This window comes from Nymphalis io, chromosome 29, assembly GCF_905147045.1.
Source record: "Nymphalis io chromosome 29, ilAglIoxx1.1, whole genome shotgun sequence".
NCBI classification, from domain to species: domain Eukaryota; kingdom Metazoa; phylum Arthropoda; class Insecta; order Lepidoptera; family Nymphalidae; genus Nymphalis; species Nymphalis io.
In genome coordinates this window covers 6,779,935-6,840,882 of record NC_065916.1, presented here as the reverse complement: position 1 = coordinate 6,840,882, position 60,948 = coordinate 6,779,935, and the positions used below count along the sequence as shown (strand labels likewise).

Here is a 60,948-nt window from a genome sequence, read left to right as displayed (position 1 = left end):
TTACGTCTAACGAGCGTTGTAGCTTTTCCGTTTTAGGACGCTTTCTACGCGACCTATGCACCACCGGTGAACGTGACCTTGTTCGTGAACGGGGTTTATCACGAGACTTGTCACAAGAATTATAGCGAGTTCGGCTACGAGAACGAAGTCGTCGCGGTCTACTCGACATATTAAAAGCAACACCGGTGCAAAACACGATACGTGTCAAGAATTACAAATATGGGTACTTACGTGCAACAGCAAACACAAGCACAAACAAAAAGGATAGTCAAAACGGTGAGGCTATGTGTGGATCCAATCCCACTTCTGATTTTAGGAACCAGAAGTGGATTCTAAAATAACGGAAATTAAAAGTTAAATAAAGAAACAAAGGAATTAAATTAGTAACGGAAAATGACTGTTTAACATTAATAGAGAAATATACCAGTATTACACAGCTTAGGCGGGTGAAATTAGAGTTCGAATCTTCAGGAGCAAAAGAGGGTTCTTTAATGGCCCGGTGCCCGTGTGTTGCCAGTCTACTCGACTGACTCCTTACAATATTTATTCATATTAAAATGTTGAGAGTGAAATATAAAAAAATTAAACAACAAAATTGTTGTAAAAATTCAATTTCTTGTGAAGTACACTCTTCATAATGTGTAGTAGCTTTCGCATTTGCACATCACTTTTCTTGGTTTTATTCATTTTTTAATGATAAAATCGATAGATAAAATAATAGTTCACACTTTTTATGTCGGATGCGTAGACAGAGAAACAAATAGACCGAGGGGCCTTGAAACGGCGACTGATACAGAGATAGTTTGTGAATGTGTGCGTATAATGTTGCCATAGTAACTGCATTCCCTGTTTTGGGAGATAAATATTTTTCAGGATATCATTAAAACAAAATAGGTTATTCAATTTTACTTTTTAATATTAATTATAATTGTTTTTAATTAAAATATATTTTTGTTTTCCAACTACACCCAAAAACCGTTGCAATGTTTGTTTTTGTTTTCGTTATCAATAGTACTTCAGCGTCTTTATATGGTACTGGATTAGCATTTTCTTCAGATGTTGAAATCTAAATCACTCAATTAAATTGTTTATAAAAAATGGTTGCCACATATATTTCTATGTTAACCTCTTGACTCGGAATTTAATAATATTATAAATTCATGAAGTATGTTAAATAATGTTGTCGTTAGGAAATTATAAATAGAAGAACGAATAAAGGAAAATAACATATTTACATATAATGAAGCACTTTAGGCTTATTTGTTTACATTGTCGACGAGTCGATATTTTTTTATCGAAAATCGGGATTTTTTTTTAAGCTGACGCTGGCAGCACTTACATGATAAATAATTATAGGTTATGTATGATAAAAACTGGAAAATCCTATTATCTTCAGGATTCAAATGCAATATAAGGTTCGGTCATGCTATGGCATAAATGAATATCACTGAGAAACTATATTTAGGGATAAAATAGTAGTACTTACACGTGAAAACACACGCTGGCAATTTTCTTCTTGCTATCGCTTTAACATGAAATAATACGACAATGTACCATTGTATAACCTTCGATATTATATCAGGATTGTTTCTCGCCTTTTGAACGGGATTAGAATCGTTTTCTAACATAAAAATAAGCGAAAATTGAACAAAAAACACAATGAACGCACCAACTGTCAAGTTTGTTTCGCTACTCAAGTAGCGAAACAAACACGAAAACTGGTTACGCGATTTAAAAGTGAAAAATTTGTGTTGCAATTTACCTTAGTAACGACTTAAAACTAAAATATATGGTAAAACTGTTTTAAACTATAAAAGTGAATTGAAATTAAAATACAAAAAGATGTACAAGCTAAGTTTGCGATATGAATATTATTAGCATGTCAAAAAAAAAGTGTCTATTTTCGTGTTTGACGCCGCGATATTTGATTAAAACCCGTCTTGAAATGAGCTAATTTACTTTTTGTACAAGACATTATGAACTAATTGTAATAGATAAATAAATATAACATACACTGTTCAATTTTAATTTTAGTTCGTGGTAATGGTATTAGTTATATCGAATTTTAATTGGAATGTTATGTTATGTTAATCAATTAATAATATTATTATATATTACATTAATAATAATAATAATTAATGTTACATTACATTATAATAATATTATTATATATTACATTTTTCTAATGTCAATAATATTCAAGAAATATTATAATAATATTTTATTAACAAAATGGTAAGTATTGGCAGTTTTTTTTTCTTGAAAAAAAAAATTATATATATAATAAATCTGTAACAGATCGTTGTCTGTACATGGAAGATATATGAGTAAAATTATTACCGGGGTCCTTTATCAACGCATTAGAATCCAGAACAATTGTTAGAATTTTTGTTTATTACTATTATATTTTGGAACACTAACAATATACATATTAAATGGTGGCATACATAACATCCAAAGAGTAAAGAACAACTTTTTATATGTATATCGATTACAAATGTACACAAAATTAACAAAGTATCGCGTCAACATAAAATAAAGTAATAAATATTTATTATTGACCTATGCTTTCTTCATTAACATAAATACAACAAAAAAAATACAAAATACATTAAAAAATAAAATAAATAAACAACAGGATCTCAACGCACTATTTTGATGTGGACTCGCTGACAAAAAGTAATCAATGAGCTTTTTTTTTAAAGTAATGAAGTTGTCATGAAAAATATCAATGCCATGTATAACTTGTTAATTCAATTACAATTATGTCGAGCTCATATGCGCACTATCGGAGCTTTACAAGATGAGTTTTCGTGATAGGGGTATGGCATATTTTAGTTATGAAGCTTCGGGGATGTTTGCGAGGAACAGTAAAGGATATTCGATGAAGTTGGTCGCTGCACTTAACCTTATTGTGAATAATTTTATGCAAAAAATATTGATCAAGAATATCCCGCCTATTGCGAAGAGGCATTAATTTATATTCATCATCATCGGAAACCGCTTGTGTTATGGTAAATAGGGACACGTGACATCTTGCATAGGTATTTTTTTTACATTTTAAATGATGAGCAGAATATTCTTATTTCTATTCATATATTTTGTTTAAATAGCTTAACAATATTTTACAATGTATAATAAAGAAAAAGTGGTATTTGATATTGTGACCGTATTTCTTTTATGTTATTTATGTACATATATTTGTATTTAATGCTGTAATCTATGTATTTTTTTACAGGAGTGACGCAACTAAGCTATGTAAAATATATTTTTTTATTATTACTACCATTTACATATCAGTATGTATGGTTTGGAATACATTACTAGTAAATTATATTAAATAATTAAACCGAACTAATTCGAAAATTTGTTTATCTCTACTTTTTAATTCGCATAATTACAAACAAGTTAGAGAACGTTAATAGCAATTGTAGAATAAATACTTACAGTCAGATATGGGCAAAATGTAATCAAATTAATGATTAACGATTACAATTATAAATCACGATTACATCATAACGAAAGTTTTTTTTTATAGAATAGGAAGGCGGACGAGCATATGGGCCACCTGATAGTAAGTGGTCACCAACGCCCGTAGACATTTGCATTGTAAGAAATGTTAACCATCGCTTACATCACCAATGTGCCACCAACCTTGGGAACTAATTTAATTATAAATGGTATAACTTGGAAGTTACGCTATGCATTAGTAACCATCGAAGAGAAAGACTAAAAAAATTACTTATAATACTTATTCGTGAAATTAAAAATAGTTTAATTCTCAGCTCTAATATATGTAATTATATTTTGCAATAATATTTACGATTATCTATGTTTTTTTTTAATTTATTTATAAAAACGTTAAGATTATAAAACTTCTAAAATAAGACTAATGAAAGCCATTCAACCAAAACATTATTGTTTTTTTTTAACGACACTAAAGTTCGTCAAAAAAAAACAAAAATCGTTTGACAAACAGAGAATGTATATATACTAAACTATTTTGTCTTTGTCTCTTTATGTAATATGTATAGATAAATATGAAACATTATCGTGATAACACAGACGATGCTCATATTTGATAATGATTGTATAACTTGCAGTAAGATTAGCTTTGACGTACGCGGTGATTGTTTTATTTGTAAAAATTTTACATCATTCGTTTTTAAATAATAATAATTGAAACGAATGTTCAAACGGAACGCGTTGGTTAATCTATTGAATATTAATATTACAAATTGTGCTTCAGTATATTTATTCAGGTAAATTATTAATAGCTAGCTTGATATTTATACAATATTTCAGGGTTTATTTGTTAAATTTATTAAAATATCTTTAATATAGGACATATGTATTTGTGTAAGTTAATACAAGTATTATGTAACATTTTTGTGGGTTGTAGCGAAAACTGCTTATCTTGTGTCATTGAACTTTAACCAGATATGCAATAGATAATAATAATAATAATATCCCGGGACATTTTTCACACACGGCCATCTGATCCCAAATTAAGCTTGTACAAAGCTTGTGCTATGGAAACCAGACAACTGATATACTACATATACTACTTTTTCTATTGTAAATACATACTTATATAGATAATTATACCCAGACTAAGGACAAACAGACATGTTCATGCACACAAATGTCTGTCCTGGGTGGGAATCGAACCCACAACCTTCGGCGTGAAAGGCAAGTGTTCTACCAACCACGCCAAACGGCTCGTCAGACGATTAGATATTTATAATAGAAATGCTAATTTTAGTTTTTAATACTTAATAATCTAATAACAGTTCGTTTATTTGTATATTTAATTTTTAGCCGTTTCGAAGATAACACCGGAAAATCAGACAGACAAAAAAATACTTTTTGTTCTGGTTTTAGTATCATCGCAATAGCGGCATTAATTTATAAAAGCAATTTAGAAATTATGCACGCGATTCAATTTAATTTTTTTATTTAGATATAAATTTATAGATATGTATCAAACAGTACATTGTAAAAAGTGAAACAAATTTCGTGAGAACTCGACGCACTCGTGTTCTGGCTGTCGAACGTACGGACCTCTCGTGCAACATCGCTGAATAAAATAATAGTGATAATCAGACGATTTTTCCTATTAATTTTACTTTATTTGTGAGTATAAGGTGTGTGGTAGGTGGTAAGGTAAAAAAGGGGTTCCAGCTATTGAGAATAACTTAAACATTGCCAATTTTAATTTTGATTATATCGTAAAAACAAACCACATTAGTGTTTTCAAGTTTTTATCTGCAATACCTTTTTTATTTATAACAACATGTAAATGTATTAACATACGAATATATGTAAATTTTTTTAGATTACTAAGGCAATAAATAAATATTTTATCAGCCAAAAAATACTTAAGTATGTAAATTAATGCGCATTTCAACAAACACGTTTTTTTATTTTGTATGAATTTAAAATATAGAAGCTTCTAGTGCTTTATGACTATTTTTTTTATTAGGTATGTGGATGGGCATATAGGCCACCTCTTGGTTTGTGGTCACCACCGCCCATAGACATTGACGATGTACGAAATAATAACCATTCCGTACATCATCAACGCACCACCATCCTTGCTAACTGCGATGTTATGTCCCTTGTGGCTGTAGATACACTGTCTCACTCACCCTTCAAACCGTAACACAATAGTACTAAAGATTGCTATTTGGGGTAGAGTATCTGATGAGTGGAGAGGGGATAATCCGATTGGACGGTGATCCTACACGAGCGGAAAGAGTTCAGTCACAGGAGGAACGGCTTTCTGGCCCACGGGAGTGTCACGCACTTCCATAATACGAATACTAAAACTTTTTATCGGCTCGACCTGGGGTTTGAACACCGGGACCTCAAGATCTTTGGCTTTATATCTTGCCACTAGACCAACGAGGCAGTCTCCGGCTATGTATAGCCAGAATAGCTTAGGTATACAGTAATCCACCCACTTCAAGTTATATACCTCGTATTTTTAAATTCAACCGTAGCCTGTAGTATTCGCAAATAAATTAAAAAATTAAAGGTTTTATATTTTCAGGACTATGGCATCTTTAAAAGCAACAGAAAAAGAAATAACAATAAAAGCTCCGTGGGGAAATATAAAAGGTATTTTTTAAACATCAATATCGGTATTTTTATTGTTACTGCTATATATCTTTGATCGTATTTGTCTATGAATTTATTACGTACGTTTTAACAATGACAGACGTATCCGCCATAAGCAGTACAAGTAGCCTCTTGGCGTACTGTCAAAATTAAGACTTTTTTTTCTTTTTCTGGCGCTTACTACGCTAGCTGAACGCAAAGTATTCTGCCAATGTCACTTATAAAAGAGATGACACCTCAGATATAATAGACAATTTAGTACTTTTTAATTATTTGATATATCCCTAAAATTAATAATGTCTAAACTATTATAAATAAATATATAAAAAAAATGTAAAAGACAAAATGTTTAAATAAGTATAATATCGTTATTAATAATTGATATGACATATGTAATAATGAAACATAATGCCAATTATAGTTTCGTAGTAAAAAGAAAAAAATGTATGATGCAATAAAAGTCCTGTTCTCTATTTATTATAGTTAATACATTTATTTATTTTTTTATTAATATTTTTAATCACTAACTAAAATTTATTTAATATTACATTAAAATAATATTATATCTAGGTTAAAATATTTTACACGTTAACACAGAAATATAACTGTCATTTTTTTTAAATTATTTAAGTCAAATTTAAAATAGTACCTCCCGATTCCCACCCGACGCAAAGCGGCCCATAATGCAAGGTGCATTTTCGCGCTGTTCGGCAATGGACAACCTCTGTGCCAAGTAGAACCCGGAGCGTCTGTCAAACATATATGTATAATATATACTGAACTTGACGGTCGTGGTCTGCGTGTGGTGTTAGGTTAGGTTAGGTTAGTTCATTTCTATACCTCTAAAAATGTATGCAAAATTTCACACCGGTTTGGTTGAACCATCTAAACCTTCTTCAACAGGAGAGGGAGCCTAAAACCAGCAGCGTGTCATATATTTTTTATTTATTTCAGGTTTGACCTGGGGTGATCCCACGAACCGACCAGTCTTACTGAGCCCTGGACGTATCGTACCCTGTTCTGGTTTCCGCCCTCTTATTCTCAAGTTACCAACAAATTTTTTCTACGTCAGTATTGATTTACCAGGGAACGGGTATTCCGATCATCTCCCTCCAGGAGTACGATTCACAATATGGGATTTAGTACCGACTTTAGAGAGAGTCGTTGAACATTTTAAATGGAAACATTTTATTTACATTGCACATTCGCTTGGAACAGCTATAGGTAATATTGTTATACCTTTTTATCATTTCTAGCCCGTTAGCCAATTAGCTATCATATAAGTCTGCAGGTGTCGAGGTCTTTATTTAAAACAATATGGTTGGACCAATAAAAAATATCGGGTCTTTCTGTTTCAGTAAGATTTCAGTATTTATACTCCAATCCCTCGATGAGCACGTAAAGCCTCGTAAACGGATCGGATTATGGGATAAAAGGGAATAAAGTGCGCTATTGTTTGCGCACAAATTTGAAAAGAATCTCTAGCACGATTGGTCAGTCTCCGTTGAGAATGGCCGTCGTTGCCGCATGCAGTCATAACCAATCTGTATATAAACTCCTACACTATGCGATTGTTTCACAGTCACTCCTTCCCCGACGTCGACGCTCACGGATTTTACGCAATCATTTCTATTCCAGGTAAATATTTCAATATGGCCTACCCGGGTATGATGATGAAAGTGGTAGACCTGGATCCAGTACCAGCGTATCACACGGTCACTCCAGAAGAGATACCGATCTGGTACAAGGATATATATGGAAGTCATTACCAGGATAAGTCGTATAAAAAACACACAAGTGGCAAGGAAACCGCACCGAAGTATAGCTATCAGCAGGTATTCAGTTTTTCGTTATCAGTAGAATAGTATAGAACAAAAATTTTCCCTTTATGGTCCTGCGTGCAGGCCTGTTTGGACAGGTATCGATTAATCTCATATTCTACCGCTAATGAGCAATACTTTGTATTGTTGTGTTCCAGTTTAATTGAGCCTGTGCTATTATCAACATAGGACATCTTAGTTTCCAAAATTGGTAAGGCGTTAACGATTTAGCGACTGTCAATGTCACATTGGCAATTGTTAGAAATATTTCATATCTATAAAATATAACACCTGACCAATAACTCGCCTCAGAAGCTATTATGTAAATACAATATCAAACGACTGAATATATATATGGTTGCTTGAAAGAGATCGCTATACAGCGATAAGGTCACCAAAGTTGTATGCTACTCATACTTAAGTTGTATCTATGTTTTGTAACTTTTTAACCTTTCTGGTATTCAATAAAAGTATAAAGTAAAGAATATTCTGTTTATTTCAGATTAAACAAATGATAATGAAAGCTCAACAATTATCTGAAGAGGCAGTGAATCATGTATTAGATAGATACATAGAACCAGTAGGGGATGGAATGTACAGGTAAAATATGGGTGTATTATTATTTTTAGTGGGGGGCTGATGTCATCTTAATTTTTTTTATAGAATTGGAAGGCGGACGAGCATATGGGCCACCTAATAGTAAGTGGTCACTAACGCCCATAGACAGTGGCATTGTAAGAAATGTTAACCATCGCTTACATCACCAATGCGCCACCAACCTTGGGAAGTAAGATGTTATGTCCCTTGCGCCTATAATTACACTGGCTCACTCACCCTTCAAACCGGAACACAACAATACCAAGTAATGCTGTTTTTCGGTAGAATATTTGATGAGTGGGTGGTACCTACCCAGACGAGCTTGCACAAAACTACCACCAATGATATATTCTACCACCACATATCAGGACTTTGTTTTGATATGTTTTGGTAATTGGTAAGTAAACCAGTGTAAATACAAGTCTAAGGTATAAAACATATTCGACTCCAAATCAGGAAAGGTGTACAATTCTTATAATGCTAATCGACAAGACCAATTTTTATGTCTTTGGTTGTCAAATGATAATTTGCTTTTTTTATATTATTTTATGATTTAATTAATGATTCTTTAGCATTTTGTAATATCTATTGATTGTAGAAGTAAGGAAAAGTATCTTATATTATGTCATATGGGAGGTTCCGAGTCTACCGAGTCTTCCGAGTATGTATGAAAGAGGGTTTCCGTAAATTGCCAGTATGGCGCTACTGGAGCCAGATTGTATTATCTGAAATCGACATTTATGCGTTTAATAAAAATAATTTTTAAAATTGATTAGATAAATAATTTAAAAATAGCGTCATTTGAAGGCGGATGTCTAACTTTATCTCTCTCAATTACTTTTCTTTATATTTTATACATTTTGAAAGACCCATTTTGTATACAAAAAATTCTAACCTATTAACTAATATAAACTATAAACTCTTTAGTGAGAGCATTATAACGTATTTCTTTTTTTTTAGATTCACATACGACCAACGCATGAAAAGTACATTCAAGTTACCGTTCCAACCTCAACAGTTAAAAGAAATGTATACTTCACTTAAAACACCAACACTCGCTATAATATCTAAAGGTTCCATAGACATAGGGGCGTACAGCCGTGTACCCTTCGTGATGGACGAGGACGCTTGGCCGCATGGCAATTACAGATACAAAATTGTTGACGGTGGACATGACGTACACCTTGAAAACCCGGATTGTATGGCGGATGACATATCAAAGTTTTTATTGGAAGACATTAAAGCTAAACTTTAAATGTCTTATATCGAATAAGTAATATATAAGTCCGTCCAATATATATAAAATAAAATAAATGGTTAATTTGTCTATGAAACGTATTTTAAAAGTTACTTTTTAAATAACGGTGGTCGTCACGAGACGCTCTGCAAATTTGAAACATCGAAACTTATGTTTTTTAAGGAATTTTTAACTAAAGAAAACCAATTAAAAAATATTGAGTAAAATATACAATAACGTTATTTCGTTAATAGATATGTATAACTCAGTAATATAATATCTAATTATAATAATGTCCTCCAGACTGATTTCGGCCATGGCGGCCAATCTCAAGAGAGATTAGCCAACTGTGCAGGATATATTTAGTGCACAAGTGTGTGCGCAAACACAGTTGCACTCTCTATTCCCTAACTCTCATAATCCTATGGGACGGCAATCCGACACGACCGGAAACAGTTCAGGCGCAGAACCAACGGCTTTACATGCTTTCCGAGGCACGGGAGTGTACACACTTCGAACTTCCAGACTCCGGGCTGGTACTGAGAATTTTCTGACAGAAAAACTAATAACTTTTTAATGGCCCGAGCTGGGAGTTGAACCTAGGACCCCCGGGTCTGCGGCCTTACATCAAGCCACTAGACCAACGAGGCAGTCATAACACCCAATACAAAATATACGTTAATTGCTATTATATACTTGATCTTTCATATACAAATATGCTTAAGATGGTAATTTTAATAATTTAGAATATTTTGTACTTTCATACTTGTATACGCTATTTAGAGGAAGTCTTAATAAACACTGGTTTCGCTCTTTCTGTCATTATTGATTTGACATTCGAAGAAAGAGGACAATAGAACACAAGATACCTCCCGTCTTAGTTCCAATGACAGATGAGATATTGTTGATGTAAGTGATGGTTAATTTATCCTTAAGTGCCAATGTTTATGGGTTTTGTATAGTTACCTACAGTTAGGAATACTTTAAACCATTAAAAAGTACTAAATTGTCTATGGTTTCATTAATATTAAATACGTATATAATTGATGACAGTAATAATAATACCATTTATTAGCACATACCTAAAAGCATTATTAGAAAAACACTAATATATTTAAATATTTTATTAAAAGAGTATCACAATGTTTCACCTTACGAGTCATTATAAAAATATTAAAAAAAAATGTACAACACCATTAACCTCGAGTTTAATTTACATCGATAAACCTCATCACAAAATTCAATATAAAAATACATCTCTGCGTTATTTGCTATTTAGTTTCGGGATAAGCCAAGGTGGCCCAGTGGTAAGAACGCGTGAACCTTAACCGATGATCGTGGTTTCAAACCCGGGTAAGCACCACTGAATGTTCATGTGCTTAATTTGTGATTATAATTCATCTCGTACTCGACGGTCTAATTTCACTGAAATTCTGGCACGTGTATTCCACCAACCCGTGGTGGAATAGCTCTAAAGCATTCTTCTTTAAAAGGGAGAGGAGGACTTAGCCCAGCATTGGGACATTCACAGGCCGTTACTAGTTGGGGGGAGGGGGAGTTATGATATCGTTCTTCATAACTTCAAAAGAAATGGTTAGTAATAAAGTTGATATAATAAAATGTAAGTTGCGCTTCGTTGGACATACTACGTGTTTTTCAAAATACCCGGTCGCTGTATCACTTGTAATATATAACACAATCAAAATATACTTTTAAAAGTACTTATGAATCGTCAAGCGCTTAGTAGCGCTTTTCGGAGTGTGGAGTCTAACAAAAAGAACCGGCAAGAAACTCAGTATTTTTTTTTACATTAATACAAATTAGGACGAGGTTCAAAATGATGATGTCCTCCTGATTGATTTCGGCTGCAGCGACCTTTTACAAGGATACCAGCAACAACAGTCGCCTGGTTTATATAATGTCTAATGAATGAACCCCGTTTACGTACGAAGCGCTTTGAATCCACGTTTATTATTCACACTGCGAAACGGTGGAATGCTTTGCCCGAGTCCTGATAGGTACAATCAATCAATATATATTTATATACATATATAAATGCTCGAGAGTGAACTCGAAAATACAGATGCACTCTCTTTGATAAGGGCGGCAAATCTCACCCCGAAAGAGTTCAGCCACACTACCAACGGTTTTACGTGCTCTTCGATGCAATTTCGGCAGCTATTGAGATTTTTTTGACACAGACCCTTTTTTTTAAATCCTCAATAGCTAGCCTAGATGGATGTTTTCTTTTCTTCAAATTGACATGTTGCTGTTGGCCTCGACAGCAACACCGGGCGGAGGGTGACTCTTTAAGATACTCAGCCGGATGTTGTGAGCCCAGTTAAGGGCTCAGATTACGCTTCCTAAGAGTACCTCCTGTTAGGCCGAACTTCGGGTTAGAACACCGTCAGGAAACAGGCGGGTCGACATGTTTGCTGACAGACGTGTACAGTGTATTGTATCCGTGTTGTATTGTATTGTATCTGAATTGTACTTATTCGATATTGTATTGTATTGTATTGTACCAAATATTTGCATAACATAACATTTACAAGCGATCCCGTGAAGCAACGATACCCCCCCCCCCCCCCCCCCGAATAGACAGAGTTGGTACCGCTGGTTATTTAGTAGACTAGCGCGTTCAGCACCAATGATTTCCATGTGGTGAGTCCAAAACGCACTTACACGTTTTCACCAAACAAGAAAAAGAAATGCAACATCCACATACACACGGCCTCCGGTGAGTAGATCTAAATATTACGTGGACTTTTATTATTTGATCGAATATTTAACTAAATGATACTCACACACACATACACACATTAGATTGGAAGGGAGCGAACACATGCACAAGCGATAGTAACACAATACTTAAAGATTAAGATGTGTGTTTTATATGTATGTGTGTGTTATATATGTGGTTGGATGCCATAGTTGTGTTTTGGTTTGATTTGATTGAGATTGTAAATACATAACATCTTAGTCAAATTATCAAGTAACCCATTTGCTAATCTGCCTATAAATGCCTTTATATTGATTATAATGGCGGCAAATCTGACCCCGAAAGAGTTCAGGCACACTACCAACGGCTTTACGTGCTCTTTGATGCACTCTCGGCTGCTATTGAGAATTTTTTGACACAGAAACCCTAAATGTTTTTTTTTGGCATTTATATATATATATATATATATATATATATATATATATATATATATATATATATATTTGACTATAATTTACTCTTAACATCATCTGTTTCTAAAAACAAACGGATATGATCACTGATACGCTCCGGATGTATGAAATGTACATCATGCGTTCCATCCACGTTCAAAACTGTGAAGTTCTTTATATTTTTTTCCAACTTCGATATTAATTCATCAACAATTGGCTTTTCTTTCGGATGACGTTCAGCAAAGCTTTGACTAGCGATGATATATAAGCTCGGCGGGCAATTCTTTGAGAGTAGTCTATAACAATAGTCAGATGAATAGTTCATTGGTGCTAAATTTTTCATCCGTCTGTCCCATAGTAATCTGAAAAAAAAAACATTTAAGAAAAATATCTCATGTATAATAAAAAAAAAACAAACATTGATATATTAGATGGATCATGTTTAATATGAGTAAATTTGAGGTTCTATTTTCAAATCAAGGCAGAAAAAATATTTGTTAAAAAAGTTGGGAAAAAAAATATTTTTATTATGGCAATCCTATATCCTGTATACTTGATAATATACTGTTATGACTAATAGTCAAGAACCAAATGAATGCTAAAAAAAAGTTTATGTATTTATATATATAAAGATTTAGACCATTCGATGTGTCGAATGATTTTATCGATAACTAAAATTCCAAAAGAACTTGACAATGGTATTCCTGAAATATAAAAAGCCATATATGGAATAAATCCTCATTTGGCTTTTCATATTTTATAAAAGCGGACTGGAAATGGGTCACCTGATGTTAAGTGAACACCACGGCTCATAGATAATGCTGTAAGAAATATGAGCCGACACCTAAGATATTATGTCCTTTGCGCCTGCAGTTATACTGGCACTGTTTGGCAACTACCTAAATAGGTTTGCACAAAGCCCTACGCAGTAAAATTATAAATTACTTACTTGTATTGATCCTCCCCAATCTTCTTCAGATTCCTCGAGAGTATAACCTCAGCCTGTTCCTCCGTCATCCCCCGAGCCCTCATCACAGCTTGCAAGGCTCCAGACTTGGTGTACACACGGTCATCGCTATTATATTTTTTATAGTTAGTATAATAATCCTCATACACTGAATAGAAGTCTGGATAGTCTTGTATGACCAAAAAATAAAGAGCTGGGTCTGTATCAAGAAGAATCATTTTCGTAATGTTCCCTGGATATATGGCGTTGTAGAATAATCCTGAAATTATAAAAATAACTAAACTTCCGACACAAAAATAATTCTCAATAGAAACAACATCAGACATATTACAGTGCACTCTTTGTTTTCTCACTCTCATAATTGAAACTACTGCTGGGTATGACAATCCAGCAATAGTTTCAACAGCAGCACCAACAATTTTACCTGCTATCCGCAGCATGGAAGTGTACACTTCCAGGCTATTGGAAATTTCTTTTATGTAATAAATAGCATTCATATGTAATGTAATAGCATTCATTATCATGTAAGCAAAAATGTCTATGGGCGGTTATGACCAGTTACCCTCAGGTAGCTTGCCTAGCAATATAAAATAAAAAAAAATTATACCTTGCCCACCACCCATGGAATGTCCAATATACATAAACTTGGTCCAACCCAAGTGTCGAATTATTTTATCAATAACTAAAATTCCAAAAGATCTTGACAATGGTATTCCTGAAATTTAAAGCAGTCATAAAGGAAGGATTTTCTGAGCATAAATGTCCTAATAGGATAAAATATGTATTGTTTCAAATTGATAAACCTTAGATTTACATGTTATGCACTACAAACACAGTTCTTGATTAATATATCTTAATTTATAAATTGGAATTGATTATTATAGCTAGCACAGAGTTAGAAAACATCTTTGTTCCCAAGGTTGGTGGTGCATCGGCGATGTAAGGAATGTTTAATACTTCTTACATCGCCAATGTCTAAGGGTGTTAGTGACCACTTAACATTGGCCCATGTGCTGATTTATGAGGTAGCCAATAAATTCCTGATGGATATCTCCATACAGGGATTCCTAGTAGGATATCCAGTGTTACTTTACTACATTATTCACTGGCTTTTTTCTTTACTAGTAGTAGAGTTTAATTGTAAGATAAGTGAATATGAATTGTAATTCAAATAACATCAAGAAAAACTGTAATTAGGCAGTAAAATCATTTATAAGTGAGTCATACCAGCCCAGATTGGCCTGCAAAGTCCTAGTTATGTGTCACTATACATATGTGTTGCTCTTATGTGTATCTTTTATAAACTAAACAGAACAAACCTATGGGCAATGTATCCGATTTTCCATGTCCTGGCATGTCAAATCCAACATAGTAATAATTATCAGACAGCAGTTCCAGTAACGGCAAGAAAGTGGCCGCACTGTCTTGACGCCCATGAACAAGTAGTACCGGTTGGCCTCGTGGATTGCCCCATGATATTACTAGAATTATTTTAGAATAAAAGCTGTTACCAACATTTACGCATGTATGTTGTTGATTGTAAATGAAATATTCAATTTAACATAATGAATATGGATTAAAACAGAGAAAACACTGACGCTGAAGGTTTATTAGGATAAGTATACTATGTTTTTTTTTAAATATTATATATATATAGCTCAATAGAAATTATTAAGTGTTTAGGATTATCAGACAAAATTATTAAATTAAATAAAGAACAAATGCTCCATATCAAGGAACGCTTAGGGCGTAATCTAATTCGTAATTGCATTCAAAACGTAAATAAAACGTTATATTTATAAGATGACAATAACAGAATATTTTTTAACTATTAGGTACTTTTTCTAAAATAATATTTATATTACTTACACGCAACTTTACCCCACTCCACATCAACGAACCACTCTTTTATAACTTTCATTTTAATTTAGTTATTGATTTTAAACTTTGCGTTATATATTTTCACATTATTCTTGTTTATTAAATGAATATTTCGTGTCTTTGTAGACACGAATAGAATGATTGTTTATAGGTAAAAAAATTGAAGATTCGTAACCTTGCTTACATGTCAGATATTATAATTAATTATAAATTGAAATTCAGTAGGTAACTCTGGCCTCTAAGTAACTTCACACTAGACAGCTGATAGCACAGAATACTTTTACTCAGAGAGGATGATAGATTGATCGGTAATTAGGTAATGAAACAGCTGTTTTTAACTGTTACCATTCAATAATCAACGGCTATTGAGAAGTTTATAACATAAATTAACTTGTCTTATAATGTTGCACTACTAAATAATTGAAGTAAACTTGCTTGTTGAACATTTTAATTTTTCTTAAATGCATACAATTATTAAACTAAATAGGTAGTAGTTAATTAGGTAAATTAAATAATAATGTACGCTCGAAAATGTATGTAAATATATCAAAATATAAAAGTAAACATTTATTTTAATTTTTTTGTCTTATTATACTTTATTACATGTTTGATTTTTTAAAATATTACGGAACATTGCTGCAAAAAAAAAACATTAAGCTAATTATTATATATGCGAATTTCATTAGTTCCAATCCAAATTTAAATCCAATTAAATTACATAGGTATACATTGGGCGAGACATAAAACACGTTAGGTCTCAAAGTTCAAACGACGCAATGTTACTTTGGTACATAGAAACCGTCTTCTGCATATATTATTCAGTTGTGGAAGTCTATCATTATTATCTTTTTAAAAGAAGAATTTTTATTTTTAATTGGTAGTCGGACGGGCAAATCAGCCATTTGATGGTAAATGTTCACCACCATAGTTCACGCCCATAGACATTGATACATAGACTTATATTAACCGTTCCTTACATCGGCAATGCGCCACCAACTTTGAGAATACTACCACAACAACACTATTGCTGTTTGGCGGTATAATATTTGATGAGTGGGTGGTACCTACGCAGACGGGCTTGTAGATATCCCTACCACCAAGTGAAATGCCAATGTTAATGCATGTTGGAACAATTTTTGCTATCAATTCGTTATATCGTTGCTGTAAAACTGATATTAATAAAGGTACAAGAATAAAACAACTTAAATATAAAATATATAATATTATAATTTGGCAAGTACTTTTGTTTTGTCATCACTACTTAAAAAATCGTTAATTTTATCGACAAACGCTTCAGGATTAGTGATGTGAACATCGTGTGTTCCTGTAACGTTAATAACGATAAAGTTTGGTATCGATTCTTGAAATCTCTTCATTAATCGGACGCCATTCTTCTTGAATATTGGGATAGTTTCGTCAACAGATGCGACTATATTTAGCATTTTTGGTGCATTAGTTGTAACTATTTGACTAAGCATATCTTCTGTCATTGGTATTCCTACCACTTTTTTCATACTGGGCTCCCAGGATAATCTGTCAAAATTTAGTTTTTAAATAAACTCACAACCCGGGGAAGTCTCACATGTGGTTGAAGCATGTAATTTTTTTTTATTATAACAAAATACCAATTCAAGCAAAGAAATACAATGGTGAGGATTTTTCAGTGTATTGCAGCCTGCGGTGGGTTGAACCCACATTATTAATAGCAAAAAGAAATTACAATTCATGTTAATATTTGATTAAATTTGGAAATCATTATTTTGATTTTAGGAAATGATAGCCATATTAATGAGATAGGCGTTTATTTTAAACTTTCTTAACATCCCCTGTATGTATGTAGTATGTTTGGATCAACTGTCAAATTTTAAGCCAGTTCCCGCCATTTTTAAAAATTCTTCAATTTATATAATAGAATGTATTATTACAAAATATGCTGTATAATTAATTTCTTTAATAAAAGCTGTATAATATATATGCTACGGTTAGCAAATCTAAGATGGATCAGACTCCTAGACCTTTTTTTTTTATTACTATTAATAGGCCAGCGTTTTACCATTGACTTGCCTGATGTTAAGCATCTACAGGGTCTAAGATGTAACACGCTTGCCTATAAGAAACCTGTTTACTCTGGATTTAAAGACACCAACATTGTACCTATCAGGAAATACGGACTCAGGCAAAGCGTTCCATAGTTTCGCAGTGCGAATGATGAATGTGGATTCAAAGCGCTAGACCCAGTTTATAGTTAGTTTTGACAAAAAAACTTTTTATCTTTATCAGCCTTATCTGGGGTTTGAACACAAGAACTCGGGATCCACCTCTAGCTAGTCACTATATCAACGAGACGGTCAAGTTTTTAGTAAATCTACAGTGGGTCGGACACACCACGCCCCACTTACTTTTAAATGCTCTTTACCTGTATTTACCAGCACCCACAGGTACCAATGTTCTCGACAGCACAACAGCAGACTGTTCCTTAGTCAACTTTCTACTTCTCACTAGAAGGTTTATTGCTTGTTCATATGTATACTCTTTGCTGCGTTCAAGTTCCCATCTGAATGAAAAAAACAGCTATGTATGATCTATGTTAGTTATATACAATATAATATTTAATAGACCCATTGAACATAGGAGATTCATAGCTCTTATTAGTATTAGACAACTGAGTTTTCAATATAATGTGACTAGATTTAAAAAAAAATTTAACAAAATATATTTTTTTAATAGTGAGGCTCATTATATCTTTAATAAGTCAAGTCGGATAAAATATATTTTTTCTTTTCTGTCATTATGACATTGACAATTGAGTATTAATTTCATTGGGGCGTTGTACACACCCTAGTATCTTGGCTATTCCTATTTACATACATAATGGGTTATATTGAGTTATATACCTTGAATAATTCTCATAATAATCATCATACAAGTATTGGTACCACAAATGGGGGCTGTAATCTTGGAAACAGTATGTAGAGAGTGGTGGTACTGGATCTAAGTTCACCATTTTTGATATCCTGAACGGATATATATAGTTGTAGAGAATTCCTGAAACAAGCAGAACATTTTTTTTTTATAATAAAATTAATTATTACTAGTACAGTGTATTGATAATAGGGATCATTAAGATATTATATATCCTCTTACTGGCTTGGTCCAGGGTTTGAATACAAGATTTCAGGCATCCTATTATTAGACGATACACTCTTTTGCTAAAGCGGTCATCGTCATGAATCGTCATGAATTAGATGTCGTTTTTTCAGGATGTTATGCCATCTCTCCCTATCAGCTGTTATCCTAGTACACCTATGCAATGGTTCAGTACAGTCTAACCTAGACTAGCTAGACAAAAATAACTAGTAGAAAAATTGGTATATGTCACTCGGGAACAGCTCTTTAGAGCGTCTTGTACAAGGCAAAGAAGACAACTCATAACAATCACAACTGACAAGTTATAAGACCAATAATTCTTACCTATAATAAATCCAACGGAATGTGTAATGCAAACAAATGTTTCCCATTTTAAATGCTGGATCACGTAATTAATTGCCACCACTTGGTGAGCTTGGGATATGAGAGGACCCACCGGAAAAGGATCTGATTTGCCGTGACCTGTAAAACAGAATCCAATCTATAAATTACATGAAGCAAGCACTACTGTGAAATAAACATAACATTCGGTTATAAGTATGCTATTACAGCTTTGGGATAATTTGTTTGTACTTTTTTATTTTCGTTCATACCTTTTAATTAATTTTACCCAGTATAGTTACAATTTTAAACTAATTCAGCACAAGCGATTGAGCTAAACACACAACACATTACTTTGTGATAGGACTCTGTACAAATATGTCATGTTCATTGTAGGAACGGCCCACTATCCACTATTATACTGGTAAACAGCAAAGTATGGTTGTGTTCTGCCTTGAAGGGTGTGTGAGCCAGTTTAATTACAGGCATAATAAACATAGTTTCTTAGTTCCCAAGATTACTCACAGTGGCAATGTCTATGTTGATGACCACTTACTATCAGGTGACCCATAATAGCCACTACACATTTATATTATAAATAAGAAATATATATATTCTTGTAACTCTACTTATACTGAATTCGCGTAATCCATGAAGGATTACATAAAAACTTGTTATTAAAATGTTTTTGTATAATTAATACATAATTTAGAACTTACCTGGTAAGTCAATCGCCACATAATAATATTTGTCAGGTAAATGCTGTAAAATTGGTATGAAAGTTGCGGCAGTGTCCATATAACCATGAACTAACAACACTGGGGATTGTCCTGGATCGCCCCATGATACACCTTAAGGTTACAGACGTAAATTAAGGTTAAAATAATGAACTTATGGGTAACCCAAGTTTCAAGTTAATGTAATGTTTACAAGCAAAAAAAAAAAACATTGTGTCAATTCAAAAAAATATAGATTAAAAATATTGAAACAAGGCTTACATGCGATTTTACCCCAAGCTGCTTCGACGCCCCATTCTTCAGTTTTACTTACCATCTTTAATAAATAATACTGAGAGATGTCGGAAAATATAGAAATAAATACGTAATTATACCTACACCTACATGTGCAAAGGTCGTTTATTTTTTTATCAAGGATTAGTTGACGTAATACTTTTGAATGACAGTTTTTATTATTGAAATCACAATGCCCGTTTCCTTATCTTCGTTATTATAAATAAAGAATTTATCTTTTGTTAAAAACAACGTTATTTCTAATTTATTTACAACTAATTTATTAAAAAAAAATTTGAATTGAAAGAATATATGTTAGGGTCAAACTGCAACCTCATAGTCTTACACGCAAAAATTTATGCAATAAAACAGTATATATTTAAAAATTAACATGATTAATTAAGCAAGTTAGGAATTGAAAAGTAAAACATACCACCCACTCATCAGATATTCTACCGCAAAACAGCAATACTTGATATTGTTGTGTTCCGGTTTGAAGGGTGAGTGAGCCAGTGTAATTACAGGCACAAGGGACATAAAATCTTAGTTCCCAAGGTTGGTGGCGCATTGGCTATAAGCGATGGTTGACATTTCTTACAATGCCAATGTCTAAGGGCGTTTGGTGACCATCAGGTGGCCCATATGCTCGTCCACCTTCCTATAAAAAAAAAAAGTCAAAACTCCATTCAAAATATAACTCTTTGTAGTCGTAAGTAGCGTACAATTTCGTCTAAACTTCAAAATTTTATAATGTAGTTTTTATTTTTATATCGACCTGAGATTGACCTAAAGTGTTATTTCTAGAAGCTTAACACAGTAATTACGTCATCAGAAATAAGTCATAACTTAAATAATTTACCAAGATATTCCTAGTTTACGTACTTTGACTGCCTCGTTAGTCTAGTGGCTAGATATAAGGCCGCTGACCCGGAGGTCTTGGGTTCAATTCCCAAGCCGGGCCGATAAAAAAGATACTGGCTTTTTCTGTCAGAAATTTCTCAGTAGCAGCCCGGGGTCTGGAAGTTGAAAGTATATACATTCCCGTGCCTCGGAAAGCACGTAAAGCACGTAAAGCCGTGGTCCTGCGCCTGAACTGTTTCCGGTCGTGTCGCATTGCCGTCCTATCGGATTATGAGAGCTAGGGAATAGAGAGTGCACATGTGTTTGCGCACACACTCGTGCAATATAATATGTCCTTCGCAGTTGCCTAATCTCTTTTGAGATTGGTCGCCGTGCCCAAAATCGGTCTGGAGGACCTTACACTTACACCAATTTTATTAGTATATATTCATATTACCATTCGGATGATTTATTTTCACCTTTTATAATATAATATAAAAATACGGGTATATACTATATTCACGTTATAATTATCGATACTTGCTTATGTATTAAAGTATAAACTACTCCCTATTTAGAATTATTAGACGTAACTACAACATGATAATTACTGTCATTTTGTGTGAAAACGGTAAAATAAATTCTTTAGCCATACGAAATCAGGACGGGCTTCTAGTACCTATATTGCGCTGTTAAGAATATGTCTTAGTTAAAAAGTAGTAAGCAGTAGAGTAGTAAACGAGAACGTGCGCATCGCCAACACCTTTTCCCCGTTCTTTTTTGGCGAAGCAGGTTAGCGGAGGTCGAAAGAGAACCTCCTTTCAGTACCTCTCGTTCGATCATAGCGTTTATGACGCGCTGAGGCCTCCATGCGGATGTCACGAGCTATGAATGCGTCCACTTAAATAGGCGCACCGTACAGCGCACCACACAAAAATATAAACGTGGGCATGGTGTTTTCGGCTTTCCTACGTTGGGTAGGAAGCGACCCAAGGCGGCAGCAGCGTTGATGAGCTTCGGGCGAGTTGGACAAAATGTAGGGTCTAGAACTTCGAATACCATACCGACTACATTGATGACGCGGCGAGGAAACTGGACCGTTACCTTAGAATGAAGATCCATAACAGAGACGATATCATGATCAGCTTGGTAAACACCATTCAGCTTAAGAATTCAGAATCCCACTAAGATAAATGATTTGATTGTGATGCTAACTGAACATGAACATGCAACTATAAACCGATATATAATATAAACGGGCAACACTAGACAACATAATAATAAAAAAAAGTAATATTTGCGCCGGGTAGCTTAATAGTAATTAATACGTATATTCGATTTATGTAAGAGGGGGCAAGCGAGCAGGAGCTCACCTGATGGAAAATAACTACCACCGCCCATGGACATCTGCAACACTCGAGGGCTTTGCAGGTGCGTTGTCGGCCTTTTAGGAATGATTACACTCTTTTCTTGGAGGTTGCTATGTCACATTGATTCGGAAAAGTTGCCGATGAAAACTGGTTCCACAGAGTGATTGTGCGAGACCTTAAAAATTGCGCTGTTAATAGATAGTATTAGGAGATAAAGTAAAGATTAACTGATAACAAATTGTCATTATATCGCAATCGAATCGAAGCGTTTTTCATATTCTTTAATTAAATTATCCACTTTTGGCATAAAAGTTAACAATTTAGTTTGTTTTTGACATCGCAGTATACGTTAACATAATATCAGTATATGATAACAATCTAGACAAGATCATATTATTTATTATAAACCGATTTTTACTCACATGATTGTTATTTCACGCACGAGAATAATTGATGCAATTATAATAATATTTCCATTGAATATTAATTGTTATTCAAATCAAGATGTTTTTTATTGTATTATCCTGTTTAATTGTAAATCTTATATTATATATATCCAGTTAAATAGAAAGTGAGACAAACAAAAAACATGATTTTTGTTCAGTTAATATTAAATTAATAATAAATGTAATAGGTACTTGCAATTACAGGAGATTATTTTGACAAAAAACATGGTTTTTGGTCACTCATTTGATATAAAAATAATAAAAGTATGTTGATATTGCCGAGCGAGGACGAGCCGATATGGCCCAGTTGTAAGAACGCGTGAATCTTAACCGATGATTGTGGGTTCAAACCCGGGCAAGCACCACTGAATTTTCATGTGCTTAATTTGTGATTATAATTCATCTCGTGCTTAACGGTGAAGGAAAACATCGTGAGGAGACCTGCATGTGTCTAATTTCACTGAAATTCTGCCACATCTGTATTCCACCAACCCCACTGAAGCAGCGCGGTGGAATAAGCTCCAAACCTTCTCCTCAAAAAAATGGAGAAGAGGCCTTTAGTCCAGCAGTGGGACATGCACAGAATGTTACGGTTACGGTTGATATTGAATGCGCAATTAATCTTGTTTAGTCTACATTATGTCTTATTATGTTTTAATAAACGGTAGCGATCATACTTCAATTCAAAGGCGACAGAGTGACAATTTATTAGTAGAATTGGGCCCCTGCCCGGAGTCTGGAAACTCGTATAGGTCGTACGATTTTAGGCAAGCGCGCTACACCTTAGACTGTATCATCACTTTCCATCAGGTGTGATAACAGTCAAGCGCTAGCCAATATATAAAAAAAGCGTTGTTTGATTTTTATAAATATTGTAATTATTATTTATATAACATAAGCTGACATGCAATTTATTTTAAGTGAAAACGTCGACCAAAAGGCACTGAAAGACAATCTCTACCCTGATCAAGGGCCAAGGCCGGCGCTGGCCGTCCCATCGGATTATAGGAGTGCATCTGTGTTTTCGCCCACAGTTGGTTAATCTCTCTTGAGATGGGCCGTGATGCGAATTCGCTCAGGAAGAACATCATGACGCTTTCACGTCATCCTCGTTCATAGGGTACCTAACACCTGATCCTTCTCCTGCTCACACGCGGGTGGATACTAGTTTAAGTATAAACGCAAAATATTATTGTCTTACGTATATATATTCAATTAAATTAGTGTTTTAGTTAAGAAACTTTAAAATATTTTTTTTTAACTCTTGATCTATAGATTTAACGCTAGCTTATGTCAAAATAAATTAAAAAAAAGCCCAGATGGCCCGGTGGTAAGAACGCGTGAATCTTAACCGATGATCGTGGGTTCAAACCCGGGCAAGCACCACTGAATTTTCATGTGCTTAATTTGTGATTATAATTCATTTCGTGCTTTACGGTGAAGGAAAACATCGTGAGGAAACCTGCATGTGTCTAATTTCACTGAAATTTTGCCACATGTGAATTCTACCAACCCGCATTGGAGCAGCGTGGTGGAATAAGCTCCAAACCTTCTCCTCAAAAAGAGGAGAGGAGGCCTTTAGCCCAGCAGTGGGACATTCACAGGCTGTTACGGTTATGTCAAATTCAGTTATATATATATAATATTGGAAATTTTTGAACATCTTGGATTTTCCGTTTAAACACAATTCTTAACAAACAATATATATATTGTTTGTTTTTCTTCAATTAGACGGGCTTGGCGTGGTTGGTAGATAATTGCCTTTCACGCCGACGGTTGTGGGTTCGATTCCCACCGAGTACAGACATTTATGTACATGAACATGTCTGTTTGTCTCGAGTTAGGGTGTAATTATCTACATAAGTATGTATTTACAAAAGAAAAGTAGTATATATCAGTTGTCTGGTTTCCATAGAACAAGCTCTGCTTAGTTTGGGATGAGATGGTTGTGTGTGAATGATGTACCAGGATATTATTATATTGTATTGTACCAATGATTTATTATTTGAATGTTAAGTTGGCATATAATTGGTGTATATTTTGTAACACTATTTTTATATAAGCTATAAGAAAATGTATTTCTAAATATATAATGTTGGCTTCCTAATTAATAAAATAAAGAAATATTATCTTAACGGATACGAATTTGAATGATCGTAAAATAAAACACAATTAAAGTTTTGATTTCATATATTGGTAAAAATACTCTCGTCCGCCATTCATTAACTTTGTTAATACATAATCGTAATTTACAAAACCGTCGCCATCTTTGATAACATTTAAAAAATTACGCAGATCTTTTTCAAAACAATCTGAGCTTGTATTTATTAAATTTAATTTTCTAAATACTAAACCTTCTACAAATAAATCTTCAACGGAAATTAATTTTCTGTCTGACGTTGCGTTGATTTCAAAATTTGATTTTGGAACATCTTCTTGGATTTTCCGTTTCAAGAATTGTGAAGATCTAAAAAATAGAAAAACAAAATTTATTTTCACTCGGTATAACTCATTGTCATTATTAATAGCTTATGTTAATAACTGACACTTGCAACGCTTTTCTGTAAGAACTCGCTTCATATTCGCCCGTGAATTGTTGACAAGCGACATATGGTAATATATTTTGATGCGTGTATTCTTTAAATTATGGTCAATGTCGCATATCAATCTGAGATTTCACGACCGTGTTCTGCGGTGAGTTTCGAGTTCGCTCTTATAGAATAGCCTTAGATCTGACAAGCAGGAAGCATTGCTTGAATTTCTTTTTTTTATGTTTCATTTAAAATGTTAACTACTATAAAATCAGTTTTTAAACAGAGTTAGGAGATTCATTAAACATTTTTTTTTGTATTTTAGATCAAACGTGACACCGGATAGTAGTCAGCGCTCATAGACATTGACGATGATATATTTCCATTGGCGACGTCGCTTGTCGCCACTAAACGACCCAAGCGGGCGTGTCAGAAATCTCTAGTAATTAATTATATAATATGTATCTAGTAATTACCTTCTGTAAATATATTTATTATATTTACATATCCAACTGTCAAAATCTGTGTAAATTTCCTGCCATCCACTTTGTATTTCATCACCTGGAACAAAAAAAAAACACTTTTAATTATGAAATATTACTTTGTTATTAATGTCGTCTTACGTCAACGTCTACGTCTACGTATACCATAACTGCGTATTAGTTAAGTATCCAAGTGTCACCGCCCTTTTCCCGCTTAAATAACGACTACAAAAACGTAAATCTTATAAGTTATCAAAGACATTGAAATAATTCCACAGACTATTAAATATATTTCTATTGACCAATTAGACATTTCCGAATAGGTTAACATTACTAGTGTGAGCTGAGATACCAAGTGAGTTTTACAGAGTAGCGCTGTTGAGATCAAAAAGATTGATTTAAAATGTAAAAACTTAATTTTTTATTATTTATTCCTCATCATCTTTAGTCTAATGACTTTGGAAAAATGTAAGCGATCTGAGTGATCATTTCAGAAAAAAAACTTAATTTTTTAATGAATTCCTTTAATTATAACAATTTTAGACCCTTGAGAATTCTATAAACAAATATTTCGGCATTGCTTTTAATTAATTTTAAAAATAATGTTATTATGTCGTACTTGAGAAACGTTTGTTTTTATTTCTCATCGATAAATCGAAAAACGTGGGAAAAGTACAAATTTGACAGTTGTCCTTGGCCTTGAAGCAATTCGCGGTAAAATAAAAATTAAAACAAATTCATTGTATTTAAATTTTTTACGTCATAGCGAATGTTTATTATGCTGAGGTGAGGCCGACATAGTTTTGTAATTTTACTCTTACTAGGTATAAAGTAGAAAGTTATTTCCTTATAGATAATCTATACGAGCTCGTAACGATTTAGGTAACCTATTACGCCATGTTGCTTGTGAAATAAACAAACGGAATAATATATGCCTAAAACCTATAAAACAACAATAGATTTGATTAATTTTATTCAAATTGTATTAAATAAATTTATTGTATTAAATAATTTATCACGCGTCAGTTTTTTTAAAAATATAAGTAAATGAAATAATAACTAAAAGAGTAACAAAATATTAATTGATATGACTTCCATGGCTTTTGAAAACTGGTCTTCGCACAATAAATGCTTAATACCTATGTTATTTAAAAAACAAACTTATCAGGGCAGTGACCTTTGCAACGATATTGAGATATTTGTTATTGTAAATAAAACAAATTATCTTAGCATTATTTTATTGTTTTTTAATCTTTAATATCATTCTTTATTCGAAATATTATATTTGGTAATATTGATTAAACGAAATTATACTAGGACGAATAGATTGATTAAGATAACATTTAAAAATAGAAAAAGAAATAAAATTAACGATTTAAAAAAAGATATTTAAGGTATTGTTAATTAATTAATTACCAAAATTAATTATGTATCTGCTTTTTTTTTAAGTTTGCGTGCGTGAGCACTTTGATTATTATGTTTTTAAGTGATGATCAAGTTTCATGGTTAAATTATGTATTTAATTTTTAAGAATATACAAAATAATATAATTAAATTTCTTTTTTAATTATAAGTATATACATTTTTCATGGCTTAGGTACATTACATTAGTGCCTACTGTATTTTGATTTTAATTTCCAACAAAAGTCACGTACTTACTACAGAATAAATATATCTAATACTATTAAAAAATATATAAATAATAATTTGGAATAGAACATTTAATTCTCAAGATAAAAAAACCAAGAACGTATAAAGAATTCCTTGAAGCAGTAAAGTTGATAGTCAGTTAAAAAAAACACATGTGCAATATTTTAGCTGTACTTTCGTAATCTTAACTAATGTTATAAATATGAAAGTGTATATACACATATCACTGTTATAGAAAAGGATAATGGCAACACCTTCACATGCGGACAAAGCGGCACGCGGGAACTAGTGACATATAACATGATAACTTAACTTTCAAGACAGGAGTAAATCACCAAAGCCATAAAATTAATGAAAAATAATCTTTTGCAATGTATACGGATAAGAGAATAATTATATTGTACTCAACCTTGCGTTTAAAAATAGAATTGGTTATGGCGTGTCTCATTCTTCCTTATAACCTTACCCTTTAAAAACGTTCAAATAAAAAATAAACAATTTTAAGTTGTACATTCGAGTTTTTTTTTATTTATACGTGCAAATGTTCGTCATTAATAAATCATAATGTCTTCACTGCGTAGTAAAGTGCAACTGCCCTTAATTTGACAAAAAAATAAGAGATATTTGAAGCTGATTTCGACCTTGTTAAGTGTATTGAATGTTGGTCACAGAATTTTATTTAACTCATTCATGTTTCACGCACTATGGAACGTAAGATGTTATGTCCCTTGTGTCTGTAATACTTACCAAATGTCTTGCCTTCAGAAACTATATTTCCAAGCAGAGATATTTTTTTCATGTAAAATGATGCTATAAAAGTGCTTATATCCCAATAAAGTACATTTTTTATTTTGTTGGTCTGCTTGAAGTTATAAATACAGGTCCAGCGGTTCGAACACTTGCATCTTAACCGAAGGTTGTGGTTTCTAAAACGGGCACGACCTGACAGTTCATGTGGTTAATTTCTATCTATGCTAGGCTGAGAGAATTTGCATGCGAAATGAAAATCATTGCATACGAAATACCGCATGAAGCAGCGTGGTTCCACCATTTCCAAACCTTCTTCCACCATATTCATTATTGTAGTATTTAAGAAATAAAATAAAGAGCTCGATGTAAAACGTTTTATTACTCAGCCACGAATGAACTGTCAAAAACACAATTGCAAATAATTCTTTCTAAAAACAATGTACTTTTAAATAAAGACCCCGGTACATACACTGTAATTAAATCAATATATCTAATATTGATAGTGATTATAAATGTTGGTAAGTACCTATTTAGATAATTAAATATTTCAAAGAAACTGGTCCACACGTCTGGTGACTCAAGAGCTGGCGCTCACTTAGCTGAAGGCTGAGTCCAGCGCTGCAGAGAACGAATAGTTCCAACGCAGCGTCTTGGATTCAATGCCACAGGACAATCTTTTACAGGGCATATTTTTTTTATAAATGTGTAATACATTCTATACATGTTATTATTTTAGTTTTGGTTTACTCTTACAATATATTTTTTTTAATTTAATTATGTTTATTCAATTTTCTTATTTAATAATTAAATATTCTGTATTTTTCTGTAATTTAAAAAAAAATAAGCAAATAGTTATATTTATTATAGATATTAAATACTATATAAAATAACTGCGTATATGTAAAGCTAGTACTCATAGTACATTGTAATTTCACTTTTGAGTACTAGATGGCGCTATGTAATAACTGTTATAATTCTACATCGCGATGGTAAGATTCCATAATTGTTCAATATAGTTCACGGAAGTATCTGAATATAATAGGTTCAAAGTAGGGTTGTCTGGATGCGAATGACCCAGTAGTAAGAACGCGTAAACTTTAACCGACGATCGTGAGTTCAAACCCGAGCAAGCACCACTGAAGTTTTTTATGGTATGTATATCTAATTTGTGATTATAATTCATCTCGTGCTTTTCATTGAAGCAAAACATTGTGAGGAATCCTGCATGTGTCTAATTTCACTGAAATTCTGCCACATGTGTATTTCACCAAACCGCATGGAGCAGCGTGTTGTAAATGCTTCAAACCTTCTCCTCAAAAAGGGAGGGGAGGCCTTAGCCCAGCAGTAGTAGTATTTGCAGGCTGTTACCGGACGCGAAAGCCTTAGGCCCATGCACTATTGGAGCAAAAAAAAAAGCATTTGTGCGATGACGTTATCTGTATCCATAATTATGACCTTCACTAAGAAGATGCGTTTAATTAATCGCGTTGTTTACTTGGCATGATGTCAAACATCAGGGTTAGCGTGCTAAATTGGCACGCAATCTAATTAGTAATTACAGAGGCAAGGCAATTTGAGAGGACCTTCGTGGACTTATTAGTAATCGCTTATTACTGAGCGAGGGTTTAATGTATTTTTAATCGCTAAGAGAATTAACCCCAAGATTAAAAAGACCAGTCATCCAAGTGTTATGAGATTAAGAGTCAATTTGTAGTCATCAAAAAGTCTAATATTTTGATTATGAAGCTGTCTGGAAATAAAATCATACAGGCATCAAAGGCAGTTTTTTCTGTAAGAACTCACTTCATTACTCACGCGTGAAATATTGACAGCCGATTCATGGTGGTATACTATTTAGATATGTGTATTTTTTAAATGTTATGATTATTTTTTGTAGATATGGTATAGGCGGACAAGCAAACGGGCCACCTGATGGTATGTGGTCTCCACCGCCCATAGACATGGTTATCATTGAAAGAAATGTTAACCATCGCTTATATTTCCAATGCGCTACCAACCTTGGGAACTAAGATGTTATGTCCCTTGTATCTGTAATTACTATGGCTCACACACTCTTCAAACCGGAACACAACAGTACCAAGTACTGTTGTTTTGCGGTAACCTACCCCGCGGGCGACATACCCGACGGGCATATCGCTTTCTGATATTTCACGACTGTTTTCTGCGGTGAGTTTCGAGTTTGTTCTTACAGAACAGTCCCATTGAAGTCAAAATAATGCAAAAGACACGTCTGTGAAGCTTTGATAATAAAAAAAATATGTTAATTATCATCGAGACGATAATGAGAAATTCGAAATATTCTAAAACCTTTATGTAAATGGTAATCAAATTCTAAGACGTGTTGTGCTTGTCTTTAGCGTATCTCTTCTATTGTTTTGATTGAATTTATTATTAACTAGTTTTCCCCCACGTGTGACGGAGGAGGTATGAAAAATTAACCTCACGTACTTCCTTGTGGTTCATGCTTGCTTCATACCAAATTTCATCAAAATTGGTTAATCGGTATAGCCGTGAAAGCGTGACATACAGACAGTGATACTTTCGCATTCATATTACTAGTATAGATGTGTCTTTATGTTTTTATTTCCTTATATTTCAATTTAAGAATTTCGTATAGAAGGACAAAAAATTTTAATCGGCTGTTGGCAGCATTTTGTTGGCTGGCTATATTTTTGTCTAGTGGTTACATATAAGGCCGCAAATCCAGAGGTCAAAGTTCAAAATCCCAGATCGAGTTAATAAAATGTGAATGGATTTTTATGACGATGAAGTGTGTACACTTGTACACTACACTGGAAGTACATATACCAGTACCCGTTGGGCGGGAACTCTTAACAGTTCTCATAAAGATAAAGAACTCGCTATAACCTCTACAATTATTTAGTTAAATGCATTGTTAAGAGAAAAGAATAAATAATTAAGCCTGTAGTTTTAATTGCCACAAAAGTATAAATCCTTATCAAAATAAATTACATATTAATTTTAAACCATTCATGTTGATAAATGTTACTAGCACTAAGCAACTCAAAACAGTAATTTTATAATAATTGGAGATATTTAAATAAAGGCATGAAAAAATACACAGAACGTGTTGTACTATGCTTTATGCATAAATAATATTTTATGCCCTTAGCAGTGTACTGTAGGAGCGAATGTTTAGGATAATTATAATGTCCTCCAGACCGATTTCGGCCACTACGCAGGAGATATTATAGTACACAAGTGTGTGCGCAAACACAAAAGCCCTCTTGATTCCCTAACTCTCATAATCCGATGGGACGGCAATCCGACACGACCTAAAAGAGTTTTGGCGCTGGACCAACGGCTTTACGTGCTTTCAGAGGCACGGGAGTGTACACACTTCCAATTTCTAGACTCCATACTGTTACTAAGAATTTTCTGACAGAAAAACCCAATAACTTTTATTGACCCGACCTGGGAATTGAACCCAGGACCTTCGGGTCTGCGGCCTTACATTAAGCCACTAGACCAACGAGGCAGTTAGTTCAGGATAAAATATTTTACTGAAGTCGGGAAGAGCAGCTAGTAAATTATAAAATAATAATGTTAAAGTGATAGTTTAGAGTAATATTGCAAAAACATTCATAAAAAATACATATTACACCATCCTTATTGCCTCCTGGTGATAGGACCTGATTACTGGTGAGGGCTGGTTCATTTTTGCTTTGAAACGCTGCTAGCATTCTTGCCACCATTCCACGCGGTCACCATTTGTACAGTAACTATTTTTAATATTTATTTGAATTCATTTTAGGCTTTTTCATTTAATGTAAATAATGTTTTCGAATATTACAGAAATATAAAGTAATAATATAAAATAATAAATTAAAGATCATTTGAAACAATTGTAACGATAAAACAAATCCATTTGAATAAAAACAGCTATGAAAAATTAAATTTTTTGTTATAATTGAAATTATAACAAATTCAATATATGCTTTTATAAAATAAAACATTTTTATAATACGTTTTAACCTTAAGAAACAACTTCGTCTCAGATTTAATTGACGTAATTTTCTTAATTGACATATTAATAGAAATTAAATTATAACTCGATTATCAAATGCATTTTGATTTAATTAAAATTTTGAAAACAATCGAAGACATCTACAAATAGATATTTATAAATTTATTTCACAAACCGTTTGCTTAAAATAGAATAAATAAAAAAAAAGTAAAAAAAAAAAAAATTAATGAATACTTTTGCCTAAATTAAATTATAAAAAAAAAAACAATTCAAAAAAGGAATAATAAATAACAACAAACCTTTGCAGATAATATCCATTGTGTAATAAAACAATCACTCGCGATTACGATACGTCCGATTTGTAAACAAAAATAAAACCAAATGATACTGTTTGTTTATAACTATGAACGATATGTAAACATGGCGATAGCAGGAGTCAATGCCTGCTGTTTAGTGACGTGCGTTAGTCGATAACAACTATAAGTAGATTTCTTTTAAGCAGCTTTATATGGAATTGCTAATATTCATATTTACGATTTTAACATCGTTAAGCGGCTTATAAGCCATTACACAATTGATGTTTCATAGATAATTATATGTGAATAAGTAATTATGGCATAAAAATCAATTATTTAAGCATTTTGTAAATTAGATAGTTAGTATGATTGATTATAAATATTTTACTTTGATAATTACTACGTTTCCCAATTAAATGACTACGATTGATTAGAATCCGTTATAAAAACACAAAACAATTATAATCACAAATTAAGCACATGAAAATTCAGTGGTGCTTGCTCGGGTTTGAACCCACGATCATCGGTTAAGATTCACGCGTTCTTACCTCTAGGCCATCTTGGCTTATCATTTTCAAATATTTATATTGATTCATTTATTATTGAAGTGAAAACTTCTTTAGGCGCGTTGCGCTGGTTTGCATTACCGACATCGCTTCGCGTCACCGACATGCTAATGTTTATATAATGAAATCGTTGAAAATACAAATAATTTAAGTATTGTGGAAATTAATGAGGATAATAACGATTGAAATTTATGTAAATACTAACAGTATAAACAAATAATATAAGTGTATTTTAACTATTATACAGTAGTATACAGTAACAGCCTGTTAGTGTCCCACTGCTGGGCTAAGGCCTCCTCTCCATTTTGAGGAGAAGGTTTAGAGCTTATTCCACCACGCTGCTCCAATGCGGGTTGGTAGAATACACATGTGACATAATTTCAATGAAATTAGACACATGCAGGTTTCCTCACGATGTTTTCCTTCACCGTCAAGCACGAGATGAATTTTAATCACAAATTAAAATTAATTTTTTTAACTAATATTTATTTAAATTAAGCTGTATTAATATATTGTACCGAGTTTGCAACATATTGTGTAGTTTGATGAATAAAAAGATATAGAGGGATAGAATTATTACTTAAAATGCGAATAGATGTGGAAATTGGACAAATATATTTAACAGGTTCAAGTTTTCACTTCTATCGACGGTCAATTTTTTTTAATTTAGTTCTTATCACTAAAAATAACTTATTGGTATAATTTAATTTTTATTATTTCTTCATTTTAACTAATTATAACATATTATCATCTATGATAACGTAACGGGTATGATATGAAATTGAAGTACGAGCTAATTTGTAGGTTTAGGTAATATGATTTTCATTAATACTAGTTGCTAGTCAAGATTTCGCACGGTAGAACTTTGTGTTTATAAAATGTCCTGGAATTATTTCGCAGCGCCACCTACCGTATCAAATCTAACCAACCATCTAAACAACCCACTTAAATACGCACCTATAATATCTGGGGTGTCACATTGACCGCAGGCTGCACATGATACCCACCGTCAACAAGGTGGTGAATCATGACGCGGCTGCCTGACAACCGCCGCCTGTCAACTGACCTATTGTAGGCATCGATGTCAGAATAGTAGGACGAAAATCACAGAACAAGATAACCACCCGGATAAGACAATCTAAACACGCACTAATACAACAGCCACTGGGTCATTGAGACCCTGGCCCTTTGGCCCAAAAATCGTACGACACGGCAAGTAGTACTTGCCGGCGAAAGGGGGCAACGCCGAGGCCCGTACCCGGACTGGCTAGGCCAGTCAGGAAGAACCAGCTCTCTACTTAAATACGTATAAAAATTTCATCAAAATCGGTCCAGCCGCTTAGGAGTTCAGTGACACACATACAGAACAGTTATGTATATAAATATATATATAGGCCTCTGCATCTTTGTCAGATGATTTAAGCAAGCCACTCTCCGTGTTGTTTTCCACCTGCAAGACAGGTGAGCGAAGTGTCCTCTCCGTGGATGCTGCTACGCCTGGGCAGGCGACTTTATGGCAATACGGGCTTGCCCAGTACCCATGCCACCCTCTCCTCCTCCCCAGCAGGATCCGCAGGAATGACGAGTCAATACGTGTGGTGCTGGTTTGGCCGCAGGTGACTGGCTTACGCCTAAACGGAGGCACCGCTCCGGGTTTAATATTAGTTTTCCTTCTTCTTTGGCGTGACGCTGGGATAATTTTGGGAAACAACGTATCAAGGAGAGGGGTGAGGATACTGTGATCACGGAAGATACAGGAATGTGACACTAGTAGCTAGAGCAGTCCGGGGTCGCGTACCCGTAGTGATTCCAACCAGCTATCGGGCAGATAACTGGTAGATCCACCCTCTGGACAAATATAAATATAAGCGTGTTTTAAACTAGTTATTTACATTTACAGCTGTTACTACACTGTCATAGTCAAAGTAACGAACATTGAATAACATACTAATTTATTATAATTCTTGTTTATTCATTCTAAGTGGGAAAACAATATTGACTATTTATTATAATATAAAAACTGTAAATAAACACTTCCAGGGGAATGTTAAGTAATTACTAACTATCGATATATCGATTAAGTCATAAACACATCACTATTACCTGAGGTCGCTCTGTAACCGGTTGCAATGGTTTCACTTTTACAATCATTTTTATAAAATATTACAATATGTACCTATGTATGACCAAGCTTTATATTAGGCGCATAATTCGATCGTGAAGGGAATAATATGCAACATTGAAACATGAAAAGATAAACAAACCATAGATTTATATATTCCATGCGATTTGCTAATAGCTCTGCTGTATTACGCACTACAGACAGTTCTTGAGTAATAGATATATTATTTTTTTATCTTTAGTTACAACACAACACTATTTCACTTAACTACTTACATCCGCTTCTATTTTACTTCCAAAGTTCCGATAACAACTTCGCCATACAAAACGCGATATACGCTCGAAGTTAAATAAGTGGAGTGCTATGAATATGTAAAATCATTAAAAAGTACTAAATTATCTATGGTCTCATAGATAATTTAGTACTTGTTATTTATTTTCAACCACATCTCGGCTCAATATTAAAGATATTAGATCTTTAATATTGAGCCGAGATGTGGTTTCAAACCCGGGCAAGCACCACTGAATTTTCATATGCTTAATTTGTGTTTATAATTCATCTCGTGCTTGACGGTGAAGGAAAACATCCTGAGGAAACCTGCATGTGTGTAATTTAATTGAAATTATACCACATGTGTATTTTACCAACCCGCATTAGAGCAGTGTGGTGGAATAAGCTCTAAAACCTTCTCCTCAAAAAAAATGGGAGAGGAGGCCTTAGCCCAGCAGTGGGACATTAACAGGCTGTTACTGAACTGTACTATATCTTTAATATGATTCTTATCAGTACGTATAAAGCCAATGATTCATGAATAATTATAAAGCAAAAGCTTTTGAATTACGCCTCGTACACAGATGTTATTTTTAAGCGAAACTAATGGTTTCTTGAGTACTAGTGTTGTCAGCGTCATTCCTAAAAATTGTACTGTTAGGAATTTATCAAAACTATAAAAAGTACTAAATTGTGTATGATATCATTCCAATATCTTTCATAAGATTGTAGACTGTCTCAAGGCTTTTTATACGTATTTAAGTAGAGAGCTGGTTCTTCCTGACTGGCCTAGCCAGTCCGGGTACGGGCCTCGGGGTTGCCCCCTTTCGCCGGCAAGTACTACTTGCCGTGTCGTACGATTTTTGGGCCAAAGGGCCAGGGTCTCAATGACCCAGTGGCTGTTGTATTAGTGCGTGTTTAGATTGTCTTATCCTGGTGGTTGTCTTGTCCTGTGATTTTCGTCCTACTATTCTGACATCGATGTCTACAATAGGTCAGTTGACAGGCGGCGGTTGGCAGGCAGCCGCGTCATGATTCACCACCTTGTTGACGGTGGGTATCATGCGCAGCCTGCGGTCAATGTGACACCCCAGGTATTATAGGTGCGTATTTAAGTGGGTTGTTTAGATGGCTAGTTAGATTTGATACGGTAGGTGGCGCTGCGAAATAATTCCAGGACATTTTATAAACACAAAGTTCTACCGTGCGAAATCTTGACTAGCAACTAGTATTAATGAAAATCATATTACCTAAACTTACAAATTAGCTCATACTGCAATTTCATATCATACCCGTTACGTTATCATAGATGATAATATGTTATAATTAGTTAAAATGAAGAAATAACAAAAATTAAATTATACTAATTAGTTATTTTTAGTGATAAGAACTAAATTAAAAAAAAATTGACCGCCGATAGAAGTGAAAACTTGAACCTGTTAAATATATTTGTCCAATTTCCACATCTATGGCACTTCAAGTAATAATTCTGTCCCTCTATAGCTCTTTATTCATCAAACTACACAATATGTCGCAAACTCGGTACAAAATATTAATACAGCTTAATTTAAATAAATAATAGTTAAAAAATAATAATAATTTGTGATTAAAATTCATATCGTGCTTGACGGTGAAGGAAAACATCGTGAGGAAACCTGCATGTGTGTAATTTAATTGAAATTATACCACATGTGTATTTTACCAACCCGCATTAGAGCAGTGTGGTGGAATAAGCTCTAAAACCTTCTCCTCAAAAAAAATGGGAGAGGAGGCCTTAGCCCAGCAGTGGGACATTAACAGGCTGTTACTGAACTGTACTATATCTTTAATATGATTCTTATCAGTACGTATAAAGCCAATGATTCATGAATAATTATAAAGCAAAAGCTTTTGAATTACGCCTCGTACACAGATGTTATTTTTAAGCGAAACTAATGGTTTCTTGAGTATTAGTGTTGTCAGCGTCATTCCTAAAAATTGTACTGTTAGGAATTTATCAAAACTATAAAAAGTACTAAATTGTCTATGATATAATTCCAATATCTTTCATAAGATTGTAGACTGTCTCAAGGCTGCGTGAGTGAGGTCTATGTCAGTTAACTCCGAGAATTTAATTATATTATAATTGAGAAAGAGAGGTAAATTTTTTTTTGTAAAATATATTTAATTAATCAAAGTATGCACCGTTGTTATCTATGCAAGGGGGGCGAGAATCAATAAACTCTTTGAAGGCGGTTTGGACTGCCGCATTGGAGTTGAATTTTTTTCCTTGTAAGAAGTTGTCCAAATTCCGGAAAAAATGAAAAAATGCGTCCTCGTCATGTTGATCACATTATTGACGCAGTAGATCATTTTCAGTTTTCGGTCTACAGTGACTCCGAGGTACTTGATCCTGTCAGACCATGAGATCTCTTCTCCAAATAGTCGAAGAGGAGGCGGTGGTTTCTTTGATCGTCCTAAGATAATCGCTTGGGTTTTTGCGACGTTCACTGTCAGCCCACCATTTGGATAACCAGGCAGGTAGGTTGTTGAAGAGGCGCTGCATTAATGCCGTGGTACGTTTCTTTTTTTTTTTTGTTTTTTTTTTTATAGAATTGGAAGGTGGAGGAGCATATGGGCCATCTGATGGTAGATGGTCACCAAACGCCCTTAGACATTGCCAATGCGCCACCAACCTTGGGAACTAAGATTTTCCCTCATGTCCCTTGTGCCTGTAGTTACACTGGCTCACTCACCCTTCAAACCGGAACACAACAATATCAAGTATTGCTGTTTTCTTGCTCAAGGATTTTGTTATGTAAGCCGCGTCATCTGCGTAGAGTGCCAGGACGGTTTCATCCATCAAAGGTATGTCATAGGTGTATCAGGAGTAGCATACCGGTGAGAGGCAGTTCCCTGCGGGACGCCGGCTGAGATTTGTCGCTCTGTGGACAGGACTCCTTCAATGTCGACAAGGAGGCGATCGAGGCGTGATGCAGTATTCTCACTATTTGGTGAGTGAGAGAGTGTTCAGCTCGAAAGCCAAATTGTTCCGGTCGGGGCTCGATGTGCGGCCGAAGATGCTTCAACAGCAGTCTCTCAAATACTTTCAAGATAGTTGGCAGCAAGGTGATGGGCCTGTAGCTCTCCGGTAGAAGGATATTCTTGCCGGGCTTAGGCAGCAGTATGACTCGGCCTTGTTTCCACGCAGATGAGAAGTGTCCCGTGCGCAATATTCTGTTGAAAAGCTGCGTGATTGTGGCTATACTACGCGGTGGTAGGTGGCGGAGGGCTTCGCATGTAACGCCCTCGTCCCCCGGGGTTCGAGATCAATTAAAGATAATCGCTTTCACACTATAAATACTCAGTAGCGAATGTTGACAGTGCGATTCATGAATGTAACAGATTCAATCAGCGCCATCTATTGCTACCAAGTAGTAATATACGCTATTAAACAAAGGCTCAAACAAAATAGTCTCTACAACATAATTAGTAAAGAATATATCGACTTTTGGTTTGGTATTTATATGTATTTTAACTATAATACTTGGTGGTAAGGCTTTATGCAAGCCTGTCTTGATAGATACCATCAACTCATCGCTTATTCTACCACAATGTGCTAAAATGCACTACTAAGTATTATTATGTTCCGGCTTGAAATATTAGTGAGCCAGTGTAATTACAGGTACAAAAGGGACTTAACGTCTTAGATTGCTGACGTTTTGTAAGCGACGGCTTATATTAATTATTATAATAATAATAATAAGTGAATGTCTAAGGGATGTGGTGACCACTTATCAACAGGATGCTAGTCTGACTACCTATTTTAAATCTAACAAAAACATTTGATTATTAACTTTTAACCAGACGTGTTATTTAATTTTCTGTATATCTAATACATCGCATAGACCGTTTGGTAATTATCAATGTTGGACATTATGCCAGTAGTTATTGGGTTATCTAGCAAACAAAAGTTAATTACAAAAAATCACTAATAACAATAACTATTTTAGCTTCCGGCTGACGAAACGCATGGCAGTCAATAGTAAAGAGGTACTAGTCTTTAGGACAGTTGAAAACTACGTGACGTCTTGGCGCGAAGTTTCCGAGGGTTGATTACAGTGCGATAGTGTTGCCAACACTTCGGGCTCGCGCCGCGCTTCGTGTAGTGACTATTAATAACCGTATCCATATATATATTAAAAGGGGTTTGATTAAATAACACAAGGGTTTTCAATTGTTTTATTAAGATGCGCATATGTACAGACAGATTTTAAAAATGTTGAGATTAACATAACCTTAAAGTTTTTTTTTTATCAAAGTGAAGAACAATATTTATTTTTTAACTGTTATTTAAACTCGCATATTGATTGACGATTTAATTTAATGTACATGTGTTTTTATCTGTATTTTGTTTTTAATCTTGTTCAAAAACCCTATATTGTGTAAACTAATAAATATTATTCTTTATAAACAAAATTGTCTTTAGTAACAATTTGTCCGTATTCATTCATGGCTTATTAAAATATCACTAAAAATTGTTATAATCCAAATAATATCTTTTATTAATAACAACTTAACTTTTAACTGAAGAATAAAAAACTATTAGTTTTGACATTTTGTCAAATTTATTTAACTGAACAACTGTCAAAGCGTCTTTTTTTTTAATAAAAGTTAAGTGGCAATTAAAGGATCAGCCCTGACTTAAAAAAAAAAGATTGAATCTTTAACAAAAAAATTATGGATATATTGATAATGTATGTAATATTGGTATGTATGACAAGCACTTAAATATACAAATTAACTTTTTTATCTGTACTATTTTCTTATTATGATTTAAATAATTACAATTCTAATTTATTAAAATAAGTTAAGAATAAATACATATAAAACTTAAATTTAAAGCTTTCTTATTGATCTAATTCTAACTATAAACAATAATGTTAAGGAATTCGCGTAGGCTTACGTAATTATTTAGACTACATTTTGTTTAAATAAACAAAGAATATTAGTATTCAAGTTTAAAAATCAGACTTGGGTAAAATGTAAATAACTAATGAGTAGCTATTACGATTACAGATTTACTTAAGTTGATTCTGAACAGGGTGCGTTGTTCTGACACTCGACGCACTCACTTTACTTTTTTGATTACTTTCTTTATAGTGTAATCCTGATTGATATTCATATTGTATTCTTCTGTACGTTATTTAACAGATATTAGGTAATCGATAATAAGTATCTCTGTCTCGGATTTAATTCTCATACAATATACCTGTTAAAATAACACTGTAAGAAGGTCCTAGGTTATCGAAAATTAAAACGAAATTAAAGTTCTATGTCCGTGTCAAAGATGGCGTTAGCTACAGCTAGATTGATACACAATCACTAGCGACATCTGTTGGCTTCACTCTTAGTTACCTCTTTTGAACAAATTTTAAAGTTGTTTTAATTAAATACATTATTGTAATTGATTGTATTTAATGTTAATTTTTTAAACGACCATTAAATAGCGTTAAAAAGGATGTTCGCGACTAAAATCCGTTTAAAATGTTTTTTATGAATGCTGTATATATATGCTGTGTATATTTTCTGGCTACAAAATGTAATTAGTTATATTTGGATAGTAGTGAAAGTAATAAACTAATTTCAATTCCCGATTATTAACAAAAATAAAAACTAAACCAATTCCTATTTGAAAGGCTCATAATGAAAAATATTTTATTATTAATTTTCCTCTCGGCTAACGGAGCCCTTAGGCCGGTGCCTTGTAGGCCTTGGCATAATCGAATTGCTTTTTATTTATTACAAGTATAAATAAGCTAGCCGTAAAAGAAATATTAACATCATGAGAGACAAAATGAAACTGATAAAATATTATGAAATGTATTTATCATTATAAGTTGTTTTTTATCAAAGACCTCTTTACGGATACCGGCTCTTTGTTTGAAGTTGGTAACCCAGGGATTTTATGCCGCGGCTTATAGGCTTCAAGGGTTAATACATTTTTTTTTTTTCTTAAAAAAAAGATAACCTAATAAAATAGGTTATAAAATTTACACATACAAAAAAAAATGCTTAAACACTGTAACAAAGATGGCGCTAGTATGCACGAATGCAAGTGCCACTAGCGCCATCTATTGACAGAAATATTACTTGGTAATGTTTTACTGTTAATTTTATTATCTACACATCGCTTGCGTCATCTGTCCTGTGCCTCTGCATCAAGGCTAGCCTCTGCTGGGTGACTTCGAGGTGATGTTTCCGCCATTTAATGCGACGGTTCTGAAACCAGACTTTAACCTGGAACAATATTAAAATAACAAATAATTATAATATTACAAGCAAATCAGCTTGGAGACGTTTTTGCTTTTGTGTGTAGTTTATTTATTTATTTTATTTATATACTCTTTATTTCACACCAATATAGACAAAAATAATAGGAGTAAAACAAAAACAAAGAAAAGAAAAATGTACAATAGGCGGCCTTATCGCTAAAACAGCGATCTCTTCCAGGCAACCTTTGGTAGAGGAGAGAGATAGGATGGTGGGGGTGTACAAATTATTTAATACATAAAAAAAAATAGATACAATATATATATATATGTATATATACGATACATAAATAAATATTCCATAAATATATAATTATATAATAATATAATATACATACACATTATAAATATATACATTTACATACTATAGATACTTACATAATAAATAAAATATTTAATTGCAGTATTTCTTCATGAAACAAGATAGTGCTCTTTTATCATTTTTTTAAAAGAAGTAATAGTTGGTGCACGTCTTGCTTCTAGTGGAAGAGAGTTCCAAAGACGAATTGAATGGACTGTAAATGAGTCACTATAAAAAGATGTTGTATGAGGTGGTATTTTTAAAATCAAATTCTCTTCAGAACGAAGATTATGGCTATGTGAAGAACTAAGAAATTGAAAACGTTCTTTTAGATATGAAGGAGAAGACGGATTGAACAGAATACTGTACAGAAGTTGAAGGATGTGAGTATTCCTGCGAAGCCGGATTGGGAGCCACTTGAGCTTTTTACGAAATTCAGAAACGTGATCATATTTACGAAGACCAAATATGAATCGGATGCAAAGATTTTGGAGACGCTCAAGTTTATTAAGTTGCTCCTCTTTTAGATCAAGATGTTCCGGTTTGTAAAGTTTAGTAGTATCGTCAGCAGATAAATGACTAAGCAAATACTTTTTATTATATTTTTATGGGACTATTTGTATTTGTTAAACGTAATTTTTAAAAACAACTTTCTCCGACTTCAGACATTTCGTAATCATCCTTACCCTCGCTCTCATCCGTATATGTCATTATAACTTGACAAGTGTTTGGTGCAAGCGGATTAAACGAGCGTGTGGTAACAACAATCTGTTTTGATAGCTTATTCCAATAACAGGAGTTAAGATAAACAAACCATAGATTTACATTCCGGAAGTACCGATAACAATAGACGACATTCAAAACGTTATTTTTATAATCCATAATCAATGATATCGCGTCAATTCAAAGTCAAAGTTGTTTGTTTTTTTTTTATATAAACACGATAGCGGATGAGCAACTGGACCACCTGATTGAAAATCACCGACCATAGACATTGGAGCCGAGATGGCCCAGTGGTAAGAACGCGTGAATCTTAACCGATGATCGTGGGTTCAAACTCGGGCAAGCACCACTGAATTTTCATGAGCTTAATTTGTGATTATAATTCATCTCGTGCTTCACGGTGAAGGAAAACATCGCGAGGAGACCTGCATGTGTTTAATTTCACTGAAAATCTGCCACATGTGTATTCCACCACGCTGCGCTGCGTGGTGGAATAAGGTCCATACCTTCTCCTTAAAAAGGGAGAGGAGGCCTTAGCCCAGCAGTGGGACATTCACAGGCTGTTACTGTACCCATAGACATTGGCAATGTAATAAATATTAACCGTTCCTAACACTACCACCAACTTTGGTAACTAAGATGTCATGTCTTGTGCCTGTGGTTACTCTCACTCGCCCTTTAAACCGGAACACAACAGTACTAAGTATTTTTATAGCGGTTGAATATCTGATGAGTGATTGGTATCTACCCAGACGGGTTCGCACAAAGTCCTATCACCAATATATAAGTATGTCTTTATTCCTTTCCCTATTAGAGTAGCCATCGTGTGTCTTGTATTACAAGGTACATGATCATCATGATATAATTTGATTACCTGTGCCTCAGTCAATTGCAGCGCATGCGCGAGGTACAGCCTCTCTGGTCCGACCATGTATTGCTGCCGTTCGAATTCAGCCTCCAGCCGTTCTAGCTGTTCGGGCGTGAATATCGTTCTTATGCGTTTACTTCTTCCAGAACTGTAACAAATAATTATATTAATAAATATATGTGTGAACTTCACATTCTTCAAGGTTTCCACTGGAGGCAGACAGGGAAAATGGTGAGCCAAATTAGTTAAAAGTAAACATTCATATAACATCCTTTTTTTATAGTATAGCTACCTGGCCCATATGGACGAGCATATGGGCCACCTGATGGTAGGTGGTCAACAACGCCCATAGACATTGGCATTGTAAGAAATGTTAGCCATCGCTTACATCACCAATGCGCCACCAACCTTGTGAACTAAGATGTTATGTCCCTTGTGCCTGTAATTACACTGGCTCACTCACCCTTCAAACCGGAACACAACAATACCAAGTACAGCTGTTTTGCGGTAGAATATCTGATGAGTGGGTGGTACCTACCCAGACGAGCTTGCATAAAGCTGTTCCACCAGTCATACCATCCTATATGCTGTCAGGTCCTTCAGCCCCGGGGCATCAACAATAGAGATTTGAAAAAAATAATACGACGATGGAACAGTTAATATATTAAATATTATTTTTATTTACGTATTAAGTTTTTATTGCACACAATTTACAAATAGTATATAAAATAACAGTACATAAAGTATGTAAAGAAAGTCATTATCACTTGCAGTGATCTCTTCCAGGACCCCTCTTTTAATTTTTTTTAGGCTTCACAATAATCAAGCTTAGTGCGCAGATAAAAATTACAATCAATTGAATACCTAGAATTTTAGAAAAATGGCCGGTGCCCAATGGATGCGATTAGCACAGTACCGGGAGAATCGGCTCGCCTGTGAGGCGTATGTCCAGCAGTGGATTAATATGGGCTGAATATGATAACACCTAGACACTTAATAAAAATATATAACATACCTTCATATATACTCTTATTCTTATATACATTCATACAACAAGTAAAATGTATTTTGTTCCGTAATAAATTATTAAAACATTGGACTGATTTTTTTTTTCAATTTATTTGGAAAATAATTAATGGCATCCACTACTACTGTCACGGGGTCTCCTATAAATCCGGTTCTGATTACTGTATAGACCAGCATTGAATGCGTAAAAAGTTTTTTTTTTTTTAAATCTAACGTCAATGTCTATGGGTAAAGAAAATTATTATCAGGTCGTTTTCGTTATCGTTTAGATTCGATTTGCTCATCTACCTTCCTAAATTAAGTGATTAATTTCCATACTTCTGGTGACCCAAGAGCTGGTGCTTATTTAGCCCAACGGCTGAGTCTAGCAGTAAAGAGGCAGTATTGCCAGTGACTTAGGTACAATGCCACAGGACAATTTTTTATTCAGCGTGATTTTTCTATAAATTTGTAATGTATAGTTTATATTTTAATTTCAGTAATTTATTTATATATATTAAATTATATATACATTATGATGTAATGATGAAAATGCATATTTACTTATTGGTACATGTGACTGCGTGAGTCCTGGACTTCATCTGGGCCACCTGAGGCCTGAGCTCCGGTCTTGGACTATCTGCAATATAAAAATAAATTTTAGAGACTAATAATAACTCTAAGCTGTACTTACAAGATCGAAAATGGTTTAATGGATCGAGTCTTTGTAATATATAACCTCCGTGATTTATTCCTCGGTTATATTAGACAAAAAGGTCTGTAGCAAGTTTTCGGACATGGTAATATTTGTCAGTGACATAATCCTTCTGGATACTTCGACTTCTATGTTGGATTCTGACATTGTCTCTTGCAACCTGTCTTTTTGGCGGCATAGTGACAGGGTAGACTCCACTGTCCTTCACTCGCTCGACAATAGAAATGGGTTAAGCTACCCGACTATTAACAATGAGTACTTCCTTCAATTAGAACGCGTTAAACTCCGCGCGCGCTGTAGTAGTTAAGAGTAAAACAAAATGGATGCGCACACGCACGTGTAAAATTGTACTAATACGGCTTTATTTCTCGTTTTTCACTATTTGTAATATTGTAATAATTTCACGTAACTGTCACTTTACACTATATTATTCAACATAGTACAATCTCTTATTTAACAGCAATAATATATTAATCGACACAATATAACATAAGAGTAATTAATGGTAACTTGTATTAATTATTTATTTATAGAATAGGAAGGCGGACGAGCATATGGGCCACTTGATGATAAGTGGTCACTAACACCCATAGACATTGGCATTGTAAGAAATGTTAACCATCACCTACATCGCCAATGCGCCACCAACCTTGGGAACTAAGATGTTATGTCCCTTGTGCCTGTAATTACACTGGCTCACTCACCCTTCAAACCGTAACACAACAATATCAAGTACTGCTGTTTTGCGGTAGAATATCTGATGAGTGGGTGGTACCTACCCAGACGAGCTTGCACACCAGTGTATTAATTATATTAAGGCGCGTGCCAATCGTACGTGTGCGTAAATTTTTAACTTTTTTTTTTAAATAACTGTTCCTAACATCGTCAACCAATATGGGATACGAGATATCAATGTTTATTAGACTGGCTCAACCACCCTTCAAACCGGAACACAGTATTACTGCTTGGCGGTAGAATATCTGGTGAGTGGGTGGTACTAAGTTACTAACCCAGGCGGACTTGATTAAAGCCCTACCACCAATTACTAAGTACCAGGGTTCACAACCTAGTCAGCCAGTTATCGTACAACAGGATAATGATTATATAATACAATAATATTATACAAAATCGCAACAATAAATTTTGAAATAATTTGTAATTGCAGTTGAAATCAGCACTGTAAAAAAAGGTCATCGTACATTTTTTTTCGTTTTGATCCCGCGAAATACTGTAACTGCCAACACTCCGCATCAAACCAAGATACGAAGCGGCTGCCATTGTTCCTAAGAAAGAAATGAAACAATAGACGACGCTGACATTAAAAACAATTGTAATTGTTATTGGTTCGTGTAATTATCAAATTTTATATCATAATGGAAATTATCGTATAATCCACGTACAATTAACGGGAGACGCGTGCCAGGGGCGGGGGTAAGGTCGAGCAGACTAGCTACTGCCGCCGCTTAAGACGCGTTCCGAGTTATTTTCTTTTATAAAGATGTAAAACTCGCGTTATACATGTAAGTAATATTTTGAAATTTGACGTATAATAAATACTTAGTATAATATTAAAAATAATTAAAATGAGAATTATTAAATCCTCAAACTAAGAGTTACAAAGTTATCATATATTATATATACATTTATCTAAAACGAATTTACCAATTTAGATCTCTCTAAGAAATTGGTTCATACTTCTGGTAACCCAAGAGTCGAGTCTAGTCTCTAAGAGTTGAGTAGCTGAGTCTAGTCTCCGTTGCAAGAGGCAATAGTGCCAGCGTCTTGGGTACAATGCCACAGGACAATCAAAAAAAAAGGCGTGTTTTTCTATAAATTTGTAATGCGTATTTTGTTTTTTTAAAATGTATATTACGATTTTATATATTATAGAAATGACTTCAAATATAAAAACTGAAGAAGAAAATATCCTAAAAAAATTAAATAACAACAGAATATAAACATATTATAGAATATTTAATATTTGTACCATATTCCTGTTCGATTTATATATAAATAAATATAAAGTTAGGAGATTCCTAGACCCATACAACAGCGTTGTTAAAAAAAAAAGTTACTAATTTAAAGCCGCCATTTTGTTGGTGAGCAGAAAGGTAAAGTAATTAATTAATTATTGGCGCGACTTGAGATCTTTTGAATGTATTCAAATTTGTTATTTGGATTTTTAAGAGTAATTAATTATAAGTTACTGGTGGTAGGGCTTTGTGCAAGCTCGTCTGGGTAGGTACCACCCACTCATCAGATATTCTACCGCAAAACAGCAATACTTGATATTGTTGTGTTCCGGTTTGAAGGGTGAGTGAGCCAGTGTAATTACAGGCACAAGGGACATAAAATCTTAGTTCCCAAGGTTGGTGGCGCATTGGCTATAAGCGATGGTTGACATTTCTTAGAATGCCAATGTCTAAGGGCGTTTGGTGACCACTTACCATCAGGTGGCCCATATGCTCGTCCACCTTCCTATTCTATATAAAAAAAAAAAAAAATTAAGTTGTTACGGTTAGAGACATTTATTTTTTCAAAAGATTTACATTTAAATCACTCACAGAGAAAATTACAAAACAATTGGTAAAAATATTAAATCAAATAGGCGTACATAGTAATATGATGAATGTTACAATAACTTAATAACATCAGTACAGTGCTAACTAATTTTGTGTTCTATTTTCGAAAAGAAAACTTCGAGGTTTAAATAAAAATCAATTTCCATTTTGGATGTTTAATATATATTAGTTAACATGAAACATTAACATTATTAATAAATTCATTAAATTATAAGAAAAAAAAGAAATAATATGTTTGTTTTTTCCTTGTCCATTTTTATCACCACTCGCTTGCGCTGTGTTTTTTTTTCGGACTGTGTATTGCTGTTGGCCCTACTGGCCTCTACAGCGTCACCGGGCGGGATGGGCGAGTTAAACTCAGCTGGATGTTAGGCGCCACACGAGGGGCTCAAGAGAGACGGACGTCCTAAGGGTGCCTCCTGCGAGTCCGTACCTCGGCTTAGGACGCCGTTGAAATTCGAGGGACGGAACGCGCTGTGTGTTTGATACGGATTTGGCAGACAACCAATCGATCATCGTTGTTAATGCTTTAGCTGGTATTTAGATTTTCCTCCATCGGACCGTAGAAACGGTTATATGCTTATATAAACAACAATATGCAAGTCGATTCTTACGGTTCTCTAAGGATTGAAATTGGATTCTATTTTTATCTGTGGAAACGACACTGGACCAAAAAAACTAAAACTATATAAAAAATCTGGTCACATTTTCAAAGGAAAGCTTACCTTGCCGCAACGCCGTCGGAACTCCCATTGTCCTACAGAAGCCATCGTTCAGCCTCTGCATATCGTGCCCAGCGTACAGATAATTCTGCAATTGTCTCTGGTTTTGTTGTAATCTCTCTTGTACACTCAAATTCATTACATCCTCATCAGAATTCGTCAAGCCCAAAATAGCGGCTATTGTGAATGATTTTCCAGCCAAATTCGTCGCTTTACCCGTCAAATCTACTCCGAAAGCGGACTGGCTGCTATCTTCTTCTTCCAGTGTCGATGTCGGCGACGTCGGCGATACATCGACGCCGAATCGATCGCTGTCTGCGAAATTTTCGGCGAATTTCTCTTCATCTATATTTAACCTGTCAATGTTTTGCTGATACGTTATAATATCCGACAAATTTGGATAAACCGAGTTCTGTCTTTGCTCCATCATTATTTTTTTTAATTCACTTTATAATCCATTGATAGACACTTTGACATAATTGCACTGCACGGATTTTTTTTTCTTAATATTTTTATTTGTTAACTAAATTGAGCAAAATTAATTAAGTAATCTGCATTAGGGGTTAATTTTGTAGATTTAGACGGGTGCACTAACTGGTGGCTGTGACACGATTGCCTTGCGGTTTATGATTAAAAAGCACATTTTAAAATTGGAACCGGGGCGGGGCCAGACGTCAAACGATCGGTTTGGCGGGAAAAAAATGACATCGCATAAAGCGGTCAATTGAGGGTAGTTGATGGGGCATTTCTGGCCTTTGGGAGGGTGAGGGAGAGAGTGGGAGGGATCCGATTGGTGGGCCTCGCGCATGCGCGAACTAAGGCGTGGCCAGATTTAGTGGGTGTGGTCTTACTTTGATTTGCGGTCGCGAAAGCCTTTGATTGAGGCAGGGTCGGATTAGGTCATGTTTTCCTTAATTGAGTTTATTTTTTTAATATTCATATTATTTATAAAAGTATTATTTTGATTTATTTGTAAATTGCTATATAATATAGCATTCTAATTATGTATTAATTTTTATTCTTAAATATTATACTCTTAATTTTTATTCAATTCAATTTATTTATTTGCATATAAGCTATATATTATATTATTACTATGTACTTAACAATCTGCCATTCATTGGCATGTAGATGTAGTAAGCTTCTTAATCTTTTTTAGCTGAATACATTAAACAATTTATAATTAAAAATTATACATATAAAAATATTGCAAAATAAAATAAAGTTTATAAATATTTAGCATCCTGAACTAATAATATTAAATCGAATTGTTTTTTTTTTTAAATAGAACAAATGATACAAATTGATGTAAATAACTCACTCAACTACTCATAAAAATCCAAATAACATATTTGAACACATTAACCGAGTCACAAGTTGCGCCAATAAGGAATGAATTACTTTACCTTTCTAACAAAATGGCGGGCTTAAATTAGCGCGTGTTTTTTTTTTAACAACTCTGTTGTATGCATCAAGGAATCTCCTTGGTAGGAATATAATAAATCCTCATATTTATACCCACATAATCTATTGTAATGAAATGTCAATTATTAATAAATGTCCATTATAAATTTGTTTACATTAAATACTCTTTGATAGAATAATATAGGTACTTTCTTTAACAACAAATCTTTTACTTTTTTTTATCAATATTACAAGATTAACTATCGGCCATTGCTGATGCAGGTTATTATATATTCAAATTATTATCATTGATATATTTATTGTCCAATATTACTAATGTTTTATAATATTAATATTGAGATATTTCTAAAAAACAGTTATGAAATACTAGTGAGTCAAAGCTACTTTCATAATGTATATAACGGCGCGTGACATTGTTAAATAATGAATATCAGTTAATGTAGAGCGTTATCATTTATTTTGCTATTTTTTTATCGAGGGACATAATATCTTCGTTCCCAAGGTTGGCGGCGCATTGTCGATGTAAGGAATGGTTCATGTTTTATATATCGCCATCAACATCATCAGGTAACATCAGGTGGCCCATTGCCTGTCCTACCTATAACATAAAAAAACACAATTCTCTTGGCGAAAAATGAATCAGCCCCTGTCACCGTTAGAAGCAATAAGATAAGGTGTTATATCTTTAATGAAAGCGTTTCAACTGAAAACGGAACAAAAATATAATTTGAAAAAATTAAAATGGATTAAGAAATGGATTAAAAAATAAAATTAAACATTAATTGTATGTAAACAACACATAAATAACCAAATATTACAATAACATAATGAATAATAATCAATAAACAATCTAGTCCGTCCCTGGTCGTCTTGCTACGAGCGTAGCATGAAACAATTTAATATCATAATCCGATACAGCTACGGAGCTACGATATTGTGGATATTACATAGAATTATATGATAATTTGGACACGGTATAAGCCATACAGTCTTTCTTGAAATTAATCTTTGTTCTTATAACAGTGGGCTGTATATGGTGGTATCTTAGCCCAGGACCGTATGGTAAATTGCGAGCACCGCTTTTTTTTATATATCAAATCGTCGAAGGTCAAGAAAAACTTCGTGAGGAAACTTTAAGTTTGAAATTTATTAATTATTTATTTATGTGTACATGGCGCTCGATACACGACTCGGCAGTCAGCCCCAACTGAGACTGCAAGCGTCAGACTAGTAAGCGTAAGATTTCGAACCTCAGATGACGTCAGCGTAAGATAGTTATTGTGAGTGCGTTAATGTGTGCGTGATCGGTACATAGCAAACATGTTGACATCAATTCTCGTGACATTGGCACACGCCATTTTTTTTTTATAAAGTATAATTTTACACTAAAATAGTAGAGAAAATACTTATACTTTATTGTACGCTAGAATATAGTCCAGAAAATGCTTAAAACTAATTAATGTGCTGTACAAGGGCTGACATGGGTAATTATTTCTCATAGACAACACAAACGAAAAAGAGGCTTTAACCTAAAAGCCGGGTAGGTGGTACAACAACACCCATATTTCCTATTCCAACGTGGAGTAATCACATAAACAACTTTGAAATTAAATCGACGCCTTTGAAATATCATTGGTCGATCTTTAATAATCTGTGATTTTTCCGACGAAGCCGAAGGTTTTGCTAGTATATTTATATATAATACTAACCACCCGTCCCGGCTTCTCATAAAAAGTTTATACTGTAGGACATACAAAAAATAAATCTTGTTTTTTTTTGTTTCATGAAACGACGTTCTTACATCTGTAATTGTCTCTATGTAGGTATATATATATATATATATATATTTCTGATTCTATATATATATATTTCTGATATACTACTATCGATTGACGTATCGACGTCAATTATAAATTGTAAATCAGCAATGTAAACGCATGTAACCGATTCATATTTACCAAAAAAAAAACAGGTGTTCTAGTAATTAGACGAATTGCTGTCCAGCTACGAACCTCGTTTCTGTCCGCCGGTATGAACTAGCAACTAAACTTACTCCTGGACCTATTTGTGGGACTAGTTTTTTTATAACTTATGTGTATTAGACTAACAGTACCCAGAATACCTCAGCAATGCCTCATGATAATCGGACAAGACTTAGGAACGCTTAGAGGACAAACATTTTTTTAAATTTATTATAATAACAGGCACAATAGATAAATTATAGAAATTTGTCTTAAATTTTTTTTTTTTTTTTTATAGTAAAGGAAGGCAGACGAGCATATGGGCCACCTGATGGTAAGTGGTCACCAACGCTCTTAGACATTGGCATTGTAAGAAATGTCAACCATCGCTTACATATCCAATGCGCCACCAACCTTGGAAACTAAGATTTTATGTCCCTTGTGCCTGTAATTACACTGGCTCACTCACCCTTCAAACCGGAACACAACAATATCAAGTATTGCTGTTTTGCGGTAGAATATCTGATGAGTGGGTGGTACCTACCTACGAGCTTGCACAAAGCCCTACCACCAGTAAAAAATTTTTCTATAATTAAATTTGTCTATAATTCCTGTTGTTTTATTATATCTTTATTTTATTGTATAATCTGTAAATTAGATTAATTTCATATTTTTTAAAACACTGAATTGTTATTTTTTTTTAATTTAGCAATAAAACGTTAATAAACTTGGTCTTTAATATATTAAAATTTTCTGTCAAAAAAAATTTGCTACACCGTCGGGTCTGAAGCAAATACATTATTGGGCCCAACGTCGAGCAAGTATAAGATTCCTTAAAGCATTATTTTTATATTTTACCCTAAGCCACATAAACAAATAAAACATGTTTTTTTAAACTTATAAAAATAAAAACGTTTATTAATTCATTAATGCATTATTAATAGTGCGTTTTTTAATGCATTTTATTGTTGCGTAATTCCTATGATATTTTTTTTAAAACATAAGTTCATAATCAATTATTTTTTAAACTATTTGTAAAAAAATATTTAAAATTATTATCTTAATATTATTGTTAATTTTATAATATATCACTGTTTCCTTTTTTTTTAAACCCGGGCAAGCACCTCAGAATTTTCATGTGCTTAATTTCTGTTTATAATTCATCTCGTACTTTTCGGTGAAGGAAAACATCGTGAGGAAACCTGCATGTGTCTAATTTCATCGAAATGCTGCAACATGTCTATTCCACCAACCCGCATTGGAGCAGCGTGGTGAAATAAGCTCCAAGCCTTCTCCTCAAAAAAAGGAGAGGAGGCCTTAGCCCAGCAGTGGAACATTTACAGGCTGTTACTGTTGACACTGTTTTCTACTACGTTTCAAGTAATTTTAGTACATCATTAAAAAAGTAGGCAATTACCTCATCAGTTATTTTGTTTTTTTGTTTATGGCGTATATTTGTAGTACTACGTGTTGGTGTTGCCAAATGAATAATGGATAACGGGAAGGTTTTTTACTCAAATAATCATATAGCCACACGCGTTGTTCGTGCTTTTAGTGAATGTTTTTTTCATTAATTGGTTTTACATTATTTCAGCCTGTTCCTAACATTACTAGTTAAAAAGTAGTAGTTGTCTATGGGATCGTCTTAATCTTTGATAAAATGACAGTGCAGCAGAACGGCTATGTATCTGTGCCGGAAATTGCCGTGTGAGGGAGAGAGGCTCTGGTGTTAGGTACGGGTACGCAATTTGCGTTTCCCCCACGGGAACAGTGGGGGGTATTTGGGACTCACCGGTGTCCAAGGTGCCAAGTTCACCCCGAACATCGTAATACCCACTAAAAACCAGCGGTACCCTCCGACTCCGACCTTCCGTCTTAACGAGGAGCGGCACGGGATCGCATCAGCATGCTTCGTAACTCTATTCGTAATTCTCTAGGAGGGTACTGACTTCCCAGGGTACTGACAACCCCTCTAATCTTGGCGGTGCCTATTGCGGCGGGGGGAAAAGGTGCACATAGCGTCTCTTTCTTGTGCCCGGTCTTCTTCGGCGGAGCGGGTCTGCAGGAGCGTCTTCTTCCCGCTGCCGCTCCACGGCCTCTTACTGCGACATTACACTTTCACGCTTCCGAGCATTGCGTTGATGATGCTCGGCAAGGAGAGGTCTCCGCCGACAACTGTCGCCAGGAAATGCCTCTGGGGTCGCGCGCGTAGGGCCCACGCGGCACACTCCGTTAGGATGTGATGCGACGTGTCAGATGGCGCACCACACTTGTGACAGGAGGGTGACCTGCCGCCGCGCTATCTCGTGCAGGTACTTACCGAAGCAGCCATGTCCGGTGAGCATCTTTGTCAACCTGAACGAGAGCACGCCTCGTTTTTTTTTGACCCAGTGACTGAAGTGGGGACGTACCTGTCACCAGGCCCACCGTGGCGGACCCCAGGTTCTCCTCCCATCGGGCAATCAGTACTTGCTGGGTAAAAGCCCTGATCCGCCCGACCTCTGCCGACCCTGGACGGTCGCCGCGGTCTCTTGCTGTATTAATAATAATTTAGTATTAAGTAATGATCTGACACTATTGATGTGCGCTAAATATTGAAATAATAATTAATACTAAATCCCGGTTAACAACGTAATAAATACGAAAGTCGACTGCACTTTTAGTTATAAGTACTAAAACTGATATGATTGGATTAAAAAAAAATAAGGGTGGTATTCTTTGCGTTATATATTCACGTGAAGACCTTAAATCCACATAAAGACCGGCTGTCGTCAATTTTGATTTCTGATTCTTACATTGCAGGCACTACAAATAAACTGTGTTCCTAATAGAATCAATTCATTGAAAAATTACGGACGAGATGGCCCAATGGTAAGAACGCATGAATCTTAGCCGATGATCGTGGGTTCAAACCCGGGCAAGCACCGCTGAATTTTCATGTGCTTAATTTATGATTATAATTCATCTCGTGCTATACGGTGAAGGAAAACATCGTGAGGAAATCTGCATGTGTCTAATTTCACTGACATTATTTTTTTTTTATAGAATAGGAAGGTGGACGAGCATATGGGCCACCTGATGGTAAGTGGTCACCAAACGCCCTTAGACATTGGCATTGTAAGAAACGTCAACCATCGCTTATAGCCAATGCGCCACCAACCTTGGGAACTAAGATTTTATGTCCCTTGTGCCTGTAATAACACTGGCTCACTCACCCTTCAAACCGGAACACAACAATATCAAGTACTGCTGTTTTGCGGTAGAATATCTGATGAGTGGGTGGTACCTACCCAGACGAGCTTGCACAAAGCCCTATCACCAGTAACATTCTGCCAATTGTGTATTGTGTGTATGAGAGGAGGCCTTAGCCCAGCAGTGGGACATTCACAGGCTGTTACTATTACTGTATTGAAAAATTATAATAACATAATAAAAATTTACTAAATATATATAAATTTCCGTACAAAAAGTTATGATATCCCATCAAAAACAAAAATGTGAAATGAGAGCCAAGTTCAATATTATGATATATGCCTTGGTTGTTGACTTCAACGACAAAAGAAGTGAGATATTAATGGGTGACAAGTTCAATGGTCAGTCCTGAAATTTATTTATAACAACATAAAATATCATTTCTTCTTATAACTTAGGACAAAATATTGAAGCCACTAGACTTGGCTAGTTGTCATTTCACAGTTATGTTTTTGATGGAATATTATAATAATATATTTCTTTTTTTCATAAACAATGGTTTATAATAAAAACTTGTATTAGTTTATAGATTTGCAAAGCTAGGCTATGGAAAGATTAAATAAAAAGACGGGGCGTGGTTACAATGACAGACATTTACTTTTTATTAGAGAGAGAGACACTAAAGAGGTTTGCGTCATTGAGTTCGGACTACGTTCATATTTTCAACAGATTATATTTTTAACATCGCCAATATCTATAGGCCACTTACCAGGCCGATTTGCCAATTTGCCAATTGCCAATTGTGCAATGGATCTATTCGTCTATACTACCCGTTTATTTCGAAATGGCTGTCGTCGGTCGTTACAAAACTACGTCATAGGTACAGTGGACAAAATAATAATAATCGTATTACTTACCGCAGCCATTTTGTAATTCCATTATTATGTTAAACTGCCTCGTTGGTCTCGTGGTTAGATATAAGGTGACAGATCTCGAGGTCCTGGGTTCAAATCCTAAGTTGAGTCTAAGAATAAAAGTTATTGAGTTTTCTATCGAAAATTCTCAGTAGCAGCACGGAGTCTGGAAGTTGGTAGTGCGTGCGTTGGTCCTGCGCTTGAACTCTTTCCGGTCGTGACGGGTTGCCCTCCATCCGTGTCGTTAGTAACGTACTGAACCTATTTAGATAGACAATTACAAACAAAAAATATAAAAGGCTAAAAATATAAAAGTTAAAAATATATGGTCGCGTTATTTTGCTATCCGTACTAAGCGGGTCTGACTGGAGGTGGTGTGCGGGGAAGCGCAGCGGGAGATAACGCGCAATTTTTATAAAATCATTGACTGACTATTAACGCACATCACAAACTACTGAGTCTAGAAAGTAGATATTTAGCATAGGTGTATTATTTCCATGTGTCCTTTGGCTGACATAGACCGTACTCAAATTAAAAAAAAAAATTACTCGCTCAAATGTAGCCCTGTCGGACTGTCAATATACCATTGTCCTAACTCATATTTCCTTCCTACGCCATCATTTCATTATTATATACTTTATAAAACACATTTATGTATCTATTAAATTGATTTCATTTTTTTTTTTTAATTTTTTTTTATTTGTTAATGTTTATAGTGAACAAATGATAAATAAATGTGTCGTCGATTTGTAGTTGCTATATATTGTTTATGATACGTATTAATTAATGGAAATAAACAAATAAATCAAAATAAATATAAAGATAGAACCATAGACAATTTAGTACTTTTTAATGATTTGACATATTCCTAACAATAGGTTTATTTCATAACGTAAATATTCGCTAAGAAAGATAAATCCATCTTATAATAATTTTTAACTTTAATGGCAAGAGGGGAATGTCATTTTGAATGAATTTTACCGGTTCAAAGTCAAAGTGAGCGTTTGTTTCATTATCTTATTAATTCTTAAGCTACCGTTTCGAATTTCAAATCGTATAAAGCGTTATTTAGACAACACGCTTAAAATTAATATTTTAATTATTTCGATCAAGATTCAAGATAAGCTGAGATGGCCTAGTGGTTAGAACGCTTGAATCTAAAACCGATCGTGGATTCAAACCCGGGCAAGCACCACTGAATTTTCATGTGCTTAATTTGTGTTTATAATTCATCTCGTGCTTGACGGTGAAGGAAAACATCGTGAGAATACCTGCATGTGTCTAGTTTCAATGAAATTCTGCCACATGTAAATTCCACCAACCCGCATTGGTCAGCGTGGTGAAATAAGCTCCAAACCTTCTCCTCATAAGGGAGAGTAGGCCATAACCCAGGAGTGGGATATTAACAGACTGTTATTGTACTGTTGTACTGTTACTGATCAAGATGCATACTTAGTGACAATTAAACTATATTGCAGCTGATGTTAATATTTCCCCATTTTTAACAAATGTATAAATAGTTACTGCGAGTTATCTATAAAAAACTGAAGTTGTAACGTGAAAGTTTGTGATTGATGGTTCTACGTTACTATTACACGCAAGAAGCAAAAACGGAATTGGATAAAGTTTGGATTACAATAGCTTATATCATGACTCACTCACAGGCAAGCGTAGCCACGGGCGGAAACTAGTATGAGATAACTATATGCTGTCCCTGACTTTTATTTAAACATTTTAGACACATACAAATATCTTATATAATTTTTTTTCGTATAATTTTGGCAGCGTTCGCTTCGAAAGCCGATAATTTCCTGTCCGATTAAAACCACATATTTATTTATATTTACTATTACGACTGCCTCGTTGGTCTAGTGGTTTGATGTAAGGCCGCAGACCCGGAGGTCCTGGGTTAAATTCCCAGGTCGGGCCAATAAAAAGTTATTGGTTTTTCTGTCAATTCTCAGTAGCAGCCCTGAGTCTGGAAGTGTGTACTCCCGTGCCATGGAAAGCACGTAAAGCCGTAGTCCTGCGCTTGAACTCTTTCCGGTCGTGTTAGATTACCGTCCCATCGAATAATGAGAGTCAGGGAATAGAGAGTGCACTTGTGTTCGCGCACACGCTTGTGCACTATAATATCCCCTGCGTAGTTGGCTAATCTCTCTTGAGATTGTCCGCCGTGGCCGAAATCGGTCTGGAGGACAATATTATTATTAACCATGATATGGACTATTTACTACTACGAAATTTCATGTCAATAAAGTAGTTTTTAGGAATAAATCAAATCTTTAAAAAGTACTAAATTGTCTATGGTTTCATAATAACATCTTAGTATTGACTCCACAATGCTACGCGTGAGTAGAATCTATGGCAGATAAATCATTAACATGTAAACATTGTATAGTTGAATAACAAAGATAAATAAAAAAGTACCTACCTAACCTCTAAACTAAAATGTACCTCTTTACAATATTATACTTACGTAGTCTTCCTAATGTTTCCTCGAGATTTCTTCAATAATTCATTAACATTAAAGCCTTAAATATATACAAATAAAAAAAAATAGATAATGAACAGTATAAATAATAATTAGTATTCATCCACTGTTCGAAATTCGAACGTAATCATTATTAATTTTTTTAAGTCTTATATATCTATTTTTTTAATGGTAGCACTGAAGTTCGTCAAACGGTAACAAGTGAAGGAAAAATCGGTTTTCAGTATCTTTACCTATTTTTAATTAAAAAAAAGCATATTGTGAGAATATCACGCTTTTAGTAGACGCCGAATGAACAAGAAGAGAAATACTAAACCGCAATGACCTAGTATTTAGAATATGTCAACCTTACCAGTACTTACTTACTAAGTACCACTTTGAAATCTATATATAAATGGATGGCAATAGAATAATATCTTTTAAAGCAACTCTTAAAGAGAATTTATTATAAATTGAAAAAAAAAACAAATATTTTTTCTTAACAGTAATTTAAAGCATTTATCGTTAAAGTTACCAGTAACGAATATCTTTTACGTAACCATAGACAATAATAGAAACTTTTTTAATAACGACGAATATTCAAAACGGGCAATGCCGTCGTGACATTAAAATGCTGAACAAATTGAGAGATGCCGGCGTTACATTAGACTGTAACAAGTTGTAACACGCGACTCTTCGTTTTTTATTAAATTACGTTTTTATCTATAGTATTGGAAATGCGAAAGTTACTTTGTCTGTTTTTTGCCTATCATGACTAGGCCACTGAATTGATTTTGATCAAATTTGCTATGAATTAAGCACAAGAAAGAACACCCATGTCCTACTTTTTATCTAATACTTCCTCCCCCAAAACGCGGCGAAAACAAGTTTCAAATAACATAAATATGTATATTTTTAAGTTTTTCTTGGTGGGAAGGCTTTTTGCAAGTCTGGGTAAACACCGCCTACATCACATATTCTACCATTCCATTACCATGTATGCGAATTTCAGAAAAATCGGTTTAGTAGTTAAGACGTGAAAGACGACAATCAAATCCAATTTCGCATTTATTATATAATTAAGTCACTTTTTAGAATTTTACATGGTAACACACCTTGTTTTTCACCAAATTCAGTGTAAACAACAATGTTTTACTTGGTGGTAAGGCTTTGTGCAAGCCCGTCTGGGTAGGTACCCAGGTAGAATATGAGTGAAAGCCACTCATCAGATATTCTACCCACATCAGTTATTCTACCGCTAAACAGCAATACTTAGTATTGTTGCGTTCCGGTTTGAAGGATGGTTTTTTTTTTTTTTTATAGAATAGGAAGGCGGACGAGCATATGGGCCACCTGATGGTAAGTGGTCACCAACGCTCTTAGACATTGGCATTGTAAGAAATGTCAACCATCGCTTACATATCCAATGCGCCACCAACCTTGGGAACTAAGATTTTATGTCCCTTGTGCCTGTAATTACACTGGCTCACTCACCCTTCAAACCGGAACACAACAATATCAAGTATTGCTGTTTTGCGGTAGAATATCTGATGAGTGGGTGGTACCTACCCAGACGAGCTTGCACAAAGCCCTACCACCAGGTTAATATTTCTTACATCGCCAATGTCTATGGGCGGTAGTGACCCCTTAACATTATGGCTCGTCCTACCTAAAACATAAAAAAATAAAAAAGAACAGCTTAGTTTCCTTCGTCGGTTCTTCTCAGGTCTGAGGTGTTTCCTTCCGAACTGGTGGTAGATTTGACAATTAATATATAAATATAATGATTATATATTGAATTCTTAATTTTGATTTCGTAGAAATGCTTATTGTTAAAACACTTAAAACACTCAATCAATGAAAACACAATCAAAACCGATTTAGTAGGTTCGAGTTTTGAATACATTAGAATTTAATAATTATTACAGATAAGTTGTGTTTTCCACTCTAACGGACAGCGTATTTTTGTTAAGTGTGGATAAGTATCAAAGGGCGCTCGGAAGGGCGAAGTGTAAAGCGAGGGCCCGCAATCAGATGATGCGCTTTTTATGCGCACACCCTTATAGTGTAGGGACGTCAAAAAAAATTTTTTTTGAACGTATATTAGCAATTGTATAATTATTGTTGTTATTTACGTTTTTGTTGGT

At 34.2% G+C, this 60,948-nt stretch overlaps 5 protein-coding genes across 7 annotated transcripts; 1 reads left to right on the top strand and 4 right to left on the bottom strand.

Annotated features, from left to right (window-relative positions):
* Window positions 1–4,114: 4,114 nt before the first annotated feature.
* LOC126779608 (serine hydrolase-like protein) lies at window positions 4,115–10,785 on the top strand. 2 transcript variants are annotated; one of them, XM_050503752.1, is made up of 7 exons: window positions 4,205–4,262; window positions 4,978–5,136; window positions 6,056–6,123; window positions 7,078–7,347; window positions 7,762–7,958; window positions 8,446–8,543; window positions 9,501–10,785. In XM_050503752.1, the coding sequence occupies exons 3-7, from the start codon at window positions 6,060–6,062 to the stop codon at window positions 9,793–9,795; spliced, it is 924 nt and encodes a 307-aa protein (XP_050359709.1). In that variant the 5' UTR covers window positions 4,205–4,262; window positions 4,978–5,136; window positions 6,056–6,059; the 3' UTR covers window positions 9,796–10,785. The 2 variants fall into 2 exon arrangements, with proteins under 2 accessions (XP_050359708.1, XP_050359709.1); XM_050503751.1 differs by lacking the exon at window positions 4,978–5,136 and having other exon boundaries at window positions 4,115–4,262.
* Window positions 10,786–10,942: 157 nt separating this feature from the next.
* On the bottom strand, window positions 10,943–16,146 carry LOC126779617 (serine hydrolase-like protein). Of its 2 annotated transcripts, XR_007670375.1 has the most exons (6): window positions 15,788–16,146; window positions 15,238–15,399; window positions 14,526–14,633; window positions 13,901–14,177; window positions 12,136–13,313; window positions 10,943–12,054 (listed from the first exon to the last, which is right to left on the bottom strand). XR_007670375.1 is itself a non-coding variant. In XM_050503763.1 (5 exons), exons 1-5 carry the CDS (start codon window positions 15,837–15,839, stop codon window positions 13,007–13,009), a joined length of 906 nt encoding a protein of 301 aa, XP_050359720.1. In that variant the 5' UTR covers window positions 15,840–16,146; the 3' UTR covers window positions 10,943–13,006. The 2 variants fall into 2 exon arrangements, 1 of the variants encoding a protein (XP_050359720.1); XM_050503763.1 differs by having other exon boundaries at window positions 10,943–13,313.
* Window positions 16,147–17,006: 860 nt separating this feature from the next.
* On the bottom strand, window positions 17,007–20,467 carry LOC126779613 (serine hydrolase-like protein). The gene is made up of 6 exons (XM_050503760.1): window positions 20,266–20,467; window positions 19,987–20,118; window positions 19,271–19,408; window positions 18,694–18,844; window positions 18,216–18,353; window positions 17,007–17,332 (listed from the first exon to the last, which is right to left on the bottom strand). Exons 1-6 carry the CDS (start codon window positions 20,318–20,320, stop codon window positions 17,023–17,025), a joined length of 924 nt encoding a protein of 307 aa, XP_050359717.1. The 5' UTR covers window positions 20,321–20,467; the 3' UTR covers window positions 17,007–17,022.
* A 4,638-nt stretch (window positions 20,468–25,105) lies between these two features.
* On the bottom strand, window positions 25,106–32,756 carry LOC126779393 (uncharacterized). Its single transcript, XM_050503315.1, has 3 exons — window positions 32,655–32,756; window positions 25,941–26,025; window positions 25,106–25,400 (listed from the first exon to the last, which is right to left on the bottom strand). The coding sequence occupies exons 1-3, from the start codon at window positions 32,671–32,673 to the stop codon at window positions 25,106–25,108; spliced, it is 399 nt and encodes a 132-aa protein (XP_050359272.1). The 5' UTR covers window positions 32,674–32,756.
* Window positions 32,757–41,740: 8,984 nt separating this feature from the next.
* On the bottom strand, window positions 41,741–49,349 carry LOC126779635 (homeobox protein GBX-1). The gene is made up of 4 exons (XM_050503787.1): window positions 48,840–49,349; window positions 45,382–45,457; window positions 43,819–43,960; window positions 41,741–41,888 (listed from the first exon to the last, which is right to left on the bottom strand). The coding sequence occupies exons 1-4, from the start codon at window positions 49,264–49,266 to the stop codon at window positions 41,772–41,774; spliced, it is 762 nt and encodes a 253-aa protein (XP_050359744.1). The 5' UTR covers window positions 49,267–49,349; the 3' UTR covers window positions 41,741–41,771.
* Between the last annotated feature and the right edge of the window lie 11,599 nt (window positions 49,350–60,948).

Excerpts from the sequence above, each read along its gene's own strand:
- LOC126779393 (XM_050503315.1), bottom strand. Across the intron at positions 25,401-25,940 it reads AATAAATATATTTACAGAAG|ATCTTCACAATTCTTGAAAC; the intron begins GTAATTACTAGA and ends TCTATTTTTTAG.
- LOC126779608 (XM_050503751.1), top strand. The coding sequence starts at position 4,189 with ATGTTCAAACGGAACGCGTTGGTTAATCTATTGAATATTAATATTACA. Across the intron at positions 6,124-7,077 it reads TCCGTGGGGAAATATAAAAG|GTTTGACCTGGGGTGATCCC; the intron begins GTATTTTTTAAA and ends TATTTATTTCAG. Across the intron at positions 8,544-9,500 it reads GTAGGGGATGGAATGTACAG|ATTCACATACGACCAACGCA; the intron begins GTAAAATATGGG and ends CTTTTTTTTTAG.
- LOC126779635 (XM_050503787.1), bottom strand. The coding sequence starts at position 49,266 with ATGATGGAGCAAAGACAGAACTCGGTTTATCCAAATTTGTCGGATATT. Across the intron at positions 45,458-48,839 it reads TCCGACGGCGTTGCGGCAAG|ATAGTCCAAGACCGGAGCTC; the intron begins GTAAGCTTTCCT and ends TTTATATTGCAG. Across the intron at positions 43,961-45,381 it reads GCAGTCACATGTACCAATAA|TTCTGGAAGAAGTAAACGCA; the intron begins GTAAATATGCAT and ends TATTTGTTACAG.
- LOC126779613 (XM_050503760.1), bottom strand. The coding sequence starts at position 20,320 with ATGGTAAGTAAAACTGAAGAATGGGGCGTCGAAGCAGCTTGGGGTAAA. Across the intron at positions 18,845-19,270 it reads TTCCGTTGGATTTATTATAG|GAATTCTCTACAACTATATA; the intron begins GTAAGAATTATT and ends TGCTTGTTTCAG. Across the intron at positions 17,333-18,215 it reads GTGGGTGCTGGTAAATACAG|ATTATCCTGGGAGCCCAGTA; the intron begins GTAAAGAGCATT and ends AAATTTTGACAG.
- LOC126779617 (XM_050503763.1), bottom strand. The coding sequence starts at position 15,839 with ATGAAAGTTATAAAAGAGTGGTTCGTTGATGTGGAGTGGGGTAAAGTT. Across the intron at positions 15,400-15,787 it reads GGAGTGGGGTAAAGTTGCGT|TAATATCATGGGGCAATCCA; the intron begins GTAAGTAATATA and ends AAATAATTCTAG. Across the intron at positions 14,178-14,525 it reads TTCCATGGGTGGTGGGCAAG|GATTATTCTACAACGCCATA; the intron begins GTATAATTTTTT and ends TTATAATTTCAG.